General features: G+C 40.0%; 7 protein-coding genes and 1 long non-coding RNA gene across 16 annotated transcripts; 4 read left to right on the top strand and 4 right to left on the bottom strand.

Annotated features, from left to right (window-relative positions):
* Window positions 1-6,715: 6,715 nt before the first annotated feature.
* On the top strand, window positions 6,716-12,609 carry si:ch1073-184j22.1 (erythroferrone). 2 transcript variants are annotated; one of them, XM_027030010.3, is made up of 8 exons: window positions 6,731-7,903; window positions 8,258-8,374; window positions 8,615-8,729; window positions 10,766-10,893; window positions 11,119-11,230; window positions 11,575-11,665; window positions 11,773-11,851; window positions 12,090-12,609. In XM_027030010.3, exons 1-8 carry the CDS (start codon window positions 7,778-7,780, stop codon window positions 12,186-12,188), a joined length of 867 nt encoding a protein of 288 aa, XP_026885811.1. In that variant the 5' UTR covers window positions 6,731-7,777; the 3' UTR covers window positions 12,189-12,609. The 2 variants fall into 2 exon arrangements, with proteins under 2 accessions (XP_081579748.1, XP_026885811.1); XM_081723622.1 differs by lacking the exon at window positions 12,090-12,609 and having other exon boundaries at window positions 6,716-7,903; window positions 11,773-12,083.
* A 1,929-nt stretch (window positions 12,610-14,538) lies between these two features.
* Window positions 14,539-17,118, bottom strand: si:ch1073-184j22.2 (dual specificity protein phosphatase 14). The gene is made up of 3 exons (XM_027031746.3): window positions 16,979-17,118; window positions 15,877-15,977; window positions 14,539-15,481 (listed from the first exon to the last, which is right to left on the bottom strand). The coding sequence occupies exon 3, from the start codon at window positions 15,475-15,477 to the stop codon at window positions 14,911-14,913; it is 567 nt and encodes a 188-aa protein (XP_026887547.3). The 5' UTR covers window positions 15,478-15,481; window positions 15,877-15,977; window positions 16,979-17,118; the 3' UTR covers window positions 14,539-14,910.
* On the top strand, window positions 16,826-18,088 carry sft2d3 (SFT2 domain containing 3). The gene has a single exon (XM_027029818.3). It carries the CDS (start codon window positions 16,869-16,871, stop codon window positions 17,532-17,534), a length of 666 nt encoding a protein of 221 aa, XP_026885619.2. The 5' UTR covers window positions 16,826-16,868; the 3' UTR covers window positions 17,535-18,088.
* A 614-nt stretch (window positions 18,089-18,702) lies between these two features.
* Window positions 18,703-41,235, bottom strand: wdr33 (WD repeat domain 33). 3 transcript variants are annotated; one of them, XM_027029828.3, is made up of 23 exons: window positions 41,046-41,235; window positions 36,330-36,552; window positions 36,171-36,239; window positions 35,931-36,035; window positions 35,126-35,221; window positions 34,862-35,013; window positions 33,086-33,183; window positions 25,862-25,988; window positions 25,376-25,530; window positions 25,213-25,291; window positions 24,885-24,995; window positions 24,658-24,752; window positions 24,483-24,569; window positions 23,901-24,043; window positions 23,595-23,747; window positions 22,693-23,427; window positions 22,498-22,561; window positions 21,991-22,261; window positions 21,753-21,818; window positions 21,056-21,207; window positions 20,859-20,960; window positions 20,270-20,467; window positions 18,703-20,077 (listed from the first exon to the last, which is right to left on the bottom strand). In XM_027029828.3, the coding sequence occupies exons 2-23, from the start codon at window positions 36,531-36,533 to the stop codon at window positions 19,908-19,910; spliced, it is 3,432 nt and encodes a 1,143-aa protein (XP_026885629.1). In that variant the 5' UTR covers window positions 36,534-36,552; window positions 41,046-41,235; the 3' UTR covers window positions 18,703-19,907. The 3 variants fall into 3 exon arrangements, with proteins under 3 accessions (XP_026885629.1, XP_081579746.1, XP_035383728.1); XM_081723620.1 differs by lacking the exon at window positions 18,703-20,077 and having other exon boundaries at window positions 20,341-20,480; XM_035527835.2 differs by lacking the exons at window positions 18,703-20,077; window positions 20,270-20,467; window positions 20,859-20,960; ... (11 more) ...; window positions 25,376-25,530; window positions 25,862-25,988 and adding an exon at window positions 27,062-28,460.
* Window positions 41,236-41,983: 748 nt separating this feature from the next.
* Window positions 41,984-44,421, top strand: dusp28 (dual specificity phosphatase 28). Its single transcript, XM_027031408.3, has 3 exons — window positions 41,984-42,124; window positions 42,273-42,625; window positions 42,885-44,421. Exons 2-3 carry the CDS (start codon window positions 42,281-42,283, stop codon window positions 42,990-42,992), a joined length of 453 nt encoding a protein of 150 aa, XP_026887209.1. The 5' UTR covers window positions 41,984-42,124; window positions 42,273-42,280; the 3' UTR covers window positions 42,993-44,421.
* Window positions 44,422-44,701: 280 nt separating this feature from the next.
* Window positions 44,702-50,049, bottom strand: proca (protein C (inactivator of coagulation factors Va and VIIIa), a). Of its 4 annotated transcripts, XM_081723769.1 has the most exons (9): window positions 49,760-50,049; window positions 49,481-49,564; window positions 48,430-48,587; window positions 48,302-48,326; window positions 48,092-48,202; window positions 47,267-47,407; window positions 46,901-47,022; window positions 46,558-46,675; window positions 44,702-45,711 (listed from the first exon to the last, which is right to left on the bottom strand). In XM_081723769.1, coding segments are annotated over exons 1-9 (1,311 nt in total). In that variant the 5' UTR covers window positions 49,761-50,049; the 3' UTR covers window positions 44,702-45,160. The 4 variants fall into 4 exon arrangements, with proteins under 4 accessions (XP_081579895.1, XP_035383754.2, XP_081579896.1 ...); XM_035527861.2 differs by lacking the exon at window positions 48,092-48,202; XM_081723770.1 differs by lacking the exon at window positions 49,481-49,564.
* A 2,709-nt stretch (window positions 50,050-52,758) lies between these two features.
* Window positions 52,759-57,535, top strand: LOC145659936 (uncharacterized). 2 transcript variants are annotated; one of them, XR_014126118.1, is made up of 4 exons: window positions 52,759-53,030; window positions 53,521-53,690; window positions 57,075-57,193; window positions 57,396-57,535. It is a non-coding gene; the product is annotated as an uncharacterized LOC145659936 (long non-coding RNA). The 2 variants fall into 2 exon arrangements; XR_014126117.1 differs by having other exon boundaries at window positions 53,521-54,890.
* On the bottom strand, window positions 55,624-61,403 carry LOC118241693 (vitamin K-dependent protein C-like). Of its 2 annotated transcripts, XM_035528112.2 has the most exons (10): window positions 61,343-61,403; window positions 61,061-61,110; window positions 60,786-60,869; window positions 59,238-59,395; window positions 59,125-59,149; window positions 58,909-59,019; window positions 58,063-58,203; window positions 57,791-57,912; window positions 57,414-57,531; window positions 55,624-56,733 (listed from the first exon to the last, which is right to left on the bottom strand). In XM_035528112.2, the coding sequence occupies exons 3-10, from the start codon at window positions 60,856-60,858 to the stop codon at window positions 56,183-56,185; spliced, it is 1,299 nt and encodes a 432-aa protein (XP_035384005.2). In that variant the 5' UTR covers window positions 60,859-60,869; window positions 61,061-61,110; window positions 61,343-61,403; the 3' UTR covers window positions 55,624-56,182. The 2 variants fall into 2 exon arrangements, with proteins under 2 accessions (XP_035384005.2, XP_081579752.1); XM_081723626.1 differs by lacking the exons at window positions 60,786-60,869; window positions 61,343-61,403 and having other exon boundaries at window positions 61,061-61,330.
* Between the last annotated feature and the right edge of the window lie 678 nt (window positions 61,404-62,081).

The raw sequence follows: 62,081 nt of genomic DNA, 5'->3' as shown, positions 1-62,081 counted from the left end.
ACAGATCAGTCTTTCAACTTGGCCTTTTTTTTTTTTTTTTTTTTTTTTTTTTTTTTTTTTTTTTTTTTTTTTTTTGCGGAGGCAATATAAACGGCATCCATGATAGCCTTGACCGAATCTGTGGTCTGACAGGCTTGAATTGTGTGCTGTACAAACTTGGACGTCTCTGGTGAGTGAAAGAACTCCTGCAGAGATCACGTTTTCTGACAGAATTAGATTCCCAATACGCACAGAGAAAGCAAAACAGAAGCAGATGGTAAGATCAACCCAGTCAGTCATGTGGGAAAAGAATCAGTGTTTTCTGACTGAAAATGGATGCACTCATGTAATGATGCAAAATCCATTACCTTGATAATATGGTAATTTGGAGTTTAGCTACCATTCCCCAGACAATGTGTGAAAGTAATCAATTAAGAATGCAATAAATAAATAATAAAAATAAATAAAAATCTCAAATGTTCTATGAATATGATTTTCCACATTCATGACAAATGTCAAATTCTTGCACTTACAGTTTGTTTTGGGCATCCTTAACCATCTTTTGAATACAGACTCTAAGGAGTGAAGTACTGAAAAAATACCTAGTTGCAATGGCCCTGGGTATGAGGCACAGTATGACTGCACAGTATATGTTAAATTATGGATTTCATATGGAATCCACCTTTAATAACAGCAGCTGTTTTATGAATCATACGCATGACTATAGACAAATTGAGAAGCATGTGCACAGAAGGCACTGAGTGGAAGAGGAGGAGCTTACCTACACAGGTCTACATATTAGCCACCAGGCTGGCTAAAGGTAGATGCCAGTTTAGCTCAGGGACGTGGCACTACAGGAATGCTCAAGTGGAATCTATGAGGAAGGCCAAGCATCTCGCACGTCCCAGAGCCAGACACAGCAGCCCAGACCCCGTGCTACACAGCTTGCACAGGAGGGACAGTCATCACATAATGTCTCCATTTTAGGGGGGTGGAAGCTCATGCACATTTCTTGCCTAGACTAAATAGAATGGAGACAGGGGCTAGTCATTTTCCGAGCTCCCCTTAATCTTAATTGTTTTCAGGCCTTTTGTCGAGACAATGATTATTCTGGAGCCTGTAGCCACACTTTAAATGCAGCCTCGCCTCAAATGTTTTCTCGAAGCTCTGGAACTCTTGCAGTCTCCCTTGGGATCCTGCAGCCAAGGCACCACCTATAAATAAAAAGCACATGCATGATTTCAGTCCACTATACATACAACCAGTATAGGAAGAATGTGTGAAGCAGAGTCACTTTCGTGTGTCAAGCCCCCCCCACATATCACATTAGCTGACATACTTCAAACTTATATTTTGACCTCACTGGGCTAGCGCATGATTTGTAATCTGTTCCAAAATGTTTTATGACTGTTTCTTTCTTATTTTCAGTTCAGCTATTCCTGTTTTTTTTTTTTTTTTCCTGGCCATCCTCCAGAGCTGTGTCAAGAAGCAAAACGCTGTAGGCTCCAAGACCCAAGGTGCTGGAGCCCACCAGTCCCTGGCATGCACCGAGGCCACTGGCATTCAGTGCTTACTTGGCAGACACAAAGAAGATGTGGTCAGGCGTCTGGTCAGCATCCTCCACCTTCAGCTCATTTACCAAAAAACACTGATGCATTGGTCTGTGTGCCACACTCCTGAGGGCCACTGAGAGACAGAAAGCCTCAAACAATGGACTTGCAACAGGAGCATGTGAGTTTTTGAACATTTTTAAAATTCCTTAGGAGACTAGAAGTAGGAAATCAGTGTGCAGTCATTGAAATTGCGCATTGTCCAGGTTCTCACACTCACTTTCAGGAAGTGAGTGAAGGAAGGATAAAGAATATTAGTAAACCCATGGGGTTGCAGTAAGGAAAATGTCTACATATGTGGAATTTTACATTAAAGAAAACACTACAGGCCTGGAGCTACAAAATCTTAAAAGATTAAATGTGGTGCACTGGGAATGCTGTAAGTGGATTCCCTCACTGTGTTTGAGTGTGAACTCCAAGTTGGCCACCAGAATAAAACACACAAGCATCTAAGCAAAACCTTTTGATCCAACTGTCCAGGTCGAATGTGACATTGACTCCTCGGCTGATAGGACAAGTGATGTCGCATATTAATCCCATTTGCAACATTTACAGCATTAATCAAGGTGTTTACAATATCTGTAATGTTTAAAGAATCAACTAATGCTTTTTTATTGTCTCTGTTCTTCATACTATAGTTGATGTGTTGATGTTGGAGTAGTCAAAAATGCTAAAACACTAATAGTGAGAGGAGTTTTTGAGTGTGCATAAAACTAAGGATATTTTTGACACAAGAAAATATAGAGTTAAAATACCAGAGAGAATTCCCTCATTGCAATATAAATATAGCTTAGTGCTTATGGACTATGGGCAGACACAGTGACAGTTCATTAGTTACATCAGCACATTGATTTAATCCCTTGTACAACACATTAAGCCTTGGAGAAGTCTGTGTGTCTGCCAAGGGTTTTGTCCTGAAAGTCAGGTATGCTAATTGTGTGCCAAAGCCTCAGTGGAGAACATAAATGTCTCTCTAGCGGGTCCAGACCACGCCTGTACCACTCCGTGTACCTGTCCATCAGCACCAGCTCAACCCTCAGCAGGGTACATTTGGTCTTGGGCCAGAAGTTTTGCACCAGACAGCCAGCGTCCAGTTTTCGGTTCGCGTGCAAATCATGCTCCAGCTGATTAACTGTGCCAGACGAAGAGGCAAGAGATTAAGGGTGGTATGAGAAGAGTTCTACAGTGAGAAACAAGGGAGTGCAAGGGATAGACAAATTAGGCCATTTCAGTCAGAAATTCATCATAAATGAAGCACTTTGCATCATCTGATATTTCAGCATGAGTAAAACAATAACTTAAAAATCAGATTGATGACAGCATCCAAAATGAAAGCTGGCTTGGTCTGGGCACCTTTTACTTTTGATCACCTGAGGAGCAAAGGCATCAATGTACTCATCACTGTCCTGGGTACTCTGTTTTATCAGAGCATAGGAATGGATTAATGGAATTCAAGATTTCTCTCTTTAACCTGATACTTCTTTACTCAAAGATGTCCGTCTGTCCATCTGTCTTTAAAAAACCTTTTCTGCTGTGTGTCTATTGCTTTTGGTAACTCACTGGTATTACTGCCAGTGCAAACATATTAATGGCCTATTCCATTTTGCTGGCATGTTTACAAGTCGAGGAACCGTCAGCCTAAACAGATCAGTCATCGGTGCACTTTTTGTGGTACATGCCAAAGAAAGCCACCTTCATGTGGGGCAGCACTTCAGTAATGGATGCCAGTTTCCTGATGCAGGCTTGGATCTACGCACACTGGTCCTCCTCCACCACATGGTCCAGATCCTCACTTCTCCATGTTTCTGAGTGCATGCATACACACGTGTGAAAACACACACACACGCATGCACGCATGCACGCACCCACCCACCCACCCACACACACACACACACACACACACACACAAAAAATAAAATAAAATAAAAATCTACAGGGCTGTATGAGCCCAGTGGGCAGACCATGACCAAATTACTCTGCATGAGTCAGTTTAACACTGGTGATTTTATTGGACCGTTGTGAACAGGGGGTGTTCTGTAGTTCTTGCAATAACAAATACCAGGATTCACACCTATCCAGAGGCAAATCATGGTTCTTAAGTAACCCAATAAATTGAGAAGATTTTGTATTTTCTTCTCACTCCTAATGCAAATTGGCTTGCAAAAGAAAGCAATGCGCCAGGACAATGAGAAGACTTTATGGGTATGGCAAACCTTGCCGTAACATTTTTCATGTGTAAAAACATTTTTTCCTCTATTAACTAAATGCCTTCAAATATAGTTCATTGCAAGATGAGTTTTATTATAAAAATGCTAAGCAGAGCCAGTTTTGCTAAGTGAACCACCACAAAGTCTGATCCCTCTTTAACGAACGCTAGCCGCTGTTCAAGCATGGTACTAATTGTACTTTTTGCTGCCACAAAGTGCTGTAAGGGAGAAGTGTCCACCTGTGTTTATAATACTGAAAACACATTTTCCCTTTGGCCATTTAGCTTTTTAAGTCCAAGAAGGACATCTGTACACGTATGCAATCTCTATGCAAGCTATTGGTAGTAGTCAGATGGGTTTAAAAAGGATTTGAGCTCTGGGACATTACTCCACCCTCTCTATTATGTTTTGTTTTGTGGATATTACGTAAGTGAACCTTCTTTATAGGATGTATAGTATGGGAGAGGTAGTCTATGGCAAGTGTCTTAGTCAAGTCTGCTTCTACTGACAATTCAACACAGAACATCTTCAGACCTTTTATTCTGGTATTAATACAGCAACAGAACCTATGCTTCATATCTGCAAACCCAAAGAATTTTGGTAAATTTGATATTGCATGTGTCTTACTTAGATCAGGAATATACCTCCACAATTACTGGCACCACTGGTAAAAATGAATTAAAAGGGGTTTCAAGAAATTCACCTTTTGGTGAATTAGTATAATCTCACATTGAAAAAGTGATCCAGCCTTTAATTTAAATAAATTTATTCTGAGAAAAAAGTCACTCATCATGAAATAATTATTTTTTGAACAAAACCACATGTACCACAATTATTGGCACCCCTAGAAATTCTTAAAAATAAAATGTAACTGCAGTATTTTTTCCATTTATATTTTGTTTTTAAGTTGCTAAGAGTGTCTAGAAACAAGCAGACTTCCTATTTTACTGGGGTATATACATGAGATGAAACAGAGGTCAAATTCTCTTAGTCATTCTTCAACATGGGAAAGAGAACACACAGTTCAAGTAAGGGAGAAGTGTGTTTAGCTTCATAAGTAAGGGAATTGCTATAAAAAATAGCTACTCCTGAAAACAAACCACAAAAATAAGTGCCTGGAGTTTGAACAAGGCTGCTGGAACTTAATCTGGAACCGTGCTCTCTGGTCAGATGAAATGAAAATTGCTTTTTGGCAACAAACACTCAAGGTGGGTTTGGCATAAAAATAAGGAGAGCTATGCTGAAAAGAACCGGATGTTCACTGTTAAGTGTCTTGGAGTGTCTGTGATGTTGTGGGGCTGTTGTCCCTCCACAGGCCCTGGGAAACTTGTTAGGGTACATGGCCTCATGGACTCCAAGAAATACCGGGACATTTTAAATAAAAATCTGTCTGCATCTTCCTAGACACTTAAAATGGGTTGTCTTTCGCTTTTCCAACAGGATCATGGATCTGAAACATGTGTCCATGTCAACACATAATGGTTTACTGAACACAAAATCAGTCTTCTGCCATGGCTATCTGAGTCCTCAGATCTAAACAAGAGGGTTGCGCTAAAGAGGCGAGTGCACAAAAGAAGACTGGACCCTAGATGATCTGGAGAGTTTCTGTAAAGAGGCATGATCTCTGCTCTGTATTCTCTAACCTTATAAGATGTTATAGGAGAATACTTGGTGTTGTTTTATTGGCAAAGGGAGATTGTACAAAGTATAAAATGCAGGGGTGCCAATTATTGTGGCACAAGTGTTGTTAAAATTAATTATTTCTTGATGAGATTTTTTTTCTCTCTGAAAAAATGGTGAATTTCTTATCTTTACCAATGGTGACACTAATCATGGGGAGGAGTATACATAGTATTGTTATATACTTTACTAATATGCAAATTATTGTTATACATGTTGCATTATTTCATACACATGCATTATGTGACTTGAATAGTCTGAGGACAGATTCTTGAATTCTAATGGACAGGCCTTACATGGAAAAGAAAAAAAAAACATGCTCAGGTAAAGGGATAAAAGTGTGTGGTTTTAATTTCAAAAGTATACCTGTAGATATTAATGATTGTTCAGTGGACTTTAACCATGATGGAAGAACAAAACCTATTAAGTAAAAAAGTAAGGTATCATCAGCAATTGTGCATTCATTGGCCAAAAAAGCGATCAATTGTTTCATACACGAAAGCTCCAATATATTATCTACAATTTCTCTTTAGCAGCTTCACCATATTGAAAACCCCCATGCTGTTTCAAACTGATGATGAGATGGTGCTGGTGTCCACTTGCATGAACTTTATAGCTAATTATATAATCAGGCTTTCAGAGACTACAGTAGTTTTGTGTTGAACTGACGCATTTCTCAGTCTCAGGACCACAGCATTCCTTAAATTATGTCAACAGACTGATATAAGAGAACAGGCTGAGAAGCAGTACAGACTGATAAAAAAAAGAGGTGTGGCAGGTTGTGTGGAAAGTGAGCAACTTTCTCCTAAATGTCATCATCCTCAACAGTCAGATTCAGCCTATCTGACATGCACACGTCTGCCCCTCCCCAAAGTGTCCTTCATGGCTTGGAAATTAAGATGGATAGGTCTGCATTATTAACCAGGCATAAAATTAACCACTTGAAACAAACACCATCTGTTCTTGGTCTCCACCCTTTTCTCTTGCCCATATAACGCATCTGGAGGAGATGTCTCTGATGACGTATGACACGAATTTGCACTAGAGCTTTTGTTTATGTATGCTGCAACTTTGGGACTTTGAGTCACGCTGTAGGCACTAGGACCCAGCAGGCCAAGCAAGGGAGCAGACAAGGCTGGTAGAAATGGTGGAATGAGCCAAGCATAAGACAAGGCAGGAGAGGGGAGGCGGGGGGCTGAAACAGACACAGCAAAAGCCGCAGGCCAGACGGGGGAGTGGGGCTGTGGAGAGACAAAGTGACAGCTCTAGATTCAGGAGCCGATAGGCGGTGGAGGGAGGGGCGGACCGTCAAGGGGAGGAGGCATCTGGCTGCCATAAGAGGGTAAAAACAGCAGGGCGCGAAAGGGAGCCTTCACAACACGGAGCCATCTGCATGCTAAGACTGAGGTCGAGGAGGAGCATGAGTACGGAGTAAGCTGTAGTCCTGGAAAGAGCTCGCCTAGAGGAATAAATCATCACCGCTCTGGGAATTACGGGAAACGCTGACAGAGTTAAAAGGGAGAGAGAGAGAAAAAGAGAGCGAGAGAGAGAGAGAGAGAAAGAGAGAGAGAGAGAGCTGGCCAAGTGGAGGCGCAGGGAGAGAGGAGAGGACAATAAGGTTAGTGAGACAGCAAGGTGAGAGTCTACCACCCACAGAGCAAAGACTCCAACAGACACTGGCTTTATCGCAGCCAGTCACGCTGGTCCGGAGCTGCACAGGCGCTAATCATCACAAAAACGCAGTGGCAGTGCCACACACAGTGTATTTATGGAATACACACAGAGGCGCATGATTCACAGCGCAAACTAAGAGAGTTTAGACTGTAGCAGGAAGGCATAGAGGGTCTTGGATGACCGAGGAGCAAGACTGAGCTTGAATCAAAGAAGGAGTGAGGTTAGGTGTTGTGCCTCAGTTTATTAGTGAAGATCCATCATCAGACTGGAACTCCATGTTTCTGCTGATGCAGAGCTCCCGAACTGAACAACCAGACCTGTTTTCATTTCTTTCTTAGGCACAATCCCAGTGCCTAATGTGGAGCATCTACGAATGAAGGAGCTGAGTCCATCTTCAAACTGAGGCCTTCGGTACCTTTAAACACTGAACTAAATACATCAGTGCTGATATTCCTTTGGCGGACCATATCCATCGTTTCAAAAATACTACCTTTACTCTGATATTTGAGCTACACACCACTGCACACACTCTCAGAGCCTCAAGAACCACGTTTTGCACAAGCCCAGAGTGGGATGGGACCCTTTCACTGAGGAGCCGAGTGAAGGACTGCCCTCTGACCCTGCAGTATGTTGCCTTGGCTTGGGGCAAGAGGGCCACTGCTGCCCCTGCTCCTGAGCCTATTGCTGACCGCCTGCTCCGCACAAGACAGCCAGGAGAGTCTGGAGCTCCAGGAAGAGAGCACAGAAACTCCTGTAAGTTAAGACCTGCATGTGCTGTTCAGGCCTGCATGCACACACACATGTTATACACCTGTTATCAACTGGAGCATGTGATACCACAGTGGAAAGTAATGTTCATCTTGCAAGCATGTGACATTACATTAAGGGAGAGAGTTACAGCAATACCTATTTTAGAGTTAAGGAGAAAATTGCCTCATACTTAATTACTAACTCCCACAGGAGTCACTATTAAATGGGCTCACTGCAGAATGGGCTCACTGCAATTATATGTTGACAGATGAGCTGATCGGAATGCTGTTGAGGTTTTTATGACCAGGAATGGTACTGACTGGCAAAATTTTGTGCTGAAATGAATCTCTTCTACAGGAAACTGTGTCCTCAGACATGGCAATAGTCAGCCCCCACAGAACCTGGATAGTCTTCAGGGACAATTCAAACAAGAGTGGAAACAAGAAGCCCAAACTAAATAAAAGGACCTCAAAGGTAAGTTTGTTCCCCTTGCCAGACAATAACTCAGAATGGGTGAACCTTCAGTTTATTTTTAAGACACCATGGTACAGAAATTACAAGAACCTGCCAGAATTGGTGTGTTGGGATCAAAGTCTAAGGGGTACACATACTCTCTCAAAACAATGTTCATTGTGGTACACTGCACCGTGTCTCCCAAATTCTGGAAGGTGTTGTGGGATTTTATGCTGAACTGACAACTGTTCATTTCTGCAGCATGGCCTACCTGGTCCTCCAGGCCCTCCAGGGCCCCAGGGTCCTCCTGGTCCTCCCGGGCCCCTGCTGCCTAACCAAGATGAGATAATGGAGGACCTCCAGTTAAAGCTAAAAGGTACAGAAAGCTTTGTGTTTTTTAGGCATTGAAGGGAACAGAAGAGGTAACCAGCAAGAGAACCTGTATGTTATCAGCATTTACAATGGCCAAAAATGTCACATTTCTGATTTTGAATATAGTGTGTTGGGAAATCATTCAAAAAGCGTAATTTGACAGATTTTCCATATAAATCATATATATTTGACATAGCACAATGTATAAACATTATATATAGTACAGAATCTTTTTTGCATGCCATTTATATGCTGTTCTACAATACAGTGTGTAAAGTTACACAATAAAGCCTCATAGTAAACATACAAGAAACAAACAAACAAACAAACAGTTACACAGTAAACCATCTGCTGCAGTGTCTGCTACTGCTTTGGCTTTTTTGAGTTTATATTCATGCCATTCGACAGAATTACAGTTGAGATAAGGTAACCACAGTACTGTAGTTGACTTGCAGTAATAGCACTGTAGTGTGCCACAGATATGCTTCGGTGCTGCCAGACCTGGTTGTAACTAACATGTCAATAACAACAAAACACCCATTAACAAACTAAAGACACCGTGGAAACAAACAAACAGCAGAGTAACTAAACACCAGTGCAACTCGGAAAGTACACCAACAAATCAGCAAAGCACAGTGACAGGAGAACAGACTACAGTTATTGATAGAACTGTTCCTTATGACAACAAAGATAAAACAGTAACTTAATGGCAAAAAATGAACATGAATGATGGAAAACTGGGCCACAGAACGATGGCTTCCTATCTTAATGTTCTCTGGAACTACTAAACTTCTGATTTCATCTGACAAAATTGTAAGATCATGTTAAGGGCATAAAATTACCTACTCATCAAGCACCTTGTTTGCAAATACAAGTGTTTGGCAGTCTCGTCTGACAACTAATCTGTTGCATGCCAGGTAATTATAAAGAGTTTACTGATGCTAATGTTTCTATTACCAGTGATAACAAGCTGTGAAAAGAGTTCAACAACTCCAGAAGTGCTGTCATGTCTTTTTCATGATCTGTTTTGGATCTGTTCTATCATAGTGTTTTTGCAGAATTGTTTAGCTGGGTTTGTATTTACATGCTTATTTCTGTTTGGTCTTTGTGCTGTGAGTAATTTTTTAAGCACAAGCTGGCAACTACACCATCAATTATATCAGCTTGCAGTCTTGCATCAGACATGGAACAAAAAATTTACACATGGAACAATGAATCTGCTCCTTTTGTTTTTAACGCTTTGATACGTTGTGTAGCATTGAGTGCGTGTGGGCAAGTGTGTTTATTTCTTTGCACCGAGTCACTTTCCTAGTATGATACGTGTGATGTACTGTGCTGTCTCACTTATTTGTTCGGGAGGCTGCTTGTCTGATTGTGTGCAGGGCTGATCCCTTAATAGGTGTAATTTTCTTGGACGATGATGCGACTTGGCGCGAGTGAAGAATTCCATGGATTCCACATTGTGCATGTGTGCGCGTGTGTGTGCGTGTGTGTGTGTGTGGAATGAGTGCTGGCAGAGGTCCAGAAAAGCAGACACAGGTCTGTTTGTGCTCCATAGCGGCGGGTTGCGGGCTGTTCTGACAGCAATATAAAACATAAAAGCTCTTATTCACACAGCAGAGCACAGTGGCGCCGCGAACTCTCTCACTTCAGCATGTAAGGCCCCCACCCCATGCACTCTCCTCCACTCCCCGTCTACTCACACACACTCACGCACTCCAAATATTTACCTCCCTCTTTCAGAGAAAGATTGTTTAATGACTTTACATGCAGCCAAGTGTCAGTCAAAGATAATCCCAAACAATTTCACGCCTAGCTGTTTATGTTTGATATTTAAGGCTTCTCGAGCCTGAGAGGGCTGTGAGGAGCTGACAGCTTCCAAAATGGTACAGGTATAATGTAAACAGTTGAAACAAAAAGAGAAGGGTAGACCACAGTTAAAGCAGTTAAGCTTTCTCTTAATAATAAAACAGCCGAGAAACTATGAGCCCTCACTTCACTCGGACCCTCTTCTTTGCGCTGCCTCCTCGTTGTGTGCAGAGATGGTAGGGTCCAACTGCTTGCTCTGCGATCAGCCCCCCCTTGTGGCCATGGCCTTCCACTGCCACCTGCGCCGTGACCTGCTGGTGCACCGCCGAAGCCTGCAGGAGCTCCAGCCCTACAGCAGCGTGAGTGATGCCGTCACTCCCTGCGCACACCAACCACAAGCACATTTCACGAGCAAGCCTTTCTTTGGTACCACACACCTTTGGCTCCAGCTCTGATTAGCCGTGGGTGGCTGGTCTGGGTCTGGCCAAGCAGCACCCAATGAGCCAGTAAGGGCAGGGGAATGGGGAGGGGTGGTGGCAGCTTGTGTTTGGGTCATCAGTAATCCTCTCTGTTTCGCCCTACAGCCGTCGGACACGGAGCGGTTCCACCAGCGGGGCCAGGGTTTCAACGCTAGCAGTGGCCGCTACACGGCACCCGTGTCTGGGTTCTACCAGCTCACTGCCAGCCTGGTGCTGGGTAAGCAGTGCAGAAATGATCTCATGTGCAGTGAGCAAAAGTCACGGCCCTACTTTCAGAGACACTTTATAAGTTAAGTCTGTCTGTCTCATTTGCAACTAGAGACAATGTAGAAAGCTGCAGGATGAGAAAAATGCAGGATGATGTTTGTTTGAATTGTTACATCATGCAGCAAGTTGAGGCACGAACACTGCCTCCGCTGTGGTTGCACGTAGATGTTGAGAGTGTGGGCCATTCCATCAGATAAAGCTCAGAGGAACAGGGGTGGGGTACTTACACTGAACATCCACCCACCACAACGCATCCATCATTACATTGTGTGTGTGTGTGTGTGTGTTTCTTAGAATCCAGTGAGACTCAGAAGAGGTCCCAGGCCAGGCAAAAGGACAGTGTAAAGGCTTCCATTTGTATAGAGTCTCTCTGTCAGACCAATGTGTAAGTACAATCCCACACTATTTTGTTCATCAACTTGCTCATGCCCATCTTAATCTCATAAGGACATGGGGAGCAATAGATTATATAATCGCACCCTTGTACTGCAGCTCCCTGGAGACAGTAACAGGCGTGAGCCCTACAGGGGGAGTGTTCAGCATCCTTCTGACAGGAACTTTGTACCTACAGGTGAGAATGACTAATGCACAGAAACATGTCCACGTGAACTCAGCAGACATATTCAACGATCACAGAGAGGATAGACGTGATCACAGGCATGTGTGGAGACAAACATGCAGAGTAGAGACAGCTAGTACTAGACATACACAAAGCATGTGTCTTAAATAATTAAACATAACTGAAATGCATATAACTAAAGAATCCAAACAAACCAGAAATATTCATGTATGTTCTGTCTGTCATACAGGCTGGAGAGTATGTATCTGTTCTTATAGACAATGGAACAGGCTCTGCACTAACTGTTCTCCAAGACACTTTATTTTCTGGGATTCTTCTTGGAGTATGAAAACTCACTCACACACACACACACACACACACACACAAACAAACAACAACAAAAAAATGCACACACAAATACATACACCACAAACAGTTGTCATTCTTTGCCATCCAAGTGGTCTCCAGAAACACATTTCTTTGCCTCTAAGACAGGAGTATATCAGCAGTAATAATTATGGCAGGGGGAGGACTAAGAGGGTGCAAAAATTATTTGTAAAATTGTTACCAGGGCAACAGGACAATATTTTGAAACATTTAAACTTCTGTTTATAGAGATGTACGTATTTTTCCATGTGCTGTGTTTATATATTACAACTAAACAGGGTAAAGAAACTTTATATATTTATTTGCATTTTTGAAAAACAGTTGTTAAGCGTGAAATTGAATAATAAAACTATTTGAAACCTCCCTAATATGGGACTGAAGTTCTCAAAGTGTGGTAATTTAATGTACTTATTTTTCCTTTATTTTTCTGACATCTGAAAAGCTTTTAAGAATCTGAAGGCTGCCCTACCAATGAAACTCATACTGTTTATTCGCATTAGTATTTTATTCCTTCAAATGAGTTCAAAGCTTTGCATGGGGGGCAAACTGCTTATATGAGAGTGTAAGTGTGTTTTATGTCTATGGCTTGTACACTTGTGTTTGGCTTTTTGTGTGTTTTGTGGTTTAGCCTGACACGATGTTAACAGATACCCGCTGGGAGTGGGGCTTCAGTCTCAGTTGGATTGCCCAATATAAATAACTAAATTAAAATAAATGGATTTTGGCAAGTTTGTTTAGATAGATGGGTTTTAATCTGCCCACAAGATTGTTTTAACATTCTGATTTTAAGATATGGTTTTAATTCTTGGTCTGGAACAATTTCTTTCTTTCTAGCAGGGTTGTTTTTTTATTTATATTACATATTTAAGGATATATTTTCCTGACAAAAAAACATCATGAAAAATTTGTGCTGGAAAAAAAAGGTTTATAGAGTATATTGATATTCAGTGGATCGCAGCAGTAGTTTTGCTTTTAAAATCCTTATATTAGCATTTCTCAGCCTGTGAAAATAGTTTGTCATACTCCAAGAAGCACACATACATGTTCTTACGTACACGTTCTCAAAAATGAAAGATGTGTTCAACGAGGGATAGGGATCATCACGCTCAAATAGTGGCGCCTGGTGTCTGGTTCTTTGCCCCCCTCTCAACACACACACACACACACACACACTCACACACACACACACACACACACACACAGCTATACCTTCCAGAGAAACATCTAACGTCACATTTGTGGTACGACCGCTTTACCTTACAAGGACTGTTCGCTGTAAAATAATGTGCAGAAAGATAAATGATTGCATCTTAATGACATGCCAATTTACTCCATGATGGGTTCACTGAAAGCAGACTCTCATTAAACACACACACACACAATCACAAAAAATACATATGCGCACACACAAACACTTCGTTCTACCCTGCTCCATATTTTGCCAGCTTGTTTCCTGTTAATTGCACAAGATGGCAGTGTTTCAGGCTAAAATAAATTCTATTTATTTTTCAGGATAAATTAGTGATTTTCCATCCAAAGCATTACGACTTATGTCCTCTCTCTCTCGGCTTTCAGTATATTAGCATACCCCCATCTAAGATTAAAAAACAAAAACAAACAATAAAAAACCACACCACCTCTCAATTGAAACATATTGTAGCCAGAAGTATATACGTAATATCTATTGCAAAGCAAGATTTTATATGATAAACATAAAACAGCTGTGACAGATTGTTTTTCTTACTGCCTTGGAAACACTACAGACTAGCAGACCAAGGATAAGACATATTGACTGTGCCTTTTTCAAACACTTCAAAAATACTTTTCAACTCTCTTCACAGAAACTGAGGTCTTTTCTTGTGCATAAAGAATACTATATAATATTTAAAAAATACTAATTTTCGCTTTTCACCAAACCAGAAACTACTGAGGTAATAATAAAGTGTCATTAAAAATATAATGTTATATAACATTTCACTGGAAATATGTAAACTGTCTCACAAAAACAGTGGGAGGAGTTTCTGCAACAGGCAAACAACAGTGACAAGGAGAAAATTGCCTGAGTAGTTCCATGACTGAAAGATTAAATGCATTTGGTGAGAGACTTTTGAATCACACATAAAAGAAGGCTATTATTAGGGAGCATGTGGACCATCCTGCCAGAGATATTCCAAGGCATTCTTATCTTGTTGGATCGACTGAATACAAACTTTCCAGTCATTCATCTCGCCTGTGTGCCAGAACCTGCACATCAGTTATTGGTTAATGTTCCCATGGTGCCCCCTGTTGTCCCAAAAGATACAGCACTGTACTTGCATAATTTCGCCATTTATTATACCCTGGAACTTCAGCCAGGTACAACCAACCAATATTTCAAAACAAATCATGAAAAACACATAAGCCAATTTACACAATATTCTCAAGGTCAGAGCAAACACTGATGGAAAACTAACTTATCAAGTTGCTCTGCTGACATCTGCTGAGCTGAAGAGTCCCACCTGTCAACAGAGCTGAGGAACAACATCAGCATTAGGAATCAGTACCCTCTCTCAGTCCTTCTTCAGAACTGGTGAATGTGCACAAGTGAATCCTACCACCTCTGCAACGGCTACAAATATAGCTCATTTCCATCCTGCTCCAGGGAGGGAGAGACTGCCATCCACTAATTTGCTTGGTACTGTACTTTAAGGCACAAAAGAAATATATCGTCTAAACCGGCTCATCCTTGGAGACGAAGGGCATTCTCTCAGACTGTATCTGTGAGCCAGTCTGGGTGTTATCGGCGGAGGTGGTGGCTCCACCGGCACAGCCACCTTCACAGTATTTCTTCCATAGAGCTTCTTCTCATAGTCCAGGAGCTGCTCCCAGAAGCCTGCGTTAAGGCGGATGCAGGGACGGCTCCGCTGCACCCAGCTGTGCGCCTGCTGGAGGGTGGCACCTCTGTACTTCATGAGGTAGGCCATGATAAGAGCAGGCGAGCGGCTCATGCCTGCTGCACAGTGCACCAGGGTCCCACCCGCCCGGTTGCCATGGATGCGAGCGGCCACCCAGTCGAAGTGCTCTCCGAGGTGGGCACCGGGCACATCGGCCACTGCGACACGCAGGCACTCTACGCCTGGGTATCTGGGGCAGCTGTGGGACAAGGTGGCATTGACGATGAGGGTGATGCCCTTGCGGGTCATGAGGGCTTGGTTAAGAGGAGCATCAGCTCCACTCAGGAAAAGGGTCGGGGTAATCTGGGACATAGACATGGAGCTGCTGACAACAAAAATGGAGTCAACAAACTGAATTCGCCGACAGTGAATTATAGCAATATTGATTTTTTTAAAATCACATACAGAGCACTGCTTGCCCATAGACAATCGTGGACACCAATAAGCAAGGCTTTATTTATTAACTTAATCTTATAACCCAGAACCAAATTTCTCCCTCCATCCCTGTCATAAACACACATCTCTTGTAAAAACATATAACAGCATCATTTATGAATTGACATGACATGCGAGTTTCACTTTAAAGTCCAATTCACATTCAAATTCTATTTCTAGATTTTTTTTTAATAGATATTTTAAGTCATACGTATTTAATATTTTCCAAATTTTAAAGCTTCTTTTGACTTGTGCACAATAATTTGTATTGGCTTGACTGACCTGGTCCCTTGGTGTGGTCTCTGTCTCTCACAAGTTTACTGTGTTTCCCTGTTAAAGGAACCCCCTGTTGGCACCCACAAACCATAAATAGGCTTCAGGAACTGTTGACCAATGAAGAGAGAGATTAATTTTAGACTCACGCAGCAGCTGTGGACTTAGATAATTTGGATCTGTTAGATTAAAAAAAGCCATCAGTATATCTGTGTACTTAAAAGTTTGCTTCCAGCTGTGAATAACTCCTCTTTGACCTTAGAACAATAGTTCAAGGTGGTGTTGCCACCCATTCCTCAGAAAACAGCATCGTCCTGCACTGAAATATAATGCTGCATCCCTTCCTGAAGGTCTTGTATTTTCGTACACATTGGATATACACTAGGCTTAGACCATATATGATCCCCCACTCCCCAAAAATGAAAACCTTTCCTACTTAAATTGTTTTATATATATATATATATATATATATACACACACATATACATATACATACACACACACACACACCTACCTATGTTCTATACATGCAATCATTCTTTCATCATTATAGATGGTGCATTAATGCCATTATATATCCACAGAATCAGGAAAAACTATTTAAGTAGGAAAGGTTTTCATTTTTTGGGGAGTAGCGGATCATTCCTTATTTTTCCATATTGCAAATGGCAACTCTGTACACCAGGACCCTTAATTTAAAATCTAATCCCCAAGCATATTAGAAACAGGAGCCAAAGTGTCTTAATCTTACAATAGGCCAGATCACGTCCTTCAGACTTCAGATTCTGGTGGCCAGAAAGCTTCCCACAAATTTGTGAATTAAGTCAAAGGAAAATTCAAATGCACACAAACAATTCCTGATTTGTTTACAACCTGCAATCAAGAAGCAATATGCAGATGAAACCATAAATTAGCTAGCCAATAGCTTGGTTGCTTCGGCTGTCGCGTCGTTGTGACGTGTTACTTCCTACCAACAACAAACTCCTTTACCTGACACAACCATGGCTGAATTAAATCGACAATTACAGGAATATTTAGCTCAGTCTAAAAGCGGTGCCAAGACGATATCGCAGTCCAGCTCCAGCACAACAATAAATATAGAAGAACCCACCGTTGTTCCAGGGAGCTGGTTTGGTACATGGTCAAGTCCGTTCTCTGGAAGTTCTAACGCTACAGGCCAGGGATCGAGCAGCGGCTTTTCCTGGCCATGGTCTTCCGAGCCTGATCCATGTTTGCCCGGCATCAGTCGATCACAGCGTCTTATCGCTTTCGGTACTTGTATTTTGCTCTCAGGCATATGCTTTGGACTTTCGGCACTCTATGCTCCATTGCTCCTGCTGAAAGCACGAAAGTTCGCTCTGCTGTGGTCCCTTGGATCGTTGTTCGCGCTGCTTGGGGCGGCGATTCTTCGAGGTCCTAGCAAACTCATAGCCAGCCCGACACCTGGTGCTGTTGTGTACTTGTGCTCCCTTGGGGGTACCCTCTACGCTGCTCTGAACCTCCACAGCACGTTACTTACCGCTCTTGGAGCATTTCTTCAAATAGCCGCTATTGTGGGATACGTTGTAGCGTTGTTGCCAGGAGGGAGCGCGGGCATGCGATTTGTTGGTGGTATGGCCGCATCGGCAATCAAGAGAACCGTGACAGGCAAGACTATGCCGATTTGACTGACAATGATTATGCACTGACTGATGATTATCCGGTGTGAAAATCAGTGGTTTTTAATCCTATACGCAGTTACCAGTAACAAATATTGTACTGTAAATATGGGAAATGCTGTACGTTGACAAATGTAACTAAGTGGGATGATTGCCACACTAATGTTAATTCCGGCAGAATGGCAATTAATTCATATTTTTCCACTGTAACGAAATGAAAAGGACCAAGGTCAAATAGTGTTGATAAACTAGAAAACTGCAGATCATATCTAACATTTTTATCTTTGTAAATAAAGATGTGCCAGACTCATCTTGACATGCTACTGAATAGGGGCTACATGAATCTTGGAATTCACTATACATCTATGTAAATCAACAATCAATGGTATTTTAGTAATTCTAAATTTCTATTTTCTGGCTTGAGTTTCATGAGGAAAAATTATGAATTACCGCAGTTTTGAATTTACACACAAAAGGTTTAGGCTCCTGTAACTATAAGAAAGCAAGTAGCTATGCCATTTCTTTGTTTTGGTGAAGGAACATTAAACTAACATGTAAGCTGAGGCAATGGATGTCAGTCCAAGTTCTGGGGCCAATGTGTTCTGCACAATTCTGCATTTGTCAGCTATATTTTACAAGTTCCATCTTATGGAATGTTTGATGAATGACTAATTAGGAGTGTTTGTACAGCAGACACCCAAAGATGGGCAGAGCACTGGATCCCTAAGGCAGGGAGCCATAAAGGTGGAAGAGTGAGAGAGCCTGTCCCTTTATGCACACTTAAAACCACAATTACATTTGGTGTGCATGTTCATATGCTGAGTGTGCCAAGTGTCCCATGGAGCTTAGAATAAGACTGGGAACACTATCACATGTGCTATGTCTAGTTACTGAAGTGTATAGTAAAAAAATAAATAAGACGGGTCCAAATGTAGTTTTAACAGTGGTAAATCACCCAAAGATAACATGCCCGTTAACATCACATGGTATCTGGGAGTCATATATAGTGTCATATAATTATTTAGAACTTCATGTTTACCAAGATAGATGATGCTTATTTAAAGGTCTTGCTATGTCAAATCTGTTAAGTTGCAAAACACAAATGTTCTCAGGGTAGTATGAGGATCCCCTCAGTGACAGCACATGCTTGTGTTAGATCCAAATAAAACAGAGGCATGCTGGAGCAGCACACAAAATGCCTTTTTGACCAATATTAAAAAGTCAATATGCATCAAAGACAGTGTATTTTCCCTGTAGAACTGGATATTCATTATCCACATCAATCTTAAGTTGCCACCACTGCGAAGTAGAGATGTTCTACATTAAGGCCAAATGTTTGACCACGGATAAAATTGTGTATTATAAGGCAACTAAATTAGATGACAGTTTATTATTTTGGGCGAATTATTTAATATGGATCTAATAGCAGCAACTAAAGGATAATTTTATTAATCATGAAACTTTTCAGGTATTGGCAAAATAGTAATGTAAACTTTTCAACTTCTGCTGAAACACACTGGTAGAAATGTGTGAAACCAAAAAAATGACAAAACTGATGATTTGATATAAATCTTGCACAACTTCTATTGTAGTCTCATACAAAAAAACGGACAAAACAATACAATAACCTTCTGACAAACTGTACATGTTGAAACAAAGTCGGCAGCCTCAGGACTCAGGAGCTGCCTGGTAATGTTACAGAATGAGCTTCTCCATTATTTTACATAAAATTAAATCAAACAGGAGGAACTGAGCACTTAGAGGAAGAAACTTTAAAAAGTCCCGTGTTCCTTTATATCATTTGCTGGACTGGGAGACAGGAGTTGAGGTTAAGGTAGTCCTTAAGTTAAGGACAGTAGTGCACATAGTGCTTTTTCCCCCCCTTACAACCTCAAAACTTTGAGCCCACAGGAGTCCAGTGGAAGTTGTTGAGTCAGATGAGAGTTTGGCTCCATTTTACACAGGAGGGGCATTTTGGGAGAAGATTGTTTGAGAGTCCCCAAAGGAAAAGAACACCATGAGTCACTGGTGTGAACTAGTCTCTTATCAGTGATGCATGTGAAGTGTCCAAGATTGGATCCATCCAGTCAGCTTGAGCAATAACGGCTGAAAAAAGGTGAAATCAGAACTCACAGGCCTCAACCAATTATATAATCCCATTATTGTCTACGCAACCAGTCAGCACCAAGAGGTGGAGTCACAGGCACCTCGGGGCAAATTGGAAAGGGCTGTAAGGTCCATGTAGTTGTGGGCAAAGACATTTACCAAAATCCACTGAGAAAGCAGAACTCATGGAACAGCTGCATTTAGCTGTTTAGGTCTATGTCCTCCATGTATTCCACAGTGCCACCTACTGTCCTGAGGGGAATGTGGATTTAACTTCTACCGTCCACGGCCCCCTCTCAGTGCACCACGGGCAGCTCCACGCCTGGTCGTTGGACCAGTGTTGGCACCTGCACCACCTGTGTTAGGGGGTCCACCACGACCCCAACCACCTCTACCTCCCCTGGACGGAGGGCCGTAACCACCCTCCTCTCGAGGTGAAGGCCGGCCTAGGAAGAGAAAAGGAAAGAGAGACCAGGCAGTCATTATTTAAAGTATGAAATGTTACACATTCAGAATTGCATATTTTTTATTAATAAGTCTTTCATAAAGTTAGTCTCCTAGTGTCTATAATATCAAGGCATACCATAAATACAGGGGGGTTAGGGGGTTGAGTGAGGGAGCTAAACTGTTCTGCTCACCTGCCCCTCTGTCATCAGGTCCACCACCCGGTGAGTCCATGTCTCCAGTACCGGGGCCATCATGCCACGGACGTTTGCGAGGTGGCAATGAAGCCATGTCCATACCCTGCAGAGAAGAGGAGCGCTCCCTGCTGGCTGGAGATGGACTATCATGCATGCTGTGCTCTCCTCGTGGGTTGTCCCGATAACCTTCATGACCTGCAGGTGTGCGCTTAGCGTTAGCACAGATGAGCTTGGGTAAATGAAATGCAACAATGACAAATTACAAGCTAGAGTCATTTCCTTACTGGTTAAAGGTGGGATATATAACTGGTTGTGTACAGCACAATTTGGTGATCTCCCCACTCAAATGCGTGTGACTAAGCTCCTCTATTAAGTAATACATTTTGTGTGTGTGATGAACAGGGAAATCAACAAGTTGTGCTGGACTTCAGCTCTCCTGCACTGGAGAAGGGTACCCTTGTTTTGAGATTGGGACTGAGAAAAGGATGCAACATTCAGTTATTATCCCAGGACACTATCCATCTACACTACCACAAAAACATCATCCCACCCACCCCACCTGCCACCTTTTTTGATATGTTTCTACCTGAGTCTCGGCCTCCCTCCCAACTCTCTTGGTTCCGTCCTCCTTCATAGTGAGGTGGATAGTCATCGGGAGTTGGCAGAAGCCCCTTTCTTCCTACACCACCTAAGAGAAGATGACATGTTCAAACATGGCACCTCATGCTGACCAGATGGATTTTGGGTGTATAGCATTAGAAGGATGACACGAGTGAGACTGACCTCCCCGTGGTGGACCTCCACGTGGCCTTCCTCGGCCTCCACCTCCCCAGCCTTGACCCATTTCATCCTGAGAGTCGAAGCTCTCGTCTCCTCCATACTCATCTTGGAAACCCCCTCTACCTCCACGCCCACTTGGACCACCTCTCCTGTAACTACAAACAATATGTTATCAATCCTAAGCCACAATTCAGTATAGCGGAGGCATTTATTTTGTTTATACCCCATTTTTCTCCCAACTTCAGGTGTTATGCCAATTCCTTCACAGCAGCTAGCTAGCTAGCTCTCCTATCATATGACAGCTACAAACTGGGAGGGTATGGGCAGCACATGCTGCCTTTGAAACACATGAAGCCAAATCACTAATTCTCCTAGAGATGCTACCCACGGTACACCACAGAGAATCTGAAGGCACTCAAAGGAAAGTGCCAAAAGTTCTCATCAGCAGACACCCATGATTAGCTAGAATTGCTCTGATTAATAGAATAGTCTTCCCAACCCAACAAATTTGGTCTTTTGGATACACCGCCATGAATGACTGAACTAGAGAGTCCATGAAGAAAAAGCAATAGGTGCCACTTAGGAGTCCTAGCATACAATGTTTTTAGTGTTCTGCTGCCCAGCTTTGCATATCTGTGCTGATACACTCACCACTGTAAAACAGCCTGGCTGTCTGGTATGATGTAGTTGTTGTACTTACGAGTCATCTGCATGTGGAGCTCGCCTCTGTCTCTGATCAAACTCCTCCCCCTCGTATCCGTCGTACCTTAAAGGAAAACCTGTAATTCAGCAATTGGGCCCAATCTCTTGCCACATGAGGATTTTTGCTAACTTATAATGTCTTCAAGAAACTGAAAAGATCTTAGCTGAAAGAAACTAAAAGCAATCACATCCATCACACAGAAGTACTAAAAAACATTCTAGTGTTTGATGCGCACCTGTCAAGTCCACCATATTCCCCATCATGGGGCGGGAACCGCTCCTGGTTTTCCCATTGCCCTACAGAGCTTCCTCTGTGACTCCGGGGATCCCCGTGGTACTCCTGCACTGGTCCCCCAGGACCCCTTCTCCAGCCCTCCTGGTAGCCTCCATCGTCCCCCCAATACTGACCCCCGCCGTCTGAGCCCTGGCCTGGTCCACCTGGACCCCCAGGGCCCTGACGATCAGGCAGTGGTCCCATATGGTGGTTGGGAAGCCCACGAGGCCCATCTTCTCAATCAACCAGAAACCCAAGTATGAGACAGACAAGTCATAAATCTCTCTTTCCTAGATCATCTGTTCCTCAATATACAAGATTAACAATAATTTATATAATTTTTATAAGAATAGATTCCATATCTAAGTCACACATTTAAGTTCTTTCATTTTCATCTGGTGGTCTATCCTTCGTTGATCACATTTATTTATGACAAAATTAATAAATAAATGTGTTCACATGGCTGTACCTTTGCCACTGGGTCCTTGCTGTCCCATAGCATGCATCATTGACTGGGGGCCAGAATTCTGGCCCTAGAAGGCAGAAAGGAGATTCGGATTAGGATTTTTAGTTTTCTAAGTGGGCTCACCAAAAAAGTCTCTGAAGTGACAAGGTGTGCTATGTTTAAGCATGATTCAAAAAGGTCCTCTTGCTCCTACATCACCTGGCTGAACTGCCCTCTGTTTCCATCACCCATGTGGGGCAGCTTGCCCTGCTGCATGTATGGAGGAGGTCCCTGCATGTTGCCTGGGGGTCCCTGCATATTGTTTGGAGGTCCGTGCATTCCTCCTGGAAGGGGCCCCATTCCATGCATGTTCCCCATGCCTGCGATACTGCCATGAGTTCTGGGTGGAGGCCCCATCATACCTCCTGGCATGGGTCCCTGAGGGCCCATCATGCTGCTGTGGGGTGCAGGGCCCCGCATGTCTTGATGCATCATGCCTCCCTGTGGTGGCCCTTGGCCCCGAGGTGGCGGTCCCATCATGCCGCCTGCTGGCCCAGCAGGTCCTGTGGGCATCCCTCCAGGAGGCCCTTGCATACTCCTGGGTCCTGGCGGCATGCCATGGGGGCCTTGGGGACCTATGTTCCTATGAGAACCAGGGTGGCGTGGCGGTCCATGAAGATCTGGGGGTCCCATCATGCCCTGGGGAGGAGGGCCCTGGTGAGGAGGAGGGCCTGGAGGTCCCATTTGGCCAGGAGGCATGAATGGACCAGGCATTCCACCCATAGGAGGCATGTTGTGGGGCATTTGCTGGGGTGGCATGGACTGAGGAAAACCTTGTGGAGGTGGGGCCATTGGGCCACCCTGCCCAGGAAAGGGTGGCATGGCTCCTGGCTGACCACCAGGAGGTGGCAGGCCCTGCTCTTGAAGCTGAGCCATTCGCTCAATCTTCAGTTGCTACAGAAAAATTGAAACAAAAGCACTCATTACTGACAGAAACAGACAAGACAATGACCATAATCCAGCACTTGTTTAGCTTGTGTCCTGCCTCTGTAAAATGAAATGATGGCTGAGGATGAGAGTAGGGAGAATGTGGAATTGCACGTGTGCAAGTGTTCACTCACTTCCAGCAGCATGGGATTTGTGTACTGCAGTGCAGCCATCTCTTGCTCAATCTCTGCCTGGGTTTTCTTCTTGCCGTCCACTTTCTTTTCATCCTTGCCCTCTGTGGGTATCTCTCCAGGAGCCATTGTTGGCACCTTATTCTCCGCCCAGGCCTAAAAAAAATAATGTTGCAGATGTCACACCTCACAGCCGCTGCATCACCATAGCTTGCTCAGGTAAAAAGCTCAAAGGCCAGGCCAGCACAAAAATAATCATCAGTTTGTAAGTCAAAAGTCTTACCACAAACACTGCTGAGTCAGACGTACCTGTTGGAACTGTGCAGGAATTGGTTTTGCATAGGGAACCTTCTTGGTTGGAGGTTTCTTCTGCTCTTTTTGCATGACCTCATCCATTCCCCAGTCAAGGCCTGGAATGCTCATCTCTGCCTCTGGTGCCGCGTCTTTACCTACTGTTTACGGAGTCCACATATTAGCCACCCCTTCCTTGAAGGAAGGACTCTCAAAGTGTACAGAAGGATCAATTTAACCAGCACCAGATAGTCTTCTAACTAAACCTACCCCTCGTGCTGCCATAATTATGATAAAATGACCCGTGGGGTGGTTCCATTTCTGACTACAACTAAATCAAAAGGCATGTAACAAAATCCATAAGAAAGAGGATCATAAGGATTTTAAAAGGGATTTGGCACAACGCTGCATACAATGTTCTGTCAAAATACTCTCAATAAGCACCCTGGAAGTGCAGCTTTTCACCCACAGGCTCTAGTACTTCAATACTTCCATTTAATATCATGATTTTACTGTAGCAATCAAGCCATTTAAAACAGGTTGTCAAGGCTTTTTTTTTTTTTTTAAATAAGTGTTAGGCTGTCAGTGAATAGTCCTCACTGGTTTGCTCCTGCTCCATGGCTGCTTTCAGTTGCTCCGGGATCCCCATGCCAGGAATGGCCGCAACACTGTTGGGCTCCATGTCATCTGGAGACACATCATGGAACTTAGTGCTGTATAAGAAACACTGTGTTTTCTGTCCAGAGTGCAGGTGAGATCCTCACTCATCACTCACCATACTCCACCCCATCCTCTGACATTCCTGGCAGAAGGTTCAGGTTGTATCGATCACGCATTTTGTCACCTGGTCGGTTCCTGGTCCAAAATTTGCTGAAGATGGCAATAAACATAGATTGATCTCATCAGTATAGCTTAAACATGGTATGATTGCATCATTTTAAATGACATCGCTGTCTGAAAACATATCTATGTGTATAAAACACTTGGCACACAAATACATACCTTGTGTGGTCATTGGACCCTGAGCACAAGATATGGCCAAGAGGGTGCCAAGCTAAGCTCCAGATCATGCCCTCATGAGCCATCTCCATACCACCCACCTCCTTCTCCACCCTAACAACAAAAAGTTTTATACATTTACAGTGCAATTACTGACTCAAACTCAGATATCTCCTACTTTGAAACAAACGACGATTTTGATCATGAACTGTACTAAAAATAAGCAACCTTAACTAACGTAGCAAAAGTACATTTTTCTGTATTTTTGTTCAATTTAGACTTTGACCATTACACATGCAGGTGATTGTAGATGTGTGTAAACAGTGCCCACCCTGCATGCCAGAACAGAAGAGACCCATCAGAACCTCCACTTGCAAAAAGGCCCTCATGGACAGGGTGCCAGGCAACAGCTGCAACCAAGAACAATGTCAGTTAACACAAATGCACACACGCACACACGATGTTAGTAACAGCATTCACATTTGGCGTTATACCTGTAGCTTCCTTCTTATGACCTCTGAACACCTGCAGCTCTTCCTTCAGGTTACGGATGTCAAACAATTTGCACAAATGGTCACGTGATGCTGTCAGCAGCCAGTTGCCATTGAGATTCCACTTCACCTCCATGACTGTGTTTTTATGGGCATGCCTGAGACGTGTAAGAAAGGGAAGTAAGAAACTTTGGTGAAGGACTGAAAAGATCACTTTAGTTTCATTGTCATCTGCTCATTAGTTTAATTATATTGTTCCTAGTTCATCACCCTTACATCTTAACAATATATTTCTTAGCTATCTCTTATTGGCTAATACAAGAAATTTGATTCTTGTATAAAAACATTCTTAGTAATTTACAACCTCTAATAAAATAAAAACACTGCTCTGTGTACAGGTCAGCTTTTTCCTCTCTCCAGCCCATCAAACTCCCTCCCAGGCTTGTAATTTAACTCCTTAAACACTCCAGGGGACAAAAACAAACTTACAGTGTTGCCAGACTCTGGCCTGTCTTTGGGTCCCAGAACTTGATAGGCTGCTGGCTGTCCTTGCTACCGGACACCACCAAGCCTTTGGTGGGATGCCAATCAACACATTTCACATCAGCTCCGTGGCCTGAACAGCAACAAGCAGTACAAAGTGAGCAGTTTCATTAAGGATCTTGATGACTGATTCACTGTCTCATATAATCAAACTTAAAATATTTTAGTAATAGAAGTAGTCAATATATTCTAGGCTGTGCAATGTCAGCTTTAAAGTTTTTCACAGAATAAGGGATAAACCCTTTGTGCCAGTGACACTGAATGCACCCTGAAAATGATGCACTGTTCTTTGCAAGTGTGTGTGAGACAAAACATGACCAGTGTCAATGACAAAGAGGAAAAGATACTCAAAAGACAGTCTACTAACTTTCAGCATTGTGGACAACTGGAAAATGGAACAAATTAGTTTTGGGAACTGAGCGGGGGCAATACAGACTCTTAGCTTTTAACCTAAAAATTAAAATCCATCATATTGTTTTGCAGTTGCTGCAGTAAACCTATGCTGAAAACAAAAGACAAAAACAAAAACACATACCGTACCTATAGTTTTCAAGAATTGTACTGTTGCTTCACACATCATTCCATTGTTAAACTGAGAAAAAGCAGCATATCTGAGTGATTTGTCAATTTCCCAAACTACTTCCGAGACACTCTTAGCGTGCCTTACTGTACATGACTTCTTGTCTATGCAAGAGATTTGTCTAGTCATTCCTAGCATACCACCACTAATAGTTAAAGCAGGGTATTTTACTGGAGCTACTTGCACCACTCAAATGAGCATGAAGTACCCAATCTACACTAATATAAAAGAATTGTCTGAATGGTGAATTATTGAAGTTGCATAACAACTGAAAAAAAAAACAAAACTGCACACACAGGTGTGTATATACACACACATAATATATATGTATACACACCTACATACATACACACGCATGCAAACTTATATAATGTGTGTGTGTGTGTATATATACACACACACACACACACACACATATATACATATATATATATATACACACACACACATATACATACATATATATATATACATACATATATATATATATATATATATATATATATATATATACACACATATATATACACACACACACACATACATGCACACACACAAATTATATATAGCATTTTTTTTTCCCTCTTAAAGGTAAATGTGAGATATGTAATATCTGTAAATGTAATATCTATGGAACTTCTTTATATTATCAAACAATAACATTATGAATGTAGCTCTTGAATCATTTGCATCATGCATCAACCATTTTTATCATCATTATTATAATTATAACCACTTCTGACAATCTCCTATATCACTGATGTTTAAATGTAAACCCCTGCTATAAAAGAAGAAACGTTCTATACCCAGCCATCACAAAATAAATCATAACTTATTTATTCAATTAATTATTTTTGCATAGAGAACATATGCACTGCATATTGGGTGAATTATGGCTGAACATTTATATTTATTTAATTACCATGCATTAAGTATGAAACACTTTGACATGCTGCTGCTTTATGATCGTGGTTTGTTATTCTTTTCTGTTATGCATGTTGATGTAAATAGCTGCACTGATCATAATTAGATGCATAAAGGGTGTGACGTCGTAGTGCTGCTTAGTAAAGAGTTCTCTGGCCCCAGCAGTACTGAATGTGTCACGTCAAAGCACATGGATACCAAATTCAGAAGTACAATTTATATTTAGCTGACAGTGAATTCAAGTTTATCACATAGAAAGTACCACATGGAAAGGGAGTTCAGGACAGCAAGCTTGAAGGCTATGCCTTTGCCTTGTTCGGTAATGAGCCAGTCTCCCAATGAATTGGTCTGTTCTGCCTGACTAATGTTGCTCCCAGTGATGGGTTGGAAGCAGAATTGAGGTTAAAAGAAGACATGGCAACAACAACTAGCTTGCATGTATACATTAGCAGAAATGCCAGAGGTCTGATGTAATTACTAATAATTATTAAATACTAAGTAATTACTTGAACCTTTTGTTGGTATCATCATGCACATAAAAATGTGGCCGTCCCATGGTTGTATTTCAGGACAATGACATAGTACTGAGGTTTAAATTCAAGATAAGACCAATGGAAACATACAAAAATGGACAGAAGATAAACAGGTATAAAATGTGGCAAATGTAGTTTATAGGTGCAGGGCATAGTAATTAAGTTACCCAAAGACACAGCAAAAACAGGTTTTCTTTCATGTATTTCAAAGTTCACGTGTTTATTTTTTTTTGACTGCGAAGCTCACCCATGTGATATGTAAAGTAAAAAAAAATAAAAATAAATAAAGGATTTCCACCCTATAGATTTGTGATGCTTTTTTCCTTTTAAACATCTGTACTTGTTCACACTAATTTATTTTAATCTGGAAAATGCAGGTTTATTTAGTTTTTTGATGCCAATGTATGAATACAAGTGCATATGGAACATTCCTTGTACTCCCAGATGAGTCAGGATAAATCTTATTTCGATCCAGATTGTGGAAGATCATGATTATCAATGAATGCAACTGAAAAAAAAATGCACATTTCAGACTAATGCTCTCTATTATCCAGCCCAAACTTGCAATGGCAACTGATGAAGCAACATAAATCAAAACACAGTTCAACACACTCTTAATATACTAAAATACTTTTCAATGGAAAACTGTGTGCTATAGACTTCCAACAACTTCCAAAACTGATTCAGACTCCCAGTCCAAAGTAGAATTAAAGTCAATTAAGTCTGTCATGCTACTCAATGTAACTTAATGTAATGATTAGTAGTGACTAATGTATTTACATCATTATAGGTATGTATACCCAGACAAAAACATGTGATACTTATGGACCTGTATTTTAACTCACATTTATCAGAAATGTTCCACAAGAGGGCGCTAGTGGTGCCTTAGTAACTTTTGGTTGGGACATGTTATGTTTGCAGCACGTTTGGAGTCAATCAACTTTTACTTTCTTATAGTAAACTGACCTAAACAAACCCTACATAATGCAAAAAAAAAAAAAAAAAAAAAAAAGCTCACTAATGCAAAAAACATTCTACTGTTTACATATCAAAATTGGACTCTAGCAGGCTAGCATAACAATATAGAATGATCTTTGTCTGGCCATCGCGTAGGGTTTGTTGGTCCTAAATGCACTAATGCCATGACTATAATACATCCAACACAATGAGTAACGAGTAGAGTGGCACTCGTATGTTGAGCTTTGTTAAGTTTTGCAACTTGGCTGAAATGTTCATTAAGTAGCCTCATTAGGTGTGATTTTTAGTAGCCGAAAGTTGGTCAACATAGCTTCTTTTTTACTTACTAAATACAGTATAGATTAGTATAACTTAAGAAGGGTTTCATTTTTTTACCTCACAATGTTTTGCACCAACCTACATGAATCAGTTGGGTTGAGGATTTGTTCAAAGGAATAAAAAAAATTACAGCAGAGGTACGGTTAGCATGGAGCTTTACACTGAAGACACTGTGTGCCCTTTATAAATAATGATGCCTTACTAATCAATTTATTCCCGATTTAAAAACAAGAATAAAACAGATGAAATGGTTTCAAGTTTAATTAACACTATTAGTTACTTATTTTTGCCATTAAAATAAAACTGCTATTTAAGTTTCACAAAATTGGCATGCACAAGCTTCTTTCAGAAAGATAAAGGTTATCCCAGTCAGAAAATGTCCCGATCCTTGCAATCTCAATTTTGTTGTGCTTCACAGTGTTAGCCTGGCACACAATTACCAAAAGAACCAAACAACATATCTATTTATGCCTTCAACATGAAAAATAACAATTTGACATTGGCAGCCTAGCTATTGCTAGCTTCTTAGGTTGGTCACTTATACTAGTGGGCAATAACGGTATTGCACTCTCCAAGCACTTTAGAAAGAAATTTCCCTGCAGACTATACATGCGATTTAAAAACAAATAGATTTTGTTTAGCTATTATTTTTTATTTGTAACGCTATTTTTTATTAATTTTTTTTAAAAATTGGACTGGGCCACATCAGATGATGTTTTTCTTCCCAATACTCATGCTGCTATACTAAATGTGCTAGAAGATTCAATTGACTTGAGCCAGAAAAACTAGTAAAACAATGGACAAGATCAGATATTCTACATTCATTTTCCAAGTAATTTTATGAATTTGAACAAAGAGAGAAATTCCTGCGCTATTTCAACACAAGATTTGTTTGTACATATGACTATATATTTTATTTTGTATTTAATTCAGGGAAACCCAAGAGGTTAGGAAGCAACTTGGGTTTATACTGGGCTTTTTTCGAAATAGCTAGTCTACGCTAGCACTTCCAATTAAATACGTTTTTATATGACACACAAAGTCTGTTTGATTGAGACAGTTCATCTACATGCCAGGTGTCCTTAAACAAACATCTTATTAGTTGTAAGCCCACATTTCATAACACCTTTGTTTTGTATTTACAAATGTTATACATTGCAATTTTGTATGCAACAATATATAGTGTATTGCTTGCATAATTCACATTTATCAACAGTGTGGGACATTCTAAAACACAATAAAGTATCAAATCAAAATGTAATGTGCATTGTAAAGCACTGGCGGTAAGGAACCTTTTTTTTTTTTTTTTTTTTTTGCACAATAGCAGTTCTTTCCTATAATGGACAAAGGTATGGCATCATATCCATGCCAAAAATAGAGGCCACAAAAAACAGGGTGAAATTTATAATGCACGCTTTAACAGTTTAAGTGCAAAAAATAGGGTGAAAAATGTTTGACCATTTCGCATGTGTAAATATCCCACTCCTGAGTGTAATTGTGAAACTTGCTAGGTCAGAAGTAAGAATTTTGTGCTTATTTATTAGAATGTCAAATCCGAACTGTCTCATCATTCGTGATTTTATTTTTTCCTTCTAGATTTGATTGTTGTCCTCACATGACAAATACATTTCCTTTACAAGTACATCGGTTTTGACACCTTGGGGGCAGGCTCAGGAATGGCTTTGACAGTTTCAGGGTGGGCGTATGGGTTTTGGTGACAGTGCAAGTTATTGGCTGATTGCTCTAGGTTTTGTGACTGACAGTACACTACAAAAAGCCTTCTCCAGAAGATGGCAGAATACAAGGAATGTAGACAGGTGAGTTGGATAGATTAGAAGCAAAATTCAGGTTGATATAATAATGATTAACACTAAAGCGTGTACCGATTCCCGCTGCCCACTTGCCAATTAGATTTTTGTCTTGAAGTTTTAAGTGCTTATTTGAACATTATAGTTTGCTAGGTTAGTTAGCTAGCCTCTGCTATAGTGCATAATCATACAAATGTAATGCAATTTGGGGAATTAATTTACAATAGGTTCACATCAGGAGATATTGAGCTATCTCCACGGTATTATGCACACAGTTACAGGTTTTAGTGCCGAAAAATGGTGGCTTTTAGTGTCATGTTGGTAACATTAACATTACAAAGTGTTAGTTTACTATCGTACGCTAAAGAGCCAACATTAAGTGGATCAGCAAAGAAATAACTAACAAACTGTTAAAGGACATTTGCCACTAGTCGTCTTTTTGCAAACAATTTGGGTTAGACCCTTGTTTATTGCCAAAATCCGCTCACTTCATAATATAGCTAGTTAATCTGTCTTAATAGTAATCTTTAAACTAACAGCTAGTAGCACCTATAGAAATATATATTCTGCATTTGCCTCGATGCATTCTGTAACTGTGTCTAGTTTAATTGGGAGAAACAGGAAAAAGAGCATCAGGAATCAGTAAATGTTTGCTCATAAAAAGGTGTTAAGCTTGACTATTAAATTACTGTAAATTAGATTGAGCCAAATTTTGCTCTGAGCCTAGCTAGCTAACTCTACATTCCTTGTCATCTGCAATCTTTTAGAAAAGGCTTTTCATAGTGTGCTGTCAGTCACAAAACCAGGAGCCATCAGCATTTGGTGACGGACTCGTCCATGAGCCCGCCTCCAAACTGTCAATTTGTGGAAAAAGGAGCCAAACGAAAAGTCCTCGTCACATGAAGACAGTGATCAAATCGAGGAGGAAAAAAAAGAGAATGAAAAAAGACAGTTTGAGTATGACATGATAAATGCGCATAATTCGGTGCTGACAAGTTACACATTTATGCTCGTCTGTAGGATATTTAATCCCACAAAATGGTAAAACATATATTATTTGTACCCTCTAGGTTTAGCATGAATATGACTCCATACAAAGGTTGCACTGTAACTTTAAAAACACAGTTGCAGCTTTATGAAATATGTATAAAGAACACAAATCACCTCAAAACAGCAAGTGTTGCTATGATTTGTACTTTCAATATGATGCAATACTATGCCTCCTGTTAGTAAAACATTATTTGATCATCTAAAACTGCTTTAAGATGCAGGATACAGATATTTTAGCACCTTGGGACATTTTGAGTATTTTTAAAGGAAAAAAACATTTTAACTCAACATCAAAGTGGTTGTTTAACTTTGGAAAATTTCAAAATATTTGGTTAACTGAATAATTAACAGAATGGTCTAATTGGTTATACTACTCACTTAATTTATTACCCATTCTCAACCCAGATCCTTCATTCCTTCATATATAAATAGTGTCAGACTATCAATCACCTGGAATGGGTTTTGAAATATGATGCAATTATTGTCAACAAAGCTGAGATCACAATTAACTAACCAGACTACACACCACTGAGTTCAGAAGTATGCTAAAGATGAGTCATTAAGCCTTAAGTCTACTGAAGAAAATGAATGAAGCTGACAACACAGGAATACAAGACAAGAAGAGCAGACAAATACCGGATTAAAAGTCAAACATAAACCAAAGATTACCAAAACATGGCAATGTCCAGATTTTAGGAAAATCCTGATGCATGAAATTGCAACAATGAAAGCAGACAGGGGTAAATCTACATTTCTCAGAGAGCACGCATAAACTTTTAATTGAGGGATCTAATTTCTTTTTGTACAGACAAAATTCTAATATGAAAACAGGTGAACTAACATTCAGATACAGAAAGCCCATAACAAAAAGGAGTGAGCAGTGTGGTGTGTTTGTAAACCCAGATGTCACATCTAATTTAGTGTGTTGCCTGTTTTCTGGCATGAGGTGTTTGTGTCTTCAAGTCCGTCATAAACATACCTCTTAGAATTCTTTCCTCATGGCAGCGGAGAAAGTCCCAGATGCGTACAGTTCCATCATCAGAGCAAGTGGCAAATTTATTATCCGTAGGAGAGAAACTGAAGACACAGCAGGGAAAGAATCAATAATGAAGGATAACAAAGCAGCTCTTTATGGGATTGAGAGACCCCGATAATCTGGGAAAGCCTTTGAGTCGTCTTGCTCACATAAGCCTTCTACTTCACCTTAACAGCTCACTCTATCAAAACGCTATGACCTCAATCTTTATCACTGTTCTAGCACCAAAATTTAGTGTGATTCAGTCCAATCCTGTGTATATGACAATGAGACTAAGGAAGCAGAGGTTTTAAATTCAAAGTCTGGGTGTGCAATGTGTCAGTCCACATATTACATATATTAAAATAAAAACAAACAAACAAACAAAAACAAACCTCCTCTGGACAACCAATTTTATATATATATATATCCAGATATATAGCTAACAGCATAGTGTGGGTGTGAAATCAAGGCCTGACGTTCTTTCTGGCTCTTCTTCATCCAGTTATACACTAGCAATGTGCATAAATATTCTTCTCTTACCATCTCTGCCAGAGAACCCTCAAGACAGTTCACAACAATGCCCAACCAGTAGGCAGGATTTAATTCTCTCTACACAACTATGCATTGCAAGTGCATCTCCAAACGTATACTGCTACGCCATTATTTCTACATGAATATGCAGATCAGTGTCTTTCAGCAAATTAATAAGAAACATTAAAAAAAAAAAACTTTTAAAAATCCTACACTAGAAATACTCAAAAGCCATTTTTTCTTAATGACTACCAACCCGTCAAGGTTTGAAAGCACATGAATGGGAAGGAAAAAATAAAAGAAAATCTATCCCTTTAACATCAGCTGTAGCCATACATGAAGATCTGAGGTCATGAAATGGTCATCACGTTGGTTTCAAATGTGAAGCTCATTCCAATTGTTACCCAAGAGTGAGGGGGGGTGGGGTGGTAGAGGGGTAGAAAAAAAAAGACCAACTTTATTCAATCATCTGTGTACCGCACCATGTGGCGAAAACAGAACGTCGCTCTGGATGTCACTGCGGTGTGAGCTTTCAATGGATGTGATGGGCCACGTCCACTGGATTCCAGATGACAGCTGTATTATTTAGAGGAACTTTTTTAAGCTTTATTCTAATAAACTTTATTCTTGCAAACTTTATTTAAAGCGAGTAATCTTTATTCAAAGCTAAGTAAAGGTCATCTTGAGCATGGCAGATTCCAATAGCCATGGGGTACAAGTTTCCCCATTAATGTATTAATGTGAAATGAACCATATGAGTGGAAGTGAGCCACCAGTGCATCTGTGCAAAGACAAGCATCCATCCTCCTCAGAAGAGAGGGTCCAAACAACCCTCCTAAAAACACTGTCCCTGTGTGTCTCTCTGTCAGGCTACACTGTGTTTATAATAATCTTAGAATATACAAAAATGTGAATACTTTATTTAAAAAAATATGAAAATATACCTTTTCTGTACATAGTAAAAAAAACCATGTATAGAAAAAACCAGGATACATAACTCAAGCCACAGGTGACAAATCAATGCAGTGTTGCAACAGCACACACATACATGTGTCAATAATCAAAGACATCAACATTGAGCAGCACAGGGAGAAGTATATAAGAACTGAGAACACTGAAGGGAGGCCCCTATAGACAGGGCCCTGACAGTGCAGGCGCAGTAACAGGCTGGGGTTAACTACAGAAAATGGTAGATTGGGTATAGACCTGGCCTCTCTAATCGCCTCCTTGTGGGCCTGGAACATCTTGACGTTGTTCATGTTGGACTGCCAATACTTGACGTAGCCGCCGTGGTCAGCAGTTAACATCCACATGTCGTTGTGAGACCAGGTCATTGCCCTAACAGGGCTGTCATGAGCCTAGTAAAGGAGAAGAGGTCAGAAAAAATATGACAAAGGGAATGTTGCCCTATAAATTCTTGTTAGCTAATATGCTGTATTTGTTTTTGCTTTTTTTTTTTAATGTCTTTACCTGTAAAATTGTCTCAAAGTTGAAGGTGAGGCCATTCCACAAAGTAAATTCCCCACTGGAGGCACCTGTTACAAGTCGCCTGCCTTCAGGAGTCCACTACATAAAAAAGGAAGAACATGAAAGGTCAGATGAGAACATACCTCAATAAGTAGTGTTAAGTTTACTAATAGAAAGCAAAAGAACTGTAGACAAACCTAAACTTATTATTGTGTTAAGTGAAAACCTGCAGTAACTATCACAGAGAGAAGCAGAAAAATGATTGGAAATACATTAAAAAAAATCTTAACTAGATTCACACACAATAGGAAAACAAAAAGGTCTATTCCTTTCAAACACTATTTAGCCTAAGGTCATTAAGGACCCTGTGGCTGTTTTGAAAGTCACTCCAATATCAACAAGATAATTTCTGACAAGAACGTTGGACAAGCTGTCAGAGCATGTGACCAACATTTTTTTTTTACTGCATCTTAGCCACCAAAAACAGGAGCAGCAACCTCAATCAAGGTATTTCAGGAACAACTGTCAAATGCAGCACTAAGGTGTTATGCAACTGAGTGCTTGAATATTACAAATGCCAGCAAACTAGCTTGTTTTGATTAGATGTGAAACTCCGTCAAGGTTCAAAACTCAATCTTAAGTACCAAAGTAAAATGATTAGTATCCTTCAGTCTATTTTTGGATCCAGACTAATTGAAAGATTTTGACCTCTCTTTGGTAGTGTAATTTTCAGCTCATTCAAAATGCACACAGCAAATAAAAACAGTAATTGATACAAGTTATGAACTTGGTAGCAAAAGAAACTTACCCGTACAACAAACACGGGACATTTGACTTTATTTGTGGATGTCCTGACAAACTTGGTGGTGACTGCATTCATGGGGTTATTTAGCATACCCACAGGAGGAACAAGCTAAAGAGACAGGGACAGTATTGGTAAGGAAGGAACAGATAAAATGTATTCAAACTCTGGACAAACTACATCACGGCAGTGGGTGATAGGAAATGCAAAAGCCTAAAGTCACTTCAAATAAAAGGTACCACTCACATCATTAAAGCAAGCTGCATCTGGCTGGATGGCACGAAAATCTCGGTGATCTCGCTGCCACAGCCGATTCTGTGTGAAAATACATAAATCAACTGGGGATAACCAACATTTTGTACTTATACAGGTGGTCATTAAAATCACTGCACTTCTTCACAGTACCTCGAGGTATCTGATAACTGAGGGGTTATAGTCGATGGTCTTGCGATTCACAGCTTTTCTCATGCGTTTGCCATCAAAGGTGAGCTGTTGCATGGCCTGCTGCTGAGCGAAATCAGGCCTCTTGTAGAAGAGCTGCCGTGGTGCCTGGTGCTGGAACCGGGGCATGTGAAAGAATCGGGGTGGAGAGCCGATGTCTGTCGCCATGGTGACTGTTCAGCCAAGCCTGTGGGACAAAGGCAGATGGATTAACTGCTGTTGTCCCTAGTTCAGTTTACTTATAACCCGCAGTGATTTCCTGCCAATACACTGTTAATACTGACCTTTAGTATAGTATATTTAGGGACACTCATGGTCAGTTATGCTTCACCTATGTGCATGGTCAGTTATATTTCACATTTTTCTGCAGCTATTCAAACAGGCTAGATTTTACTAGTTCAATCACACACAGGGATACAGTGCGTTGCAGTGCTTCAAGTCTCAGCACACCTAAGACACTGATTCAACTCAACAAAGCCTTCAAAGGTGGATGAGAACCATTAGAAAAGAGGAAATATTAAGAACAGTTCAGTTTCAGTTATAACAAAGTACCTTTATTACTGCTCTATTGCTCCTGAGTTGTTCCTTTAATAAACATTCAAACCCTTTTAAGGCACTGCTTACATTTAACCCACTACAATTCGGTTTTGCATATTATTTGATATCTTGTACCACACGTGCATTAATTGAACAGCAGGGCTGTCGCAGTTAAGGTACACAGAACCTAATAAGTATTATAGTTAGTCACTCAGTAGTGGCATAGTGACTTCACTCAAAATACTGCTAAAGCTTCTGAGGCCTTTAACCATGACAAGAAAAAAAAAAAAAAAAGTTCTTGCATTATTAAAAGTACAATGATTTACAACAGCATTTTAATGCTAATTATTAATATGTACAGCCATGCATGTTTCTGCTAAGCCATCACCAAAATTCCCAAACCTGTAACTAAGGGCTCCACTTTTCTGGAAACCCTGGATGAAACATGCTGGCAGCACAGCAGTGCCAAATTTCACATGGGAGCAAATTCCAACCCCAGCTGCTATAGCATAGAGCACAAAGAAATAAAGGCTTTAACCCAAAGACTGCAATCTCCCCAACAAACAAATGCCAGTTCGTGATAAAAAAAAATTACTGAAGTTATTAAACATGTGCTCATAGGCAAGGAGAATCCTGCTCTGAGTACCCAGATTTCGGATTTCAAAGCTGGATCAAGGGAAAACTCACTCATATTGCAACATATGGAAATGTACTTAGACACTGACATACTCTTCTATACAAATACTATTCACACACCTGACTGGAAATTCAGCTTTGGTACAAATAAATGTTAAGTCACTGGTCAACACATCTTTCAAAAACTGAACAGAACACTTTAATGTATTTAGTGGCTTTAGTGCATAAGAAAAAAAATAATCACAGCCACTTCTACTTAAAACTTCAACACATGGCAGTGCTTTCCCTGAATGGTCATAATTATATGAGTCAGAGCAAGTTTTCACAACTGAATCCCAGCAGCAAATTTCACGGCTGTGATGATAGTATGCTAATGTTACTATATGTACATTCCCTTACTTTGTGCCATCCTTTGTGTACTCAAATGAGCCTATTCCAATTAGGCTAGGCAAAGTTAATTATTATATAGGCTACAGCCACAATGGCAGCATTATTATATCATTTTAATGTGTTAAGTAACAAACTGTAGCATTTAAACAGTAATACACTTGGTAAGCAGACCTATAGAAATTGGTATACATTTGTTAGTGGAATACCTCTTTGCCTTTAAATGCAATATTCTCTAATGCTAATAAGAAATAACATTAATATAACTGCCTTTTTTTATATTACAGGCTTTTGAGAACTCCTTGTCACACATGGTAGTGTGCATGATGTGTAAATCTGCATAAAAGCTGATGTTTGCCTAGACAGACAGACATTATACAGTAAGCAACCTGTTCCTGAGGACCCTCAGCACACTGTTGTTTCATAATACATCTGGCTGAGCTCACAGAGCAGGGCAAAACCAGTTAGGAATGTGAGCTGGGATAGGGGTTTAAACCATGGAGAACCATACACTGGGATCAAGTACCACTGCAGGATCTGATGAACTTAGATTAGAATTGTGCAACACTTTGTTCAATCATATACATCTAATCACCTTAAAAATCCAAATGCCAAAAATCTGGTGCCCCCCCCCCCCACAATAAAACCTTCCACAAGACATGCATAAACAGCAACTGGTGATATTTATTTATAAAACAATTATATAGTGGACTAGTTGGTAAAGAGTGTAAAACCTATTTTTTGGACATGTCAAGAATCTATGTGGAATGAAGACACGACATGATGAGCAATTTTTGATAAGAAATCAGATTATAATCTTAGTGAAAGGAAAGGAAAATACTTCTGTACAATAAGTAAGCAAGCAGGGAAAAAAACACAGCTTGCCCTGATTGTAGGTATTAGGCAAGAAAATTCACATAAACAATACTCACAATAGGTTAGTTCTGGATTTTTTTTTTTTTTTAAAGAAATGATGAAAGTTTTTTTTTTCCTGAAGGAAAAAAGAAAAAGTCACCAAAACTATCTTTGTCTTATTAATCACCTTCAGGAAATAAATACATTTTAGCCTCAGAAATTAAATGCATGGCTTCTGTTATCACTGTATGATGAGGGATGTTATTTCTGGAGGACACCAAACATTTGCTGCACCCTGACAGTGTAGGCCAGCAAATGTTCACAGCCAAAGAAGCTCACAATGTAGTTTTTAAATTCCAGATACAGAACAAGCACCTCTATGCTCAATCTACTGCATAGAATACAATGAAAACAATCAACTTATAACAATGAATGTTCTGCTGCTGTTGTAAAGGCATTACAAGGATGATCAAATAGGTACACCTTGTTCTGCCATTAAACTGGCAAGTTTAATGTGGCATTTCATTTTCTTTTAGGCATAAAAAAGGAGAAAATAAAGGATACGCAGTAACTTTATTTTGAGATATTGCTTACTGGAAAGCATAGCACAAATAATCCTGCCATGCATCAAGCCAGCCTCAATGGACAGTGGGGAAAATTCTATAGGTGTAAGTGCACTTAAAGAGTAAATACATTTTATATAGCACCAGTTTGTATCTGTGATGATTATTGAAGAGGGGAAACTTTACTGCAGGTTTTTTTTCCGACATTTAAATTGACAAATTCACAGCTTTAGAACCTGTCTAAAATGTAGGCCTAACAGCTAAATAGTTGTATGTTCAGATAAAGATGTGTGACTTAAAATATGTTTTGTTGTATATATTACATATTTTAAATATTAACAGCTGAGAGGAGCAATTAATCTTTCTTTAAAACACTAGCAAATGCTTTAATTCGACTACTTGCAACATCTGAATCCTTAGTGACGATGTTTATAAATTAATCACACCATCACAAAGAAGAAAGTTTGTTATGTTGCAGATGACTACCCCTATTAATTTTAAATCATTTGGTACTGCACACAAGTGTCGAACTTTTCAAAAGGAATACAATTTTCTTGAAAAAATAAAAGATGGACAGCAATGTGTATATATATATATGGGCTTGTGGATGCATTCAGCAACAACCTACCAGGCAAAACGATTTGCATCTTATCCCAACCAAGTTATGCAATGTTAAGTGCTGTATTCAAATTGCACAGATTCACCTAGGTTCGTCGTTACTGTTACGATATTTTATTGCATAAAGTGGGGGTGTAAACTAATAGCTATCTAGCTAGTTTTTGCTTACTTGCTAGCTAATGCCGATAAGTAGCTAAATGTTGCAGGTTGTAACTATGCAATATACCAGACATTGTGGATGTTCGATATAACAAACAGTTATCGCTACCTGATTTTTGGGTTACTTTAACTGCGTCGACTGACTGGTTAGCTAGCTAGATTAATTGTTTTACTTAGCTAACGCTAGGTTAGCGTAGCCTGACAGCTACTCGAACGAATTTTAGCTAACGTTAGCGTTAGCTATCTAAAGCTAGTTAGCCAAGTTCGGTATAGCTACCGACTAAACCCGAGGTAATATAAAAATAATATTCATTTGAATGGACTTCAGCTAGCTATCTGGTATAATCTGCACAGAAGGCTAGATTTAATGGCTAAATGGGAAGTTTTTGAGGCGAGCGAAACTCATTAGGTTAACTTGGTTAACCTAACCTATCCGCATAGCAACGGTTGTAGGAGACCGGGCATGCTAGCTAACGATAAATGTTTTATTGACCTTTGACTAGCATTAACTATTGAACGGTTTAATGCGTGCATTATTTTATTGTTTAATACTGGGTTTTCAAACGTCACGTAAATACAAAAAAAGTCCCAAAACAAAACGTGGTGAAGATAGCAACCTAAATGTAACGTAGGCTAAGCGAGCTAGCTGGCTGAATTGAAGTAGCTAGCGAGTAACCCATTCTCCACACAATGGTGGTGAGCTAGCTAGCTAGCTTGCTAACATAGGTTTCTAGACCTAAGGCTAGCAAATCCTATTATCAGAAGACTACAGTGAACGTTAGTACAAGCACTAGTTTATTTGTTGCCAAAAGAAGTTAAATGACGCATCAAAAATGTTTTCTGGTATTTGTTTTCCTCTTACACAACGAATTTAAATGGCGCCCGGTCAAGTCATGTTGCTTCTCGTCAATTCTTGAGAACTCACCCAAAATATCCAGTGCTGACTGAGTCTATATAGCTATATTTAATTCACGACTCTTCCTCGTGGAGACGTTTGTATTCTCTTTACGAAAATACAATAAGAAATGTCCCCAACCTGTATCTAGATTGTCAATATTTGCTTTAAATCACCCATGGCCTCCATCTCGAGGCTTCCCTTCGTCTTGATACTTTGAGCTGACGTAATGACATCATTACGTCTTCGGCGGGAGAAAAGCGTCACGGCATCAACATATTCATGGAGCTTGCTGTTTGAGCGCTTTATAAACATTCTAAATTCTAAAAATTGCTGCATCCGGTCTCTGATAATAATCTATGTAATACAAAGTTAAAGTGAGTTGAAGATATCCAAAGGTTTTCTAAATTAAAAATCAAGTAGAAAACGAACTTTTTGCTTGTACTCTAAAAAGCATGGGAATAAACGTGGTTTGTGACAGATGTTAGATGTCTCAGGTGTTCCAACAAACTACCCCTTTCTACAGCTAGCAAGACAAGCATAACCCACCACCTGGAACGGCAATTTTGAAAGGGGTGTGTGTTAAAGGATGATCTCAGGAAAGAGAACTACAGGTTAAAAGGTTTTAGTCAACTGACATCAAATGTAATATTCTCAGATAATGTACTCGTAGTTGATGTGATAATATTGTTCAAGACCTAAGGACGTTTAGATGCATTTCTGCATTGGTGATAATTGTTTGTGAGCAGAGCAAAGAAAACAAGCTATATTATCGGAAATGTTCCCCTTTCAAACTTTTTAAAACTTGTTTTATCATTAGGTGTTGTTTTGTGCATATTTACATATTTAAAGATTTTTCTCTTATATTTAATCAACAGCTTCTTACAAAGTAAACAAAGAGACTCCTCCGAGGTGAATAGAGCAGCATTAGGACCAGGGAGAAGCCCCACAATCGTTCTGCCTAGCTCATGCAGTAAATATAGCAGTGCTTTGTGCAGTAAGGCTGACCTCTGCATTACCTTTCGAATGACATCTTGTGCAATTAGAAACCTACAGGTCTGATATGTGTAGGTGAAGGTGTCTACTTGATTGCTGACTTGAGCGTTTATGTGAGTAACAATTTTGTTGGGAGCAAATGCAAGTTAGGTGAGTTAGTTTCTTTGTCTAATATTCTCTATCTCCCTCTCTTCTGCCTGTTCTCTCTCTTTCTCTCATTTGCTCACACACACACACACACACACACACCCGCAAACACAGTGAGCTTCATGCTTCCGCTGTGTAAGATTACAGACTCCCTGCTGATCAGCAACGCTAGGTCGGCCTGCAATGACGAACTCATCCAGAAGGAGGCAGTGACGCTGTGCATTAATGTGTCTAAGCAGCAGGCGTTCCCATCCACCCAAGTCTGCACTTTCCGTGTGCCGGTTTACGATGACCCGAACGAGGATTTGTACAAATACTTTGACCGCTGTGCTGATGCCATACACAGCGAAGCCAACCGGGGCGGCCGCACCGTAGTCTACTGCAAGAATGGCCGCAGCCGTTCAGCAACAATATGTGTGGCTTACCTTATGAAACACCAGGGTCTCACATTAACAAATGCCTTCGAGGTGAGTTTAATTCCAAGGATGCATGTCAAACTCTGTTACTTACCCCAAATGTGTTTGTCATGTTCAGTGTGCTTACTATTTGCTCACAATTTGTTCAGTTGGTGTGCACTTGCAGTAAAAGCTTCACAAATATACCTGTGCTTTAGCTAGATTCTAACCAGCAATTACATGTCATAGTATTAAAGTATGGTCAAGTAATTTACGCACTTCGCTCAGTATGCTTTTGTTGTATGCTTTTTGTTTTCATTTGTGTCATCAGGTAGTGAAACGTGCCCGGCCAGTAGTAGAGCCAAACCAAGGATTTTGGGCTCAGCTGGAGCAATATGAGCAGGAGATGATCAGGAGGTCCAACCACTACCCCACCTAGACCCAGGGCAACATTCTCAAATCAGGCTTGGACGCCGTTGAAGTATGCTGAATGCTGAAGTGCCTCGTATAGATTCTGCTTAAGATGGATGCTACAGCTGTGGGAGTAGTGACTTTTTATGGTAGGTTGTACTGCTCACTAGTGTGACCATGGGCAACATGGGTGGGTGGGGGTGGCATTTGCCTCCCCTAAATGTTTGTCAACTCACTTTAATTATGGAATATCTACATTTGTCAAAACTATACTTTAAACAGAGACTGATCTCCATGACACTAGGGGGCCACCGAGTATTGATAACGATCAATAGACTGGCTGCACTTGTAATGTTTCTCTCATTGACTGTTTATCTCTCAAGATATTAGTTGTAAAGGTGCATTGGTCAATGGCCAGAAATGACTAAACGACCCAATACGCTAAACGACAACTGGCACATCTGATGAAAACGACAGTTTGAAGAGACAGGTGTCACGGAGGCACTAATTGCCTACTTCACAAGCCCTTCTGCTCCAGTGTTGACCCCAGCTCATCAGTGTATGAGTAATACGTATGCTTAATTAATTAATATGACAGGGCCATGTGTGTGAGTGGGCCATATCAACCATTAATTTCAATTTCAGTAAAAGATGGTTGAAAGGTTAGAAAGAAATTGTATGAAATGTTTACCACTGGCTTGAATACAGCCCCGCAGCTGATCGGGTTTTTTGCCTGTTGTACATTTGGAAGCCAGGAGGGCAAGACAGATACGTTTCAAACGTCAAATCTAGGCGATAGACTAGTAAACTTCGGTTGTTCCTGACTATGACAGTGAGCAGCACATCATGAGAAAGAAAGAAAGCTTTCTTGCTTGCGTCGATTAAAAGCCTACATGAGAAACTGATAAATACAGGTTTTTATTTAAGATAAATGGTTTATATATATATATATATATATATATATAAACACACACAGAGCGTGTCACCCCCCCCCCCAACCCCCCAAAGTCTCAAATATCGCCAGTGAATACGACAATGCAACTTGGATTCTTGTAGTCAAGTTGTCTGCCTTAAAAAGGCACTCATCTCCACACTGTTGAATTGTGATCTTTGTGTTTTCAGCTCACAGTGCCTTAAGTAGGGGCTGTTCAGGTTCCCTGCTATAAAATTCACAATAAAGTCTGTTGACCCTTTATGCATGACGTGCAGATGCTATGAAGTTTATTTTCCTTTTTGAATTGAGTAGATTAATTTGTCATTGACAGAGTTTTGTATGCTTTTTAAGAACACAACAGATACACAGAACACAACAGGTGCAGAGTTTCCACCTTTCTCTACAGTGACTACTTTCTGTAAGAGGACATATATCCCAAAATAAATGTAAAATGTTATAAAGGCTTGCAAGTAGTTAAAAAAAAAAAAAATTTCATGTTTGGATCATTCTTAGCCATAAAATACTACTAAAAGTCTTGAGTTCAGTTCACGTGGAGTCTTTACATTATGTATATCCATGCTTTCTTAATTGACAAAGACTTTGGCATTTTAGCAACTATTCTCCAACACACATACACACACCCACACTGTTTCAATGAATTCACTTTAGCCATATCATAGAATCAGGCTAAAATAGTTTCCACACAAGGGAATCTCAGCTGTCTTTTCTTTATCATTTTTAGTTTGTCTAATTAATAATCAATAGCTTCTCGTCATTAACTTCGAATCACGTTTCAAAATGTGACACCACAGTCGTCTGTGTGCAACCATCTCATAGTCTCTTTATAACCAGATGTGATAGTTGCAGTCTAGTTTCTAAATATGAACATACTGTATTCTAATATTGTGTGCCTTTGTTGTTGTGATAATCTTAATTAATAAATAAAGAGCAATTGTTACACACTAATTTAATGCTTACATCCCTCCACTAGTGCTTTTCATTTTTTCTAAACACTTATAATTATGTTCTTTATCTTTTTAACCCGTGTTTAAGTGAAGAGCATATGCAAATCAAAGGGTATTGTCTTCACACAATAAAGGATTTACAAAGTTGTAATTAAGAGTGCATATTGTAAAGATACATATAAATTTGATTTTAAATTTTGAGAGCTTACTTCTGTGAAAAGAGGAGACACTTTAGAAATCACCGCATGATTTACAGATGAAAGATAGGCAGAACAGAGTCGAAATTGTGTTATTCAATCAAGGACCTAACACTATGCTCTCTATCCACTCCAAATAATTGGAGACTTTGGTGTAGATACCCAGTTTGTCTGTGCGGCCACAACCCTCCCCCCATGACACGAGGCCAATGAGAAACCATGTGTTGTGGTACTGAGTCATCATCGGTCCCCCGCTGTCTCCATGACACGCATCCTTCATCACTTTGAGCATCCCAGCACACAGCACATTCTGCGTGATGTTGTTAGTCATGTGGCGAGCGCACTCGGTGGGGTCCACCAAGGGGATGGTGATGTAGTTGAGGGCGGCGCTGTAGCGGTTGGTCGTCTCATTTTCCCTCCCCCAGCCTGTCACCACAGTTTGGGTTCCGTTGAGGTGCAGCACGCGCTCAGCCAGGCTGCGGCTCGGGAGGCATGCGGGCAGGATATAGGTGTTAAATTTCACCGGTGAGTTCAGGTGTAGAAGGGCTATGTCATTGTCTGCAGTCATGGGGTTGTAATTTGGGTGGGGGATGGCGTTTGTTACAGGAATGGTCTCTTCAGTTCCTTCATGCTTAAAACGTAAATAATCACCTATATAGATGGAGAACAGCCATGAACAATCTTGAATTATTACACATAGCTCTGCACTTTACAGATGATCATACTAAATAGTATGTCAAATTAGTATGCTTTATAATTTTTATCTTATACTATTTATCCTCACAGAAGTTACACATAACCTGTTGCACATAAAGTGCAACATATTGATTTAACAGTGCCTAAAAAATTTCTAAACTTTTTTTTGCTCATGCACGAATGATCTATGTTCATAAAACGGCAACTGTCACAGTGAACTGGGCACCCAACCAGAGGGACACACCCACTGACACACACGGCACACATCCCGTATTCAGTAAGAAGAGTATTAATCACTAACCATCTGCACCTGTTCTGTGTTTCGGTTTCCTTTTATCTAACCCATAGGCAACTACCTCCAGTGCTCTGCATTGGTCTCGACTAACAGTGTCCTGTCCTTGTATGAGCCTTCATCTGCTGAGGCCATGCTTCGAATTATCACTGCCAGCACTTTGCTTCGGCTTTCTTTTTGAGTTTTGCTTTGCATGCTCAATGCTGTGCTATGCATTTGTGTTTGCCTTATGAAGAAGAAAATCTTCCGCTATACTCATATCTTACTCCCTCCCTGCCACCAACACAGCAACATCGTGATCTGTAGCATGTAACATGTAATATTTGGTTTTGGACAGAGCTTTGGTGATGCGCTAGCTAAAGAGTGCATCATACATTGTGATTTTGCAGGATGTCAGTGGGAGGTTGTGGAAGGTATGTGAACTCTAAAAACATTCCTCCTTATTGAAAAGCTACAATACTCCTGATTTTAAACCACTCCTCCTTTTTTAGAGGTAAAGAAAGACAAACCTAGTCTGATGCTGAACCGCAGGCTTCTCTCGAGACAGTGAGCGGCTGTGAGAACCCATCGTTCATCAATCAAAACACCACCACAGTGAAAATGTCCTTTGTAATTCAGTATGAGAGCCTAGAAAGTGCACAGATTTAGATTCTACCACATAAAAAAGTTTAACAAACAATTGGTCTATATCAGAGATTTATTCCAATCAGGTAATTGCTTATTAAGACTTCTGATATAGTCAGCTAATTATATCTTTATGATGATATAACAGTATGCTGCATTAATGTAATCGTTAGAGGTGTCATACATAATTCATAACTCTTGCTCTGAGTCTCCATCTAAAAGACATACCTGCCAAGGGCTCTCTCCCTTTCGGCCAATTTCCCCTCCCACTAGCCATGGTTGTAGGCCTACGATGCGCTTGGTGGCAAAGGATGACTTGGCAGTCAAGATCTGTCCACATGACTGAGCACCTGGAAAGAAGAGACGCATGCAGGCCATGTTTTGTCCTTTCAAAACTGAGGAGCAAACGCTGTCAAACCTGAAGATGAATACTATATATCGAGGGCTTGGAACCAGACAGGCGTAAGTGACATTTTGGGTGAAAATCAGTTATATATCAAATTAAAGCTTTTCATGTGCTTTATCTAATGGCAAAAACACAGTACTTATGAGTTTATATAAAACAGTAGGGAGGGAAAATGGCCATATCCTCACTCTTGGGCAGGCACTCTCTGGAGTTCTCATGGATTTGGTAACCTTGGATACAGGTGCAGTAGCGCCCATGTCGGTCATTCCTCTCATAGCAATCATGATGACAGCCTCCATTGTTCACCGAGCAGTTAGAAGCTGTACTACCTGAGGGCCAAGCCCCGATTGTCCATCAGAAATTTTACCATCTCTTTAATACTCACCCCCAGAACTTCTCCAATTTTTCACCAAGTGCTACATCCAAAAACATTTCATTGTGTCAAAAACAAAAATTAATTAAGAGTTTAGTTCAGAATCAGAATCTTTTCACGTGACTCATCTGGAAGAGAGAAACATTCATGGACACCATCATTTTTGGCAAATACAGGTTTTCATTTTGAGAGAAATGTTCAGATGTACATGAACACTATTAAGCATAAGAGGTACATCATAAAACAAAGAAATCAATCCCATTTGCAATTGCAATCATTTAATGTAACTTTTCTGAATCTTGGTTCTGGAATACCACATCTGACTCAACTCCTTGGCTGATCAGTAAGCTCTTCTTGATGTTAAAATGGATGTATCAGAACAGGGAGCATTCTAAAATAAGCCAGGCATGGGTACCTGATCACCCAGATTGAGAAATACTGATTTAACTAATCTCCTTTTCCAGACAGCCATACCGTTTAGATAATGTAGTTTATTATAACAGATGTATAGATGTGCATCTCTGTGTGTTTGGTCTGAGAGAGATAGCATAATATTTTGAATATGTAGCACCAGTTTAGTTTTTTCTTTTTTATGGCTAGGTCTCAATCATAAGCTTGGATAAAACTAATGTGAGCTCACGTAGGTGACAGTATTTTCCTTCAAACCCAGGGTTGCAGAGGCAAACATAAGACTGGTGCTGGTCCACACAAAGCCCATTCTTGCAGGGGTTTGGGATGCATTGGTTACCATCTAACACATAATGAATAGTATTAACATTGCATAGTATTTTGAAGATGGCACTACAATGCACCTTGTTTGACAGTGGAAAGAAGACAAACTCACACTTACCTTCATACACAGTCCAGAACTCTAACTGCAGAGGTGAAGAGAGAATCAGTTATCGAACCTGGCAGCTGGGACCATGTATTCTGAGGTAACATGAGTGAAAGAATTGTTAAGGTCAAGAAATGACGAACCGTGGCCTCTCTGGTATGAAAGATCTCCCTCGCCTCCTCAAAGTCACATCGCTCCTCCACACACTCTCGTTCTTTGGAGGGAGGCTTGAGTTCTTCTAAGAAGCTATTAGCTCTTCTGGAGCGCAAGAGCATATGTGCCTTTGGGCTGCTGTAAAAGACTAACACAAAAAACAAGACCTACAGAGTTCCAAAAGTATTGCAGGTCTTGGATGATAATATCATAAAATCAAATTCTTAAACAGAATTCAATGCAGCAAGAATCTGTAATCTAACACTTATTTAAAGGTGTTTCCACAGTTAAGTGAAATTTTCTGACAGAATGACAACTATAACCCCTGGATCACTGTGGCAAAACATTCTGTAAATCCTTGAACCACATTGTGTGCTCTTATTTGTAAGACAATGGTATGGTTTGGTCTCACCTGATCATAGCACCTGGTTTGTGGTTCTGGTGACAATTGGTGCCACACATTTTTTCCTGATTTTTTCCTGATTGTGAGATCGGTGGGGGAGGGGGCATCGTTTGGTTTATTCTGAGACTCAGTGACCCTGAGATACACCACTGCTGCTGTGACTTTTTCTAAGGCTCATCTCTGCATGTTTTATTGCTCTTCTCACTATACGTTTTAGCTTAAGAGGAAGAACTGTTTGTTGATTCTGAGTAGAATTAGATTTTTGAGACAGGATCAAATGGAAATACATGTAGAATCTAATTAATTGAACTTTTCTTGGTTTTATTTTCATTAATTATATTGAACTTTATTTTTATTTTGATTAATTATGTGGTTAAATTTCCCACTTATATTTTAAACACCTGTAAATAATTCTGGACATGCACATAATCTTCTAAAGCTTTAGCCAAGTGCACATATCCTGGGCTGATTCTGGAACTTTCACAACTTCAAAACAAACAGATCAATACCTTTTAGTTATTCAGTTATATCCCCAAGTTTTGAAAACCACTAAACAGTTCTGTAAACTGCTTAATAACACATTTATTCAATTAAACCTTTCAGATTTCATTTAGATTTTCTATATTTTCAGGTCATACCTGACATACTGAGAGCTGTAGCAGCCCAGAGGAGAATCAGCACAGAAAAGCAGAGGAAGGCTTTCCCCGCCATAGTCACATGCACTGCAGACATAACGAGGCCAACATCCCCATTATTGCACTTATATAATTATGCTGATAAAGCAAAACACATGGCACATACACACCCATGACAGAACTGGGGTGAGATTATTAGGATCCTACAGTGATTATTTTCTGGCTTTACCTTTAGTTCTTAGCACTATCCAATTTGGCAATGTGAATGCAATAATATCTTACTAGACAGCAGCCGTCACCAATACACAGTCTGGTTTTTCCTCAGACGAGAACTATATGAGGAGACCCGTACATCAGAAATACTTGAGTGCCTTGGATTTTAGTGCTCTCTTCTTCGTCTCTTATCTATAGTAGACAACATTGCATGAGGAGCTGATTGCAGGTTACTCCAACAAACTCTGCTGTACAAATAGCTGTGGTTGAAATGAGAAGCATTTGATTCGAATGAAAGCTGTATAGCTGAAAGAGATAGAAAGGCCCAGAAAAAAGGCACAGCTAAAATTTAGCCTAAATTCAAACAACCATTTTACTTACTTGCTGACAAATAAAGAAAGATGAGGAAAGATGGATGTGGTGTTTAAATTGTGTTAATGACTGACTATCTGTTTACTTATAGTCCACAGTTTGTTCCTGCCTTCTGACTTCCAGTCAGTCCAAATTTACTTACAATATAAACCACTCAAAACACAGTTATACCAAACATTTGATTGCATTTCCTTTTTTATTTCAGCAGATAATTTGAGGTTGTGTTATGCATTAATTTAAATTTCTGTCCCTATGAATTTGGTCATGCTTAAGTATATGTTCGTATGTCAACTGATTAAAACAAAAATGGAGAAACTACAGTGTCAGAATTAGACACAATATAGTGTTACAGCAAAGCAGTATTGTAAATAAGCAGTACATCTATAATTATTAATATTTTTGCTTGCATAAAATAATATAATTTTGCTAGAGCAACTAGTCTGTGCCATTGTTATGCAGAAAGGCAAAGACTATTTAAGTTGCTACGTGTTTCTTAGCCATATGTCTTTGACTTTCTTCCAGCTTGAGACATGACAAGGAAGTGGGATGCAAATCTTCATGATAAACGTATTTATTTAAAACACAATCAAAACTGAAACAAAACACGAAGAACAAGAATAAACAACACTAGACAAAACTGACAAACAATTGCGATAAGTACAACGTGTGGAACACACTGCGTCAAATACCGACAAATCACAACTGCCAAACAAGGTTTTAATATTAACAAGGATGATAACTAGTGACAGGTGTGACACACGACCAATTAACAAGGTAGGGACATTGCGATGGAGCCACGCAGACACACACAAACACACGTCACTCTAACAGAGGGAGGAGTCTAAGAGCAGGGGGCCATGCCATGACACCTGCGATTTACCGTACACACAATACCACACAGGACGATAAACATATCTAACCAAACAATACATCTGAATAGTACAGAAGCTAAGGTTATGAATGACAATATCATGGTTTGAATTATAACAGAACTATTAACTGACAAGGATCAGGAGAACGAGTAACTCACATTTTTGAAATGAAATTAGAGGGAAATCCCAGAATAAATCTAAAATGCCACACATGCTTCCCAATTATTTATTATTTTTCATGGTTGTACCATAACAAACTACAAAAAGCATTATGTCTTTATTGCACTGTAGACCCAGCCTGTTTATTCACATTAGCTAAATCATAGAATAATGGTGAAAGCACACTGAATAAATTGCATATTGGGAATCTCAGGTGTCTTTTCTTCATTGTTTTTGTACTTAGTAATCAGTAACTTCTCTTGTCATCAACTCCAAATCATATTTCAAAATGGTAACACCAGTTGGCTGTGCACAGATAACTTCTTTAGTACATAGCCTGCATAACCAGATGTGATTGCTTCAGTCTAGCTTCAAGATATGAGCATACCGTAGTCTAATAATATTTATGTGTATCTTTGTTGTTGTGATTGCTATGTGAATTAAATACAGAGCATTTATTACACACTCATGTAATGTTTGTATCTATCATGGCATACGTTTGTCTTTGTCCTGGGTTTTGGCACGACTGTAATTTTCCACTGGGTTGGGACTGGAGTAAGGATGCAGGAGGCAGTAATATTCTATGTGGAAAGGATTTTTAAAAATCACATATGACTCATGCTTTACCCAAATCATATAAGTTACTGTGAGACATCTATGTCCCACATATCAATACAATTTCATATTAAACAAAAGTACTGTAAGATATATGTCCTGCATACACATATAATCCATATTAAATTCATACTCTGTTAGACATATATGCCTATAGGAAAACTACCCTATATGTTTAGATATGTATGGTGCCTGTGTCAGGAAGGTTAATATTATCAAAATATGTAATAGCTGCCAATCCATTTATAACTAATCCCCACCTTTTTATCTGACTGACTTTCTCAGTTATGCGGTTGAGGCATCGGAAGGCCTTGATTTAGAAGACCTCAGCTGCTTCCGCTAGTGAATTATTTGGACAAGTCAATGATGGTTATTTATGTCTTATGTTGTTTTTTTTTCTTTCTGGAAAAACTGTACAGTATGTCCACTTCTGCCACAGTCTGCTCACCCCACCCATGTGAATGTGAACCCTGGGAGAAAAATGGGTGCCAGAGAAAACATCAGTACGACCATATATGTTGATCCAGAGTCAGACCCTGGGTTTACTCAGGTCTCTGTTTATTCTAGCAGCGACACACACACACACACACACACACACACACACACACACACACACACACACACACACACACACACACACACACACGCATACCCATTCACTGCAAAGCATTCCCGATTGCCAAATAAAAAAATGAAGCAGCCTCAAGAAACAGTAATGCTACATGACGATTAAAAGTCTGATAAGTACAAGAGGAGTTCTTATGATTTCCTGTCATTGCAGAATCTAATTATTGTTGGGTCATAGTTGGATTGAATTAAGGAAATACTGTTTGGGAGAAATGAAAGGAGCATAAATGGAAGAAACTGTTAAACCTGGTGTAATGGTGAGCGGTAAGGAGGCAGGTGCATGTGCGGAGAAGAGCAAGATTTAATTGGGACAAATCCAAAATCAGAGTTAAAGCAGTCCAGGGTCATAGAGCCGACGCGGAGAGCACGGGGATACATGAGTAAACAAAATAAACACACACGAAGGCAAACGGGGAAGCAGGCTATAACTAAGGCTAGGGAAAATCCAGGGATAGGAAACACGGAATACAAACCAACACAACCATACGAAACAAACATTCAGACACATTCAAAAATTAATTCAAATGCGCAGGCAAGCAACAGGCCTCAAGGCAGGGTTTAAATACAATTAACTAAACGAGGGACAGGTGTAGAAAATCAAACGAGGGGCGGAGAAAACGAAACTATGGAACGGAACTAAAAAAACACAAGACAGGGAAAACATGGAACACGGGAGGGACTGATCGTGACACCTGGTAAGATGGTAAAATGTAACATTTTTTGCCACTTTCACTGTTGTGCTGAATCAGGTCATCAGAAAGTGTACATATAGTATATGAAAGTGTATATATAGTATATATATATATATATATATATATATATATATATATATATATATATATATATATATACATTTCTATATGAAACATGAGTTTATATATTCAAATGCTGTATATATATATATATATATATATATATATATATATATATAGCATTTGAATATATAAACTCATGTTTCATATAGAAATGGTGCAGTAATATGTTCTATTGTGTAAGATATATAAAAACATGCAAGAACTGAATATCAGACACTTTCATCTTCAAACCACATTCATAACATGTTAAATTCACTGTAAAAATACTATAATAATTATGAATAGTTTTACAATCAATGTAAAACTATTGAGAAACATACATTTTGTATTTTAATTGTGTTTGATAGTATATGATTTTACTGACCCACAGGTTCATCTCATTGCCCTTCAGATAACACTTGGCCTTGCACCTGCTACCACATACCCCCACCAACCAGCCAGAGAGCTGATGATCTGCATTGGCATACTTCTTGAGGCCAGTAAAGTTGGGCATGGTTTGAATAGAAAGTGAAAGGATGTCTAAACAGGTAGTATCGAAGGGTGAGAACCAGTCACTTGATAACAAGATGCTTTTTCAATGGGGCTGTACTTTTTAATGGGGCTGAGAAAATGACCCCAACCAAATATGTCCATCTACAAGACAAAGGGGATAGAAAAGTCTGGTGAATGCAACAGTGGGCCCTCAAAGAAGCACTGTTTTAGCCCGGTGGTACTGCTCTGTCTACCGCACTAGTTTTGGCACTCCCTTTTTAGTGAGATTAATCAGTGGGTTGGTGACATCCAAATAAGTACATACAAACAAATGACAATCTTGAGCCCCAGAAACTTTTATCTCCTTTTTGGTCTTGGATCTCAGTCAGTGATTGAAGCCTTGTCAATTTGCAGTTGTACTTGTCAAAGCAGCCTTGACAATTTGAAGATGTATCTGATATACCTGTACGTGACCCAAGTGGAAACCCAAATACTCTACCTCCATCCGTCCCATGGCTTTGGTTTGCAGTAAGGTCGGCTTGTTTTGATGACTTCAGGACAACACTCCACTGCCAGTCACCTATAGATGATGATATCATCTAAGCAGTCAGCAGAATACATGAAGTGTGGCCTGAGAATTCTGTCCATGAGTTGCTGGAATATAGCTTGGATCCTGAAAAAGCTGTATGGAAGAGTGACTCATTGGTGCAAACCAAATGGAGTCAAGAAGGAAATTATTTCACAGGATGCTGGTGTCAGGAGGATCTACCAGTATCCTTTTGTTAAATCCAGTGTTGAATAAACTGAGCAAATACCAACCAGTTGAGCAGCTTATCAATGCATGACATTGGATAGGCATCACCGTTAGCCACCCCGTTAACTTTAAATAGTCCCATTGGGCGTGATAACAAGCACTATTTCAATGTTTCAGTCACTGTATGATTGCTTGATTACCTTCATATTGAGTTATTTGTTAACTTCTTTCTTTTTTGTTCTGGTAATCAATAAATGCATCTCGAGACAACCATTCCTAGGGCATCTCAATGTGGTGTTCTGTGAAGTCAGTGCCACCAGGTAGGGGTGTAAACATGTCCACAAACTCTGTCTGCAATGGGACAACCTCTGCTATCTGTGACAGGGTGAGATTATTACCACAGAGGACTGCAGTAGGATTGTGGCTCTTTTAGAACCTCCGGACCCAACTCTCTCAGGACCCACTGTCGCCAAGGCAACAGAAACCACCTCTCTCTATGCTTTCAGGAGTTTGAGGTACATTGGAGTGGATCATCCCTATCTGTTTGTCTTACCTCAAAGTCAACCAACCCTACTTGTCATGTGACCTTGCCACTTGGCAAGTAATTTAGAGCTTGACATGGAGAGTGATACAAAGATTTAGTCTCAAGGTGTAAATTCATGCAGTTGGGTGCCCCTCTTGTCTGTGTGAGCTTGGCGTTCTTGAGCAAATTAACCTGAGTTAAAACTCCAGTCACTTATCCAGAACTGTTGTCAGGGCTGTTCTGTAATCCAGCCAACCCTCTGCAGAATGGCTTTCATTAAAGCATCATAGTCCAGCTGCTAGCTGCAAAGTGGGCTTCATCTAAGAGCAGGAGAAGAGGGTGCATTGCCCAGCTCTCTTGCAATAAGCATCTAGCAGCTGCTGTAAGCTCAAAGAGCTCCATGAATACCTTAGGGTCATCCAGTGGAGTCACCTTGGTGAGGCAGATCTGGGCCACAGCTAGAGTTCTGGCAGACAGTAGAAAACTCTAGAGAGTCTGGCAGTCCTCCACTTGCTCCTTTCTGAAAGCCTCACAGTGTAAAAGCTACTTGTTATAGTCCGATGAGTGTCTGGTTTTGAATTTATTGTAGGCTGGTGAGGGTCTTGATGAATTTGCAAAGTGGGAAGCACTCTCTTATGGCATACATGCATCCGTGTCCAAGGTTTTGGCACCGCTGTAGCATTTCCACTGCATTGGGATTGGAGAAAGGATGCAGGAGGCAGTAATATGACACAGAGCTCCTTTTTATTTTAAACAAATAACAGCAACAAAAGAAAACAGCTAGGAGAGGATTCAATCTGACATTTTCTAAATACACATTTAAGCAAGGGTGGTTTGCTTTCCAGCAGGAGGCTGTATGTGGTCTCTCACTATGTATCTGGTAGCCTAATGGGAGAAGAGACAACATATAAGTAGGCTTTCATTAATGATGCACAGGTGTAACCAATTTTAATTACCCACTTGTTTACCATGTATCTGTCCCACAGATGACATTCAGCCATGTCCCTGCTTCCAAAATAATATTTTTTAACCCATCTTTAATAACTAGCTAAAGAACAAATGAAAAAAAGGGTATAGTTTTTTGGTAAAACGTCTATTCATTCACAAAGCTATCATACACAATTCAGAGTGCATATGGTAAAGCTAAATCTAAATTTGCTTTTAAGTTTTGGGAGCTTACAATGGTGAAAGGAGGAGAAACTTTAGAAATCACTTTATGATTTACTTGAGGAAATCCTCCAGATGAATGATAGGCAGAACAGGTTTGGAAATGGTGTTACTCAGTCAGGAGCCTGACATTATGCTTTCTATCCATTCCAAATAATTTGAGACTTTGGTATAAATGCCCAGTTTGTCTGCGTGACCACATTTTTCCCCCCATGACACCAGGCCAATGAGAAACCATGTGTTGTGGTACTGCGTCATCATCGGGCCCCCGCTGTCTCCGTAACAAGCATCCTTCATCACTTTGAGCGTCCCAGCACACAGCACATTCTGCGTGATGTTGTTAGTCATGTGGCGAGCGCACTCGGTGGGGTCCACCAAGGGGATGGTGATGTAGTTGAGGGCGGCACTGTAGCGGTTGGCCGTCTCATTTTCCCTCCCCCAGCCTGTCACCACAGTTTGGGTTCCGTTGAGGTGCAGCATGCGCTCAGCCAGGCTGCGGCTCGGGAGGCATGCGGGCAGGATATAGGTGGTAATTTTCACTGGTGAGTTCAGGTGTAGAAGGGCTATGTCATTGTCTGCAGTCATGGGGTTGTAATTTGGGTGGGGGATGGCGTTTGTTACAGGAATGGTCTCTTCAGTTCCTTCATGCTTAAAACGGAAATAATCACCTATATAGATGGAGAACAGCCATGAACAATCTTGGCATTATTACATATCGCTCTACACTTTACAGATGACCATACTTGTCGGTATGTGAAAATAGTATGGCTTTCTAATTTTCTTACAGTCATTTAAAATCACAAAGGTTACATATGAAATGCAACATATTGATTCAACAATGTCCAAAATATTCCTAAACCCTTTCTTTCTCATACAATACAGTCTTTCTTTAACAACACAGGCTCATAAAATGAGCAACACAGTAATCTGTAGTGTGTAATATTTGGTTTTGGATAGCGCCTTGGTGACCTGCTAGCTAAAGAGTGCATTGTCTGTTATCAATTTGCAGGATGCCAGCAGGAGGAAGTCGAAGGGATGTCAACTCTAAAAACATTCCTGATTGAAAGGCAACACTGGTCCTGATATAAAAATCACACATCCCAATTTAAAGGATGTACTGCTCCTGATGTAAAAAAAACATTGCTCTAGATTTAAAAGTATTACTGCTTCTGATTTAAAAACCACTCCTCTGAATTTAAAAGTAATAATGCTTCTGATTTTAAAACCACTCCTCTGGGTTTAAAAGTGATACTGCTTCTGACTTTAAAACCAATTTTCCTGATTTAAAGTCTATGCTGGTCCTGATTTAAATCCACTCCTTCGGTTTTAGAAGAAGAGCAAGACAAACCTAGTCTGACGCTGAAGCGCAGACTTCCCTCAAGACAGTGAGCGGCAGTGAGAACCCATCGTTCATCAATCAAGACACCACCACAGTGAAATACTCCTTTATAATTCAATACAAGAGCCTAAAAAGTGCACAGAGTGAGATTCGCCACATGATAAAGTAGAATAAACAATTGGGCTAAACCAGAGTTTTATTTCTAGCAGGTCTTTTTAAGAGTTCATCTTTTTACTAATATTATCACCTTATTATGGCTTTATGATGACATAATGCAGTATGCTGTATTAGTTCACATTCTGTGATGCTTTATGTGAATTACATTAATGTAATCATTTCAAGTCATACATAAATCATAACAATATGTATCCATGTAAAAGTCATACCTGCCAGGGGCTCTCTCCCTTCCGGCCAACTTCACCACCCACTAGCCATGGTTTTAGGCCATGGAATGGCTTAGTGCTGAAGGAAGACTTGCCAATCAAAATCTGTCCACATGAATGAACACCTGAAAAGCAGAGACACATGTAGTCCATGTTCCGTCTTTCAAAACTGAGGAGCATACACTGTCAAACCCTAAGATGAAGGCTTTCCATATGCATACAGTGCATATGAGTTTATATAAAACAGTAGTGAGGGAAAATGGCTATTTCCTCACTCTTGGGCAGGCACTCTCTGGAGTTCTCATGGAGTTGGTAACCTTGGATACAGGTGCAGTAGCGCTCATATCGGTCATTCCTCTCATAGCATTCGTGATGACAGCCTCCATTGTTCACTGAGCAGTTAGAAGCCGTACTACCTGAGGGCCAAGCCCAAGTGACCATCAGAAATTTTATATAATAAAATATATATACTATAATACTCACCCCTAGCATTTGCCTTTTTTTTTTTACCAAGAGCTACATTCAAAAACATTACATTGTGTTGAAAAATGAATTACAGTTTAGTTCAGAATCAGAATCTTTTCACGTGACTTATCATCTAGAACAGAGAAACATTCATGGACACCATCGGTTTTGGCATATACAGATGTTCATTTTGAGAAAAACACATTATGAACACTATAGAGCACAACAGGTACATCATAAAACAAAAAAGTGAATCATATTTGCAATTGCAATCATTTAAGGCAACTTTTCTGAAACCTGGCTCTGGAATACCACATCTGACTTAACTCCTTGGCTAATCAATTAGTTCTTCTGGATGTTAAAATGGATGTATCAGAACAAGGAGCATTCTATAATAAGCCATTCAAGGGTACCCGAGCATCCAGATTGAGAAATACTGATTTAACTAATCTCCATTTTCAAAAAGCCATACAGTTTGGATAATGCAGTTTATTATAACAGATGTAATAATGTGCATCTCGGTGTGTTTGGTCTGAGAGATATAGCAGAATGTTTTGAATATGTAGCACCAGTTTAGTTTTTCTTGTGTGTGGGTTTGTTTAAATCTTAAACTTTACTATACAGAAAAATTAGATGAAACTGAAATGTGAGCTCACGTAGGTGACAGTATTTTCCTTCAAACCCAGGGTTGCAGAGGCAAACATAAGAATGGAACTTGTCCACACAAATGCCATTCTTGCAGGGGTTTGAGATGCATTGGTTACCATCTAAAACATAATGAATAGTATTAATATTGCATAGTATTTTGAAGATTGGTGCCAAAATGTACCTTGTTTGACACTGGACACTGGAAAGAAGACAAATACACTTACCTTGATACACAGTCCAGAACTCTAACTGGAGAGGAGAGAATCAGTTATTGAACCTGACAGCTGGGACCACGTGTTCTGAAGTGTAAGAACTATTAAGATCAAAAATGACGAACCGTGGCCTCTCTGGTCTGAAAGATCTCCCTCGCCTCCTCAAAGTCACATCGTTCCTCCACACACTCTCGCTCTTTGGAGGGAGGTATGACTTCTTCGATAAATCCATTAGCTCTTCTGGAGCGCAAGAGCATATGTGCCTTTGGGCTGCTGTAGAAGACTAACACAAAAAAAAGAACAACTGTGTCGCTAGAGAATTGCAGGTCTTGGATGATAAATCAAATTCTTAAACTGAATTCGTGCCCCAAATGTAGAAAACCTGGACATTTTTTCTGGAAATTTGGGTGTTGATTTTGAGGTACATTTAGGTTTAGTGTTGAGAGGCTTTGTGTTTACACTGTTCTATATTCAATGTTTTCACTGTTTCTCTGTTCAGTGTTATGGATGCCTTCTACATTGTAATTTCACAGTTTGGCAAGATGAGACACTACCTTGTTTCTGATTAATCAGCATCAACTGTCTAGTCTATCTGGGGCTCCATTTGTTACCTATCCATAATGCCTCCACTTAGAACTGTATAAAGAGTCAGGCCAGTTTTCAGGACATTAGAGAATGCTACAGTATATCCTCATGTGCTTTCACACTGGGCATTATTTTTTTTTCAAACTAGCTCTTCATGTATCCACTGTTCACTGCAAAGTTCCTTAGGTAACTGTCACAGCTACGTGTCATGGTCTTATTTGAAGGTGTTTCCACAGTTATGTCAAATTTCCTGGCACAAGCAACCAGGATAAAATTTTCATGCAAGTTTGTGAATGATAACAAGAACCCCTGGATCACTTTGGCAAAACATACTACAAAACCTTGAACCACATTGTGTGCTCTTAGTTATAAGCCAATGGTGTGGTTTAGTGTCACCTGATCATAGCACCTGGTTTGTTTTTCTGGTGACAATTAGCGCCACACATTTTTTCCTGATTTTTTCCTGATTGTGAGATCGGTGGGGGAGGGGGCATCGTTTGATTTATTCTGAGACTCAGTGACCCCGAGATATACCACTGCTGCTGTGACTTTTTCTAAGGCTCATCTCTGCATGTTTTATTGCTCTTCTCACTATACGTTTTAGCTTAAGAGGAAGAACTGTTTGTTGATTCTGAGTAGAATTAGATTTTTGAGACAGGAACAAATGGAAATACATGTAGAATCTAATTAATTGAACTTTTCTTGGCTTTATTTTCATTAATTATATGGTTACGTTTACTTCTTATATTTTAAAAAACTGAGAAGAGGAACATTGAAAAATTACTATTTAATTCACTAAAGCACAGTAAATTGAAGTAAACGGCATATTACATTTTTTGATTGTCTGAGGTGCAAATAGATTCTGGACATGCACATAATCTTCTAAAGCTTTAGCCAAGTGCACATATCCTGGGCTCATTCTGGAACTTTCACAACTTCAAAATAAACAGATCAATACTTTTTAGTTATTCAGTTATATCTCCGTGTTTTTTTCAGGTGCTTAAAAGTTCTGGAAACTGCTAAACAACACAGTTAATGAATGAAACCTTTAAAATTTATTTTAGATTTTCTATATTTTCAGGTCATACCTGACATACTGAGAGCTGTAGCAGCCCAGAGGAGAATCACCACAGAAAAGCAGAGGAAGGCTTTCCCCGCCATAGTCACATGCACTGCAGATATAACAAGGTCCACATCCCCATTATTGCACTTATATAATTATGCTGATAAAGCAAAACACATGGCACATACACACCCATGACAGAACTGGGGTGACTGGGGTGTTAGGATCCTACAGTTATTATCTTTACCTTTAGTTCTTAGCACTATCCAATTCGACAGAGTGAAGGCAATGGTTTCTTACCAGACAGCAGCTGTCACCAATACACAGTCTGGTTCCTCCTCAGATGAAAACTATATATGGAGACACATGCATCAGAAATACTTGAGTGCCTTGGATTTTTGCGCTCTTTTCTTTGTCCCTTATTTACAGCAGACAACAACATACTCTGCTGTACAAATAACCGTGATTGAAATGAGAAGCATTTGAATCACAAGCATTTGATTCAAATGAAAGCTGTATAGCTGCAAGAGATAGAAAGTCCCAGAAAAAGCTAAAGTTTAGATTGTCTAATTTCAGACTTACTTGTTGAAAAATAAAGAGAGATTAGGGGAAAGATGGATATGGTGTTTAAATTGTGTTAATGACTGACTAATATCTGTTTAGTGGTAGTTCAGTTGGTTCCTGCCCACTGACTTCCGGTAAGCCCAAATACACTTACAGTATATACCACTCTGCTCCACTAGATTTGATAGTTTATAACTATACCAAACATTTGATTGCATTTTCTATTTTTTTCTTTTCAGCAGATATAGAAGAAACATGATTAAGATGTCATGTTTTTTTTTTTTTTTTAAGATTTCATAAAAATGCCTCACTGATCATGCCATCCAATTTATACACAGCAAACTATTTGAGGTTGTATTGTTTTATAATTGAAATTTCTATCTCTTTGAATTTGGTCATGCCCAAGTATATGTACATGCATGTCAACTGATTAAAATAATCTTTAAAATTGAGAAACTGCAATGTCAGTGAAATTAGACACAATGCAGTTTTACAGCAAAGCAATATTGTAAATCGATAGTACACCTATAATCACTAGTTAATATTTAAAAATGATATTAAGCTTTTTATAAATGTAGAGATTTTGTAATATTTTGGCTTGCAAAACATAATACTCTTACAGCATTTAGCTGACACTTTTATCCAAAGCAACTAACAATCATGGCACAACTTTAAGCACTTGAGAGTTAAGGGCCTTATTCAGGGGCCCAACAGCGGCAACTTTAACTGGCAAACTTCCGATTACAAGTCAAGTACC

This window comes from Electrophorus electricus, chromosome 11, assembly GCF_041902795.1.
Source record: "Electrophorus electricus isolate QZ-2024a chromosome 11, ASM4190279v1, whole genome shotgun sequence".
Lineage (NCBI taxonomy): Eukaryota > Metazoa > Chordata > Actinopteri > Gymnotiformes > Gymnotidae > Electrophorus > Electrophorus electricus.
Note: the sequence above shows the minus strand (reverse complement) of the source record. Positions and strands in the feature narration are given on the sequence as shown.

Bases quoted from the DNA above. Each gene is read 5' to 3' on its own strand.
- si:ch1073-184j22.1 (XM_081723622.1), top strand. From the start codon at position 7,778: ATGTTGCCTTGGCTTGGGGCAAGAGGGCCACTGCTGCCCCTGCTCCTG. The intron at 8,730-10,765 runs GTACAGAAAGCT...CGTTGTGTGCAG, and splicing joins CCTCCAGTTAAAGCTAAAAG to AGATGGTAGGGTCCAACTGC. The intron at 10,894-11,118 runs GTGAGTGATGCC...TTCGCCCTACAG, and splicing joins AGCTCCAGCCCTACAGCAGC to CCGTCGGACACGGAGCGGTT.
- si:ch1073-184j22.2 (XM_027031746.3), bottom strand. From the start codon at position 15,477: ATGTCTATGTCCCAGATTACCCCGACCCTTTTCCTGAGTGGAGCTGAT.
- sft2d3 (XM_027029818.3), top strand. From the start codon at position 16,869: ATGGCTGAATTAAATCGACAATTACAGGAATATTTAGCTCAGTCTAAA.
- wdr33 (XM_027029828.3), bottom strand. From the start codon at position 36,533: ATGGCGACAGACATCGGCTCTCCACCCCGATTCTTTCACATGCCCCGG. The intron at 33,184-34,861 runs GTCTATACCCAA...CTGTGTCTTCAG, and splicing joins GAGGCGATTAGAGAGGCCAG to TTTCTCTCCTACGGATAATA. The intron at 22,562-22,692 runs GTGATGTAGGAG...TCTGCCTTCTAG, and splicing joins ACAGAGGGCAGTTCAGCCAG to GGCCAGAATTCTGGCCCCCA.
- dusp28 (XM_027031408.3), top strand. From the start codon at position 42,281: ATGCTTCCGCTGTGTAAGATTACAGACTCCCTGCTGATCAGCAACGCT. The intron at 42,626-42,884 runs GTGAGTTTAATT...TTGTGTCATCAG, and splicing joins CATTAACAAATGCCTTCGAG to GTAGTGAAACGTGCCCGGCC.
- proca (XM_081723769.1), bottom strand. The intron at 47,023-47,266 runs GTGAGGATATGG...TCTTCTTTCCAG, and splicing joins CAGAGAGTGCCTGCCCAAGA to GTGCTCAGTCATGTGGACAG. The intron at 46,676-46,900 runs GTATGTCTTTTA...TGCACTTTCTAG, and splicing joins AGGGAGAGAGCCCTTGGCAG to GCTCTCATACTGAATTACAA.
- LOC118241693 (XM_035528112.2), bottom strand. From the start codon at position 60,858: ATGGCGGGGAAAGCCTTCCTCTGCTTTTCTGTGGTGATTCTCCTCTGG. The intron at 59,150-59,237 runs GTTCGTCATTTT...TCTCCTCTCCAG, and splicing joins TTCAGACCAGAGAGGCCACG to TTAGAGTTCTGGACTGTGTA. The intron at 56,734-57,413 runs GTTTGTCTTGCT...CCATCTATATAG, and splicing joins GCGCTTCAGCGTCAGACTAG to GTGATTATTTCCGTTTTAAG.